Raw genomic sequence first — 60948 nt, 5'->3', positions numbered from 1 at the left:
TAATAAACCTTCTTATCTCCTGCCATTCTTATACTAATAAGGAACCACTTCAGTGGTTTCCGATATCCTAGAGAGCACTCCAGTGACTGTGCTGTGGTCTGTCCTCTACAGGCAAGGCAGGGAGAGTTATCATTGTCATTTTCTTATGGTTCTCAATAAAAGTTTAGTCTAAATGAACATATTTTCAGAAATTTTCAGTTTAAAGACAAACTATCAGGGCGTTCCTGCCAAATACTACTGAGCAAATGAAGTAATCCAGAAAATTAAAATTAACCATATTTTAAGATAAATGATAGTAGTTTTTTTGAGTTAATAGAACAGTAACAAACCTGTGGCGAACAAGTAGAGCATGATTCTGAGCACAGGAAAATGAAGAAGAACTTCTTTACTGTGAGGGTGACTAAGTACTGCCAAGAGAGATTGAGGAGTCTCTTTCCCTGGAGATGTTAAAAAGCTGCCTTGACACAATCCTGAGCAACATGCCCCCTCCTTGAGCAGGAAAGTTGAACTAGTAGTCCCTTCCAACATAACCTATTCTGTGATTCTGTGACTCAGGTCTACATCCATCTCCACTGCTTTCCTTGGGGCATTTCCACCAAATCAGATGTGTTGAATTTCCTTCCTCTTACCCAGAGTAAATGACACAAATGACAAATCTAAACATCAAAGGAACAAAAAGTAACCGCTCCTTTTTCCCAGAATTATTACAAAGTCAACATATTAGTTTCAGGAAACAAGTGCCTGGGGAAAACCTTTTCTTCCACCTTATACAACCCCGAAGCTCTTGCAGTTGTATATCGTGACGTCAAGACCCTCTGAGTGGCTTTGACCTATGAATCCTAATCCTAATCCAGTAAACAGATCTCATTTTGTTCTCTTATCTTGTTAAGGAGAAATCTGCTGATACCAAAATGACTATGCAGCCAAGAGGCAGAGGCAGCAAGTGACTCCCTATCTAAATTATTATTACTTTTTTTACAATCAGAATATTACAAAAATTCCAGAAAACACCGGAAACAAAGTAAATTAGTGCCATTCTCTGGATCTGGTGTGAGTCAGGTTTTTCTTTACCAGGCAATTTGTATATATCACAGTTCACATCCACTTCAAACCATCCTTTAAGTATAAACATTTTGAAAGAAAGTGAAGAACACAGAATTAAAATAAAGAGACTACAAGAAAGCATAAGATTAAATATTTCTTTTTTGTGAACCGAAAATCTTGAAGATTGTCTTTTTTTTCTACATTGCTCAAATGGTGTTGCTCAACAAGAAGAAATTTCCATGAGTTCACATTTAGTTGAAGTCTGCACGCTTCACTAGGTTTTAACTTGTATTAAATAAAAATGGCACTTTAAATAGCAAAAGCAAGGTTAAAAGAGGACAAATGTTAACATAATAGGATGTTAGTGTAGGGCTGTCCATATTCTCTGTCAAGATGAGGAATATTCTCTCTCTAACTGCACCAAATGGCTGTTGTGACAGACGCGGCATTGAAGAGGTTGAGCAGTAACAGAGTAGGTAATTTCCACAGAATCAGAAGGTCAGATGTAATCACAAGACCTCACAATTGAGTGCTGCTGGCCAGAAAGCAGGGACAGTGTAGCTAGGAATATATTAATTCAACACACTCTCTTCTAGTGAAATCCCTGTTGACTCATTAGTAAGGATTAAATCAAATACTCCATGGTATGATGGGGTTTCCTGATTGTTCTCCAGATTAGGTGCCCTAAGACTCTGCTCTGCAAGGAATGCCCCCATCACAGCATTCATCAGTTCAAAGACTGAGTTTGACTTTAAATCTATTGTTAATTAACTTGAACAATTTTCTGGAAAATGGGGGCTTTTGACCTGTTTTAAATTTCAAATTTACCCTTTAGAGCAAGCTCTCTGAAATTTCATAGAATCATAAAATATCTTGAGTTGGAATCAACCCACAAGGATCATCAAGTTCAGCATGTGGCTCCACACAGGCTCCAAAACAACTAGAGGTGCACCCCAGTCTTCATCTTCACTGTAATTATGGAACTTGTTAAATATAATGTAAGTTTCCTAACAATAAAGAATTTACCTGTGTGTAAACATGGCCCTGGTTGTCCCTTACAGCTCTGAGTCACAAGAAAATGAATTCTCTTTTAAGCAGATCGGTATCTTACATATAATTATGAAATGTGGTTCTGGAGAGAGACAGAAAGTGAACAGACCTTTTGCGTTTGTACAGCATCTAAAACAACAGAACCTCAGGTTTGTGAGTCCATGATTTGTGATGGGTAATGAAATACAAATGAATGAAAATCATACTACTTTATAATAATCCTGGGCCTATTGAAACCATTGGACAATTTGGTACTGGCACCATTTACTTAATTACTTCTGCATCTTTTCTTACATTTCAGATAAAATGCAATCTTTCAGCTCAATTTGAGAAGTAATGGGAAAAGAACTCAATAAATTACAAGTTTGGAGCTTTCTTTATTTGCTTCTTTGTTAAAGCCAATTAAGTGGAACCCATAAAAATCAGGATGGTATAAAAAAGAATTAAAACATAATAAAATTATGGGCCTATTTTAGCTAAACAATTTGATACAAGTTATTCGTTGAGTTTTACATCCTTTTAGCTAACATATAAGCATATACATGCATGAACTTTTAAATGCTGCAAAGTACAGGTTTGTTTCTGCAGACACCTGGCTTTCTTCACAGGATTCCAGATACACCTCCTCTACCTCCCTGAAAATGGAAAGGAAGAAGGTAGGTTTCAGAAGATTCCTTGCCTACTCTTACAGGAGCGGCTATTTGCACGGAGGAAATAAAGTGTCATTTCAGGCACTTCCACAAAAAGTTCTCTCCAAAAATAAAAAAATCCTTTTGTCCAGGGAGTATATTTCTTTGGGTTCAGAGTCTCTTCGTAGATGTGTCAGCCATTTCCATGTCAGTCAGAAGTAAAGGGCCATCTGACTCCAGATGTTTTACTGAAGAACTTATGTTAGGAAACTGCAGAGAATCCCCACATCTCACCAGTTTTCCGATACTATCCCATACGTTAGAACCAAGTGAGACCACAAAGGTGGGTCCAGTCAATTACACAGAGCAAAGTTTACATGATAACAAGGTATGACATTATATATACCAGTTCTCTCCTTTTTAACAAATTTTGAGAATAATAACACAGTATAAATACATAGAAAAATGCTGGCTGCAGCTGTGTGGAATCTCCAAAGATGCCAGTGAGATTCCCTGTTTAGGATTAAGAACAGAACTTCAAAATCCTTGGTGTTTGCACTCTTGTCTCAAAAGGTTTAGCATTTGTGCTGATTTGTGCTAATTTTTCTTAAAAAAAGAAAAACAGAAAATGGAGTAGGTGTCCTTTAGTCATACCTAGGATAAGGCTTCAGCAGTATCAGCTTAATTGTTGAACCAAAAACTCTGTAGTGGGTGTGATTTAATTGCACAGGCAGTGAAGTGGTCTGTACCAAACCTTTGTATCTTGTCATGTAACTATTCCCTTACTAGGGACAGTCTTGGACTGGACAAGGCAACAAGGAAAAATGTTATAGTGTATTGATTTACTAAAAAATGTAAAAGATTCCTAATAGCGTATTGATTTACTAAAAAATGTAAAAGATTCCTAATTGTACTTAAAAGTCCAAGTTTTTAAAACTTTACCTCTTACTCTCGCATTTTTAATTTAACAGTTCATTACTGTTATGAGTCCCTTGCAGTTGAAGGTCTGAAGTGGGGTGAGTTAAAGCTAACATGTACTCTCCTGACCTACATGCAAAGAGTACCTCTGTTGCAAAATTAATGACCCTTTTTAACCTGTAACCTGTCTTGGCATTGCCACTACATATTTCACCTCAATACTTGTCTTAACCTTGCTGTGCCATGGTTGCACAAACATACAATAGCTTTCCTTAATATCAGATTTCTGTTGCTGCTTGTTCACATTGAAGACCTCAGAGTTGTGCTCTGCTGTTATGTTTTTGAGGCAGCTGAAAAACATTCTCCACACTTGGACAAGGAACTTGGTTTGCCCTAGAGAATCATTTCTTGGTGTTATTTCTTGTTATATCTAGATAATTGTTTTTATTAAGAGCTGCATGATCTGTGTTCATAGCAGTGAAAGCAGGACTCCAAACAGCTATTTAAAACAGTGTTAAACTACAAAATACCTGGACTTGCAAAGAAGACACGGTGATCCCTTGTGCAGTGCCTGGGGCATGAGGGATCAGTGAACTGTCCTGTCCTGCTTGGTCACCAGGCTGCAGAGGACACATCATGCTCTGATTCTGTTGGGAAGGGATTCTTATATTTAACTCCTTTCTGATGTTTAATATTCAAGGACAATTGTGAGAAACATTTCAGAATCTACGACGTGGCAAACTGGATTGCAATCTTCATCAGAGTCCTTGAGTATAGGAGAAGGCCAGGAAGGCTGTGGTATTCAGTAGCAAGACTTTCAGAGGGAAGAATCCCTCCATTTTTAATGAATAACATGTTTGCAGGCACTACTCTGGTTACTTACCCAAAGATTAAATTCTATTGACTTGTTGCTAGTTCACATTTTTGATTTGGTCACAATGTTTTGTGTTGAGTGCTATCATGAGTCAAGCTGAAACTGAGTAAGAATTGGCGAATTTAGGATACATTGCTAAAGAAGGTCTTTACAAATTATCAGAAAAGAAAGACTAAATAATATGGTAACCTGTAATGCTAAGAATCCCAAAAGGTAGTTCACAGTCAGTGAACAGCTTTTTCAAGGAACTGACAGATTCAGAAAGATCAATCTAGACCATAATAGTCTTAGTGTATGTTTCCAAAATTGTTTTCCCAGACAAAGAAATTAAAAATATTTTTATGAATACAACTTTAAAAAGCAAACAGTACTCCACAAGTGGGTAAATAATCTCTTTGGGCTCTCTAACATGTAATCTTGGAATACACAGACTCCCAAGATCAGTGCTACTGTGAAGTTATTAGTCTCACTCACACTCAAAGAGTTTGGCTGGGGATGACGAAAAGCATAAATTTGTTTTCAGAGATCCAATGATAAAATTATAATTAAAAGTCATGCATGAGTGTCAGGAGGAAATATTTGTGCTACTGTTATGATGTCTAGACATGATCTAGACACAGTCCTGGTTGTAGGCAGCCATGTTTGATCATGGGGTTTAGACCAGATGATCTCCAGAGGTTCCTTCCAACATCAGCAACTCTGTGATTCTGTAAAAATATCATACATATGAAAAGATAATTATTATTTTTAAAATTCAAGAAGTTTTAATGGCTGTGGCAAAGCCACAGTAAAAGCGCATGAGGAAATCAAACCAAGTAAAATATTGCCTCTGTGTTTTTGCTTGACTGATGGCTCTGTTCCTTCAGTATTTATGTCAGCACAACTTGATTGAAATCAGCCTTTTCTGACATCGTGGGGGATTCTACATCTAGCCAGTTCCTCATCTAGCAGTTTGTTACAGAATCAAGGAATCTCCTGTGATGTGTAAGTAGGTTAGTTCTTCATTCACAGTTTCAAGACGAAAAGACAGACTTATTCCATCACCATCCAATTTTCATTATTCAAAAAATTACTGTTCAAAGAAAATACATCTTCAGTCAACAAAAATCTTGCATATATGTCTTCCAGGAAGGTATGTGACTTCATGGGTTTGTGAGTTCTGGGTGAAAAGACATGCCAGATCTTACTGCGTCTGGGAATCTAGGTCCCATTTCTGTACTGATACTTAATTTGAGCTGGAATCACCTTCTTCCTAAATCAGAAGGGCTGCTTGACACAGTTACAAGATATGGGAATTCTGCTAAATAATAGGGAGATGCGGTAATCTTTAGGTCTGTTGTCAAATAGCAAGGTAGGGACTGCCAGTATTTGGCATGTTTTTGATATGTCCCAGTTAGTCCACTATGAGATGATAATGGCCCAGTCTGGAAGACAGCACATTACAAGGACCATTCACAACAGATATTATGGACAAAACTGTGTCAGGTTTGGCTCCTCCACCCTACACAGTCCTCCAATGTCATCCCAGCAGACTTTGTACCCTCAGGCAATTTTTGAAGGTATGCAACACACCCAGGTCATGTTATGCTATCAAACTGTGCCCTGATGGGTTGCAACACAGCACTTTATTTCAGACTCATTGAACTCAATATTGTACCCTAGAAGCTCAGAAACTGTAATGTTCAAGAGAGGTACAAATTCAAGCACTGTGTGGTGTGGACACGAGCAATGTTCCACTTTCACCCAGTTTATCTTGCAGTATGTAGCCGGCCCTGCTTGATTTTACAGTCTGTATGCAGCCATAGGGTCTTTAACCTCCAGGCTTCTCGATCCTGGTGAGAACAAGAAATATTTCAGCTGGGGTAGGGGAGGGGTCAATCTTGTTAAGCCGTAGAATCACAGAATATTCTGAGTCTGAAGAGACCCACAAGGATCACTGAATCCAACTCCTGGCCCCGCACAGGACCACCCCAATAATCACACCATGTTCCTGAGAGCATTGTCTGAATGCTTCCTGAATTCTTGCAGGGTTGGTGCTGTGACCACTGCCCTGAGGAGCCTGTTCCAGTGCCCAACCACCCTCTGGGTGAAAGATCTTTTCCTAATATCCAGCCTAAACCTCTCCTGACACAGATTTATGCCATTCCCTCAGATTCTGTCACTGATCATCAGAGGGAAGAGATCAGTGCCTGTCCTTCCACTTCCCCTCGTGAGGAGGCTGTAAATAATGATGAGGTCTCCCCTCAGTCTTCTCCAGGCTCAATAAACCAAGTGACCTCAGCCGCTCCTAAGCACTAGACAATGGTGTATTTTTATCAACTGAAAACTTAATATGTAACAAACAAGACATTCTTGGGTGAAACTTAAATGCCTTTGATATGTATCAGGCCAAATCTGATGATTTAATAGTTCCCTCTGACCTTAACTTCGATGAGATATGCGGTGTAGGGAGGTGTCTCACTAGGGGGCACTGGGAAGTGAACTACAACCCACAGAAGAGTGGCTTGAATTGTTTCCTTTAGCAATTTTTTTGGCATGACACATTCCATCTTCTCAGGTAATAAATGACAGGGGAAGCCTTTTCTTGCCTCAGAAAAGAAATTACACAATTTATGGAGAAAAAAAGTACTAAGACAGAACTGTGTTAAATAAGGTAACAGGAACATGACATACATCATACTGGCAGAGTACCAATCCTACCATGCTGGTGAGGCAAGTGTGTGTGACTCAGCGGGGACACACACTGGTGTTGAGTGACTGCAGGCTCCTCTTCTACCTCCACTTCTACCAAAACCACTTGAAAACCACTTTGTGCTGTGGGAGGTGAGCACACTGCACATCTCCCAAAATACTCACTATGTGGTTGTTGGTGGTCATTTGAGTTCTCTTTCTCCTTTGAAAGGGCAAATACTGATAATAAACAGGACAAATAATAGAGCAAACCAAGGAGTTAAATGGATAAATAAATAGTGCAAACCGGTTTTATATGCTTTCAATAATACATACTGCACCGCACTAACATACTGCTGGTCATGAAAACACATCACCTAAGTATTTGATGCGTCATGCATTAGCCAATAATGGACAAACTCATATAAAAACACAGGAAGAAAATTTTCATGTATAGCATTCCAGTTTTAAAGGAATTCTGTTCCAATCTACATACCAGTAAGTGCATTGCTGTTATTACAGGGCTTGCCTGGGTCATAATAAAGAAGGATTTTACAGGTGAAGAATTTTAAGCTATTGACTTCCACCTAGAAAAGTAGCCAAAATATAACTTAGTTGATCTCTTTAACAGCCTGTCTCTAAGATTGTAGGTTTTACAGAGAAATCTAACCACCGTGAGTTGAACTGGGACAATTATGATTTATATATTAATCCCTCCTCAAAGCATTTTTTACGCTGCCACATAATCTGATAATGTAAAGTTTAACAATTTAAAGTGAACTTCACAACCCAACACCAAAACAGAGAGACATATTAATATTCAAAAAGAGTATCTATTACTTTTATGGAGATCTGGCACCATTTAGGAAACCAGTCCTAGAAGATGTTATCTTTGACATGCAGGTTCCCATTATCCAAACTTGCTTTTCTTTTCCTTAAGAATATCCAGAAAGCTAAAAATATTTGGCATAAATTGAATCAATTTTGGTAAGTGATGGACACACTTTTTACTATAATCCAATATTGCAGCACTACCACTTAATATATATTAATGGAGGTGTCCCAGAGGCTGATACTTATAATAATTTAATGCCAATACAGAGGCTTGAGAGTAGTGATACCTGGGAAAGCAACTCACCTTTCTGTGAATAACCACAGAAAGCCACTCTTGCATTCGTGCATATCACCAGGTACAAGGAAGAAGATTAGCCCATAAATGTGGTATCTGGCCCACAGTGCTGGGTGGATGCTGCATTCTACTAAACTCTCTGTGAATCTGGGAAAAACCAGTAGCAAGAGCACATGGTGTACTCAAGCTTTCCTTTCACAAGCCTGACAGCTTCAGAGCAGAAATGATCTGTGCTGTCCATCTGTTACCTTATGGAAGAAAGTTCATTGGTCAGGTCATTCAGCAGCTACTCCAGGGGAACAGGAAGGGATGCAATGACATAAAGAATTCAAATTAAGTAGCTTCTATCTCAGGACAGCATTACCAAAGGTCTAGCAGGACCTTGTGATGACAGGCTAAGGTCCTCTGGGAACCAATACAGTCACATTGGAGCTATTGAGTGCTGACTGGTGAGATCTTCCTCCTCTTAGTGAATCATGCGGAATGGGAGAGCAGCCACATGAACATCCAGCTATACACCTGATCCAAATAAGGGATAAAACATGGGTCTAGCAGAAATGCCTTAGAAGTTGAGGCTTAATTTTCTTTTGGTCAGCTGTTGGGGATGTTCTCTTCAAATATACACTAATCAAAAGCCACAATCTTGCTAGAGCCTGGCAAAAAGTAGCAGATTTTTATAATAATAAGCATTGGAAACCTTGTAAAATGAAATCCAATAACTTCTCAGAGAGGACAGAACTGTCTGCCTGGCTGAGCCAGATGTTTTCTGCTACTTGCTGTTAAAAATGCTCTTTCAGTCACTTGTCCATATAGGTGTGCCATGATGCCTGCAGGTGGACAACTGTTGAGAAGAAATGGCTGTTTAACTTCTTAACAACTGAAATAGTGGGAGTTGATAGCAGTTGATGATATAGGTGCCCACCAAGCTTCCAATGACTGTTTTTCTAGAAAAACAGAAGTGCCCGGTAAGATACACAAAAATCAGATCATACAAAGCCTGCACCCCAATCCCAGTTGCTGTGACAGGAACCTGGCTCAAAAATGCAACTGCCTGTGCTTCTTCCTTAAAATGCACACAGCTGGCACATGGAAAGAGCTTTGACTCTAGATTATAACACAGCTTTAAACTATGGACTTTCAAATAAAGAAATTTCATCTTCTGGAAAAGGTGGAATGAAAAATATTTGTAAACCAATCCAGCCAACTCTACATAGTCTTCTCTGTATGCATGGGAAAACTGTCTGCTTCTGTTCCCTCTGTTCTCTCCCTGCAGACTCTGGTACTCTCCCTGTGGGGCTCACAGCCCATGTGCCCATCTCCAGCTGTCCTAGTGCCTCCAGTTCTGGTGTGGATAGTCCCCCCATCCCAACAGTGTATTCTCCATGGACCAGAGTGCCATGGGCCAGGAAGGACCAGTTGGCAACCTTCTTCCTGCTGTCCATCCAGGTCCTGTGACACTAATCCTTGTTCCCACGAGACACACAAGTCAACTAGCTCTATTGTCCAGCACAGTGCTTAGCTGTGCTCTCTTGGACCTGACCTTGACAACTCAACTCAGCTGAGTTTCTTTGTACACAGTGTGGGCCTTGGCCTTATATCCTTTTTGGTATTCCATAACCAGGTACAGAGGAAGCCTCCTGAACACCTTCAGAGATGAGAAAACAGTTGATTTCCCAATGTCATAAACTTTTACAAGAAGGATCCTTGGAAAGAAACTGGAATTGTAGAGCAGACCTGGAGGCTAAGACAGATGACATATCACCAGCCTGACATATCTCTAGGCTGATGTATTCTTGGAGTAGGGTGAACTGCTCTGGGAGGATGCTGAGATGGTGGCTGGAATCACTGATGATGGTCAGCCTCTCTCCACCGCTCTGTCAGAAATGCTCATGGGAGAGGATGAACTGTCAACACTATCAAGGGAGACTACTGTTCATGGAAGCCCTTCCTCTTTTTTGGTGGTTCTGACCACCTATGAGAAAGAGAACAACAGTGTTCGAGCAGTTTATGCACTGGGCAAGCGTCAATTTTCTCAGTCGTTTCCTATGTAGGATTGTTGTGTTTCAGATTTTTTCAGGCATATCTGTATCACCAAGAAGCCCAGAGATAGCTATACTGCTGGGAGACCTAAGTCATGTCAGGTATTGTCTTCCAGGTTATCCCTATGCCCCTCAAACAGTCTGCTGATGGCATATCCCTCATAGCCCTTGAGAACCTGCCCATGCTGCCAGTGCAGGACTGGCTCTGCAGCATGACCAGCTTCGGTAGGCTGCTGCAAAACCCAGCAGCAGTGCTCTACCAAGGAGTGTAATCTCACTTTCCCCTTCATATCAGTCCTTTGTTGGCTCAGCTGGTCACTGACTCTTGCACAGTCCAGCTATGACGTTTTCTGTGCATTCATGGTCATAGGGTCAGCAACTCTTCAGTTCCAGCTCTTTGTACAATTGATTTTGCTGCCTTGTTATACACTGCTGTCACTGACTGTTAATTTAGACATTAATAAATCAGGTTGTGCTGACCACAATACGGAAGAGTTGACTTAACTTGTTTTGTTGGTAAATCTGGTTGCCTCATAAATAAAAGCTTATTTGTACATATTTTATTTCAGTATCAAAACCACTATAAAAACCTCTACCATTTTTGGCTATAAAAACCTCTACCGTTTTCGTGATCTTTAATGTCCCTTCCAGCCCAAACTGTTCTATGATTCTGTGATTCTTTTTGCCTTCTTAAGTTCTAGCCCCCTTAGTGGCCCTTTTCTATATAGTATGCAATAGAAAGAATAGTCTTTGTCATCATGGTAATGTGCTGATCTGAGACGACGTACTGGCTATCACTTCCTTGCCAAACAGCCTTGTTCCCGGAGAAGCACGCTGCTCTGCGCCGTGGGACCTCGCTCACAGGCAGCGCTGGGTCAGGGATCAGCAGCGGGAGAGCAGAGCTGGGTGGCATGCGGGAACCGCATGATGTGAGCAAGGTCTGGCCGGGGCTGTAAGTTGCCCTTCTTCCTGGGTGGGCTGCAGGTTGCCATCCCACGCGGGAACAGCTAAATCATTCCCGAAAAAAGTAATTTCAAAGTGTCAGTCTGGACAGGACAGTCAGCTGGGAATGGAGCGGGAGATGCCGTCAGCAGAGCTGTTCTGCCACCTGGTGCCGGAGGACCGTCCCGGCCGGTCCCCGCGGCTGCTCTACTGCTTCACTCTCTCCCTCCCTTCTTCCCTCCCTCCTTCTTTCCCTCTTTCCCTTCCTCCCTCCTGCATGTCATCCCGCCCTGGGGGGAACCCGCACCGAGCGCCTCTCCCGCCAACACCACCGGCAGCACAGCCAGCAATCTGGGAAACGCATTCACCACGGAACTAAAAAACGTTCTGTAACCCTGTAGGACTTTTAATAAAGTATGACTTTTAATACTAATAAATATCATTCCCCTTTGCACAGGGCAGTCCTGGTGACTAAACCGTGTCCTAGAATGTGATAACTACAAGTTGCAAAGATATAACTGCTACTTACCCATTATTTATAGGCACATGGTGTGATACTGGGAGTTGTCCCGTGCAGGGCCAGGAGTTGGACTTAGATGATCCTAGTGGGTCCCTTCCAACTCAGGATATTCTGTGATTCTATGATTCTATTTTAATTTTTAAAGTCTAAGTCTAAAAAGTACCAAGTATGTACATGTATGATCTGTTCAGGTGTGTTCTTAACCCCTTCCTTACCTTAATGTTTCTATTTAACATTCTAATATGATGCAGGTACTTCCATAGTTGTAAACTGAGGCACAGCTTAGTCTGCTGTGTGCACTAAAGATTTGGTTTTTAACTGCTTGGAAGTGGATAATCCATGAAGATTACCAAAAATACTCAGCAGAAGGGACTATTTTCCACCTCCAAATAGATGCTGTTAAGAAATCTGTAGCAAGACTGTTTAAATACCTTATGCTTCAACTTACTTGGCTGCAGTTACATCCCCCCAGTTTCCCCATCCTGAAACCACTACCCCTGCCTTATGGAGTTGTACCTGATTGCAATGGCACCTCTAGAGTCTCTCACTAAGAGTGATACTGTGTCCCTATGCACAGTAGCAGCAGCCAGCCAGTGCTTCCCCTCTGCAGGTCAGTGGGTATATGATGGACCTTCAGAGGCAACACAGAGGCAATGCATGCAGCAAGCCCATGTGTTCTGTACAGGCCGTGTACCGGTTACACACCACATATAGGTAAGAGGGTCCAGGAAACAAAGGTTAGATACACCAACCCAGAAATCTGTGTCATTTCTGAGCTGTCTTCAGAGCACGTGAATCATGGCATAGACATCTATTAATATTTATTTGGCAAAAATATTCACATCTGGCTACCCTGAGGAGATTCCCTCTTTCTATTTTAAATGCCTGCAAGCTTTATAGAATAAATCAGCAGGAAAACACCTGACTGACATGTTAAGCAACTTTCAGGTACTCAGATCCTCTGACAACCCAGCCTGAATAATGTTGATAAGCCATGTTTTCAGGGGTTGCTAAATATGGGTGACTCACCTGTTCATGTGGGACAGACTTGCTGGCAATCATACAGACCAGGCAACTGGGAATGACAAGCATTTCTGGGTATCAAAGAAGAAACCCCTTTTGATGTCACGGTAAATTTTACTTCAAACTTTTATCTTTCTCTAAGGGAAATCAGAACTGACCAACCTAACTCGGAGACAGGGAAGTGCTGTCTGCAAACAATGCAAGCTAGCTGGTCTGGGCCAACAGTAAACAGCCCTACTGCAGATGCTCCTGGTTCCACAAGCAGTTTACTTAGCTGCCAGCTAACCCAGCTAAGTCTGCCTTGCCTATTGTGTGTGTTTCTCTTAGCCTGGCTCATAGAGAGCTAGTGCGTAGAGCTTCATGAAGCTGCAGCCATCTGTGAACTTGAGAGGAATAGATTACTCAGAGGCTGCGTAATCTCCATCCTTTAAGTTTCTTCTGACTTGGAAAACAAAACACACCTGACCTGGTCTACTATTCATCACAGCCCTACAAGGGCTCATAGCCCTTGTCTCATATATGAGACAAGATCTTCAGTGTCCTTCCACCAACACACCTATGAATTGGTGTAATTGATTTCATTCCTATCAGTTAAAACACTGGTATGCTAAAGGAACTGCCTTTAGTATGCAAAACACATGCACTTATTTATCTCAGTCTGATATTTATGAGTCTCCTCCAATTTGAGATATTCTATGATTCTTTTACTGAGTAGTTTTAGTGCCAAGCTTCCCTGTGGAGCTTTGCACTCCTAGAACAAGCACCTGCTGTATATATGAGAATGTGTGATTTGTGCTCAGCCCAGCCAGTTAACTGCATCATTTTGTTCCTGGGCACACGGAAGGCACCTTTTTCCCCTCACTATACTTTCACCACAGAGACAGACATGGCTAAATTTGTTGTAGGGAAAAGTTTTTATCAGCAAATTCTTCCTTGTGTCACAGCCATGAAACTGTATCTGCAGTGACATACTAACACGTGCAGTAGGTGGAATTCTTGGGTTCTCTGCTCAGAAAGGTACCTTCAAAAAAATCAATTCCAGCTTGCAGGATGCCACAGCTTTGGCATTTTGCTTCACAAAAATGTTCATGCAAGTAAAATTTTAAGGCAGTTACGCTCACTCTGAGAAACTAATAGTTAAGAGCAAAAGCATTTGGCAGAGGAACAGAGGTGCCAGAACATCTATTGTGGGTTTATCCATAATTCTATTATGCATCCAATATAACAAACAACATCACAATAGATTTGTGATGTCCTTTACCTTCCCCTCTGCCCACTGCCAATTCAAGAACGTCATTTAGGATTTGGTGATATTCCACAGAGCAGGTGCTGTTAGTTTCTGGCTGACTGGACAGACCAGCTTCTTGGAAGGCCAATGTGCTGTACAGGCATGGCAGAAATGGAACAGGCAACCAGGATTAAATCTCAGTTAAAGGGGGAGGGGAGAGGAATGTCTGTAATACAGCCTTGTGAGGAATTACTGGTCATGTTAACTCTCCCAGTCTATCCCTGGCCTAATTAAGTTGCATTTTCACTCTAAAGCAGGCAAACTGCCAGCCATGGTGAAGTGAAAACAGCTTTCCAGTGACTGTCAGTTAGAGCTCAAAAGCACATTCATGCCCAAAACACAAACCTTTAAGAGTAATGGGGCTTGAGGAGCCATGCTTGAACACAGCTTAAACTAGTATTAAAATACTCAATGCAAGGTTTCTAGCTAACAAGACATTCTGCAGGAGCAGTATCACAAAATAGCTCATCGTACACACCACCTTTCAGACCTGGTGCACAAGCTCTGAGAACTGCTTAACTCCCCCCACCCCCCTTTATCATTATTTAAACGACAGGGATTCAACTGCAACACAAACCCACTGAGCAGATTCAATAGCAACTCTTCCAGATGAGACTCAGGGAACAATGGAGGAAGTGCTTGCTGTGCCAGTCCCTATGTAATAGCACAACAAATTTAAGGGGCTAGACAGTGAGAAATCTTGTTCATTTGGATCCCTTATTTCAAATATGCCCTTTTCCAAAACTTCTCTTGTCCTTGCATTGTCAATAAGCATACGCGCAAAACTGCTAATGGAGAGACATAGTAAACACAAAGAAACCATGATGCAAAATATTCTGCTTCCTAGAGAAAAAAAAAAAAAAATCTATATCAACTGTTCCAAAACAGATTGCAGGTCAGAAGACATCTGATCACCACTCCTAAAAAGAAATCAATGTTTTTCCTTTTTAAAAGAAGTTTTACAAACATTTCATTTTTGAAAGGCAATATTTCAGCAACTGAGCAATAGTCCACAATACGAGAAGCAGCAAAAGCATTTTATTTGCTGTATTATTAGTGTCATTAGAAATATGATTGGTAAAAAAAACAACACCCAAGTCCATACAGAAAGGAAAGCTTAATAAAAACCAAAGACAACTGAAAAGGTGGTGGTGGTGGTAGACTTAGCAGAGAAAAATTTTTTTAAATTTTCCGAAGTTCTAGACAGCAACAACTTTTTTTTGGCCATCAGAGATGGTAACAAATCTTCCTACTACTTTGCATCAGAGTGTCCTCCTCCACCCTTGTTGGACTGCAGGCTTCAAATCACTTAAATGTGTTGTGGAGTGTGAGAAAGGAACTAAACACAACATCGGGATTTGTTCGCATGAGGTAACGCTTCCATGCAACTGTTCTGCACATGCAAAGGCATAAAACTTACTGAGCAAACACGATCTTCTCAAAAATCACTTCAACTCATAACAACGCTTCACTTTGTTTAATTCCTGTATTTCTCAAAAGGTGGTAGAAGTACTGCATATTTTTTAAACAATAACATGCTTCTCCTCCTTCAAACAGAAAATCTTTAATCTTTGTAACAGAATGATTTCTTTTCTGACATTGAAATGACGAGACAGTCTTAATTCATGAAAGTAACAATTGTGTTTCTGGAGGAACAAGTTGCCACAACGATTATTTGTAAACATTATACCCACAACAGTAAGTACATTAAAATCCCACACTTCCACCTTAAAATAAACCACAAAGATTTGACATGAAATACATAAAAAGTTTATTATGCATGTACCCCATCTTCTTATCTGGAGGAGAAAATCTGAGGCAACAGTTTGGTGCAGAGAAGCAAAGCAATATACAGTAGCTGCACACAGCTTGATTGGTTTCAGACCACAACTAAATACTCTTACTATGACCGTTAGTACAGAAATGTTCTGTAATTAGAAAAAATGAGAAGTATTACTCTCATGCTGTACAGTCTTATGTTTCTTGGTTAGAAAAGAACAACTGATTGAGTTTGAATCTTTTGCGCCTGAACCTTGCACACCAACTTGCTCGGCTGTTGCCTCTGGAATGTTCAGCACAAAGGTTAAGCTCCAGACATAATTTAAGTGCTTTTCATGTGCAAACTGTTACTTGCTAAAGCTTTCAAAGTACATTTAATTACAGATATGAACACCCTGTAAAGATATGAGGATATGATAGCAGACCCAGAGGCCAATACAGATTCTTTAAGAGAAATGCTATGTTCCACTGCAGTAGTTCTAGTCCCTGATTAGGTCCTTCCAAAGAGGGGGCTTATTTCAATTGTAGGAGATAGACCATTCCTTAACAGAAGCATCATGGGATGTTGTTACCAGAGTATGTTCATCCAACCATGCCAAGCCGCTTACATGATGTAGTCTGTGAGCATCTGTATGGCAGTGAAAAATAACAGAAAATAATTAGGAAGGCCAGACTGACAAGATAACTAGCACATATTCCAACTGTAATTTTCAGCTGCATAAAATACTAGTACTGGATTTTAAAAGTAACTACAAAAACAACGTAACAGAAAAATTCTGGCCGTTGTAGCTAGGCAGAGATTAGCATAAAGGCTGAATTATTTGGGGAACATTCAAAGCCTGCTTACCATTAGCTCTAGAAAACAGGAGCTGTGTTGGATTTCAAGAACAATCAGCAACTTTCAAAAGTACTATTTTCAAGGAAACATACCTGGTATTTTGACTCTGGTCTCTGGATCACTCACAGTCCAAACATACACCATCATGTCCATGCCTCCAGAAGCAAAGTGTTCATTGTCCGGTGACCAAGCAATACAAACAACTTTTGCATGGTGTCCGTAAAAGACATTATGTTCCTTTTGAGAGTTAGAGAAACAAGGGTTATTCCATTAGTTTAAGCTACTTCAGGAAATCGCTGGCTTTCAACATGCAGCATCAGAACAAGATACTGCAAGACTCCTAAGTGTATAACTCAGGTGCAGATGGATGCATTAACCAAACCAAGTGGTGGCTTCATTTTATGTTATTTATTTAAACACTTATTAGGCCAATAAAATACAGACCTTTTGTAAAAAAAAATGCTGAGACTTTTTTTTTCTATGAAAGCTGCACCTGTTAAGTGCATATGCAGTGACTCTTTCCTTAGAGGCTTCTCTAAGCAAATAATCTCACAGATGTTTCCAAAGAAAAATTTGTTCAATTTTTATTTAGAAAATGAAATATTTTTGTGGAATGCCATCCTGCATTTTTGCTTCAGTGTGGTTTTTGTCAAAGTTTAATGACTTTACAGGCTGATACACATTGACTGTTCAGCTGAAAAGTAGAAATTGCCGATTTTTGGACTTTTGGTTAAGACAGAAGATTGACAGATCAAGCAAGATTCCCTGCCCTAGTGTATCTCTTTCATTGCTTATCCCTTACCATGGAACTGTGTAGCACAGCCAGCAGAATTTTGTTGCTAAGTCTGCTTTATTTATTCATTAAATTTTATTGTATTGCATGATTTTTATCCAACTGAGCCTGCATTCTTGTCCATTTTACAACAATGCACACGTATTCACTAACAGGCATGGTACCTATTTTGTTGACTTTATTCCTTTAAAAAACCCCAAACTAACACACTAGTGATTCAGCTGACCCACATAAGGAACCTGCATACTCTAATCTTTTGTATTTAACTACAGTGTGGAAATAGTCAGTGGAAATCCAGCTCCTTCCCCATTTAACCATGTATTTGTTATTAGATGGGTTTCAGTGTTTTTCCAGTGGCCAATCTATGCTGTACATTTCCTCAACTATTCTTACAAGCTGAAGGATTCACACAGGCTGTTGTGAAAAGCAATACTAGCCCTAGATAGCAGGTAAACAGTGTCACAGAAGCATGGTATTTGTATCAGTGATTTACAATTAAGCTTCACCAGCTACAGTGTGTTTCACAAAATATTTATTTAGACATGAGCTGTAAGTCAATTTGTTTTTAAACAGAGGAAGCTCTGGAAAGATCAGTTCTTACCGCATAGCCATCAGCGACACTAAAGACAGTGACAACTTTGTTTGCATCACAGACTGCAAGAAAGGCACCATCGTGAGAATACGCCAGGTCAGTAACAGGACCTTTGGCTTCCAAAGTCTTATCATCACTCTTCAAAGAGGTTCCTTGGATTGAATACAAATGGACATTCCCATCCTGCAAATTAATAGTGAAGAAGGAAGAAAGGTAGAAAAATCATTTTACAATAGAAAGAGGAAGGCTTACTGAGTTTATGGAACTTTTTGCACCAATCCTATTTGGTAGTGCTTATATTAAGAAATAGTTTAAATATGTCATTTATGCTGGCTACAATCCATCAAGTGTGGAAATAGATCTGTTTTCTAGAATTTGCCAACTTCAAGCACACAGTGGGTATGCTTAGCAAGTTAAAAGCAGTAAATACAGGATAAAAAAAAAAGTGAAATGGACATTAGGTCACAATTGTGGTAGAACCTGAGAATGAAAGCCCAGGAATAAAGTATAGCTTACTCGTTACAATACTGCTGTTGTTACAAATAGCCACCGACTACTTCTCAACACAACACACCTTCTATTATTAAATGGTTCTGTTACTAGTTCCAGTGTTCAAAATAGTACAGTTTTAGAAAGTGCAACCTTACCGCTCCTCCCACTGCTGCTGTACCTCCTGAGGGGTGAATGGCTACAGCTTCTGGCTCATAGCCAAGGTCATCAATTGCAAAACATTTTTTCTTATCTTTCATCAAGACAATCTGCAAATAGAAAACCAGAAACTAAGACCCTTCTTCAAACTACCTAATACAAAACCTATGACTGCTGTACTGGAGTACTTGGGCTCTAAATTAGGTAGTGCAGGGCATTCTTCACTGCCTTCAGCTTTGCCTCATTTGGTTTGAAAGTCATTTGGTGAAATAAACAAGTGCAAAACAGTATTTTTTAGCAATGCTTACTCCCTTCGTGGTTCACTCTAAAGGAAGGGAGGCAGGACCAAATCAGTAGCAAGTTAATACCTCAATGTTAAATTTTAAAGGTTATTTCCTATCCAGTTCTAGACTATGGACAACTGGAATTATAACTCTCAAGGAAAAGAGGTTTAGACAACACTATCAAATACCCCAAGCATGTAACCAGAATCTGTACAGAAGGCATAAATCATTAGAAGGTAATCATGCTTTGATACAAGAAAGCCCTGGTGCGATCTTTCTGGTTTTGCATGATCTGAATACTAGTGGCAAGCAAGCTACAACAGCATTAGTTAACTGATCAGTTGCAAAAAAAATAAAATGCAGGAGAATGACATCCTTTCCCCAAAGTCAAGTCACTTGACAAATCTGGCAAGAGCATGAGCCTTACAGGAGAAAGCTGTATTGACAACAAATACAGATGCATCCACACGAGGGACAATGTGAAATTTAAATCTATATGTAAGCGTGAAACTGTACAGGACACAAAGAGGCAAGACTATCAAGTATCCTGCTCAATTATGTTCCATGTAGCTCTTATTAGGAAATCATGTAGATGTGCAAGGCGATCCCACACTAAATAGACTTGTCAGAAACCATCATGTTACCATACACAGCATTACTAACACAGCAATTGTGTTGATGATCTACAAGTTAATACTTACTTGTCCAATGCATAGAACTACAGTGTAACCACCAGGACCCACAGCTAAACATTTTGGTTGAACGTCCATTTTCACAGCATCCTGGCCACTGAAGGAGGGCATGGCAAAGCAGAGAAGTGGGAAGCACAAAGCAGAAAAAAATTCTTTTAAATCACCTATTTAAATAATCACCCACTAATAATCAAACACATGCATAAATTATTTTTAATTAATAATCTGCAAGGTTTCCTATTGTTTAGTTTTTAAAGCTTGACTATCTTGATGAGGAAGCATACCTTTGAAATGAAATGTTATTACACTAGAATTTTTTAACTAACCAGGTAATCTTAATAGGATTCTCAAAGTTTTTTTGCTTCAGTTCTGGTTTCCATGAAGAAACAGCCGTGTCCCACCCCTTCTAACAATATTTATTATCAGTATCCTTGGGTATTGATGAAACACAAAGTGGACACCTTTCCTACAGTCCCCCAACTAAGTCACCCGATACAAAGCAGATCTCTATCTAACCCGTGGAAGGGATAAGACAAATTGAAAAGCCTGAGATGCAATTCCTGTTGTCATAGAAAAAAAGCAAGGGTGGTACAGCAATCATTTCTACAGTTTCCATGGTAACAAAACCTAAATAAACTGCAGCATTATTTTTTTAAACACATAAATCAACAACTCTTGCTGTAAAATAATTATACTACAACAAAAGGCAACACTTTAACTAACCTGTAGTCCCTCTTGCTAAGGTTGGTATAGCGCACAGTGTCATCCATACTGCAGGTGACCAGCTGATCCATTTCATCCACTGCCATCCTAGAAACCTGGTTGGTATGGCCTTTCCCAGAAAAGCCATCGTTCTCTCCAGTTTCAGAATCCCAATAATGTGCATAACAGAATTAAGGAACATTTGAAGATACTGGTGCAGTCAGATACCACATCACGATAAGTTAAATAATTGACAGAATAGCTAAGGTTAGAAGGGAGTTCTTGAGATTGCTTAGTCCAGCCTGCTGCTCAGATCAGTGTCAGCTACAACAGGCTGCACATTCTGCAAAGTTTTCAGTATCTCTAGGGATGAAGACTCTCAAGCTCCATGGGCAACCTGTACCAGGGTTTGAACAACCTCGTACTCTCAAAATATTTATTAAATGAACTTCTGATGTTCTATAGTGAGCTAAATGACCTACCACAGACAGTAGTAAACAGTGGAACAATTAGATTTTAAGTATGAGAATAGAAACTACTTTTTAAAAATTATAGTTTGAAGTCCTGCAACACTGGCTTTCCTGATGTTGTATGTTAACATCAGTTTGAACTACTAACCCTGTACTACAGGGCTGTAAAGAAACAAGTCCTACATTTATAACAGTTTATGCCAACATAGCACCATTGTAACATATCACAACAGGCAGGAGGAAAGACCATGGTTTTAAGCTTTAGAATGCTGGAAATATAACTTTCAACATATTCTGCCATACATGCAAATATGTATCGCTGTTTCTTGATGTTACAAGAAGTTAATTTATTTATTTGCTCCCTCACACTAACAAGCTACATACCACAAAGAAGTGAAAACTAAAAATTAAGAGCTGGCTTATATTTAGCAGAAAAGCATGAAGGCAAGTAGTACAATAGGTGTTAGGGGAAAGCAAAATAAATTTCTTTAGACATAAAATATTCACTTGGGTCCAATAAATGCTAAATTTCTTTGGCAAAGCTTTTTTTATCCCCCCTCCTCATGAGCTCTCTCGGACTATAAGGCTAGAACAAATATTTCTATCAAAGGATATTAATATGACCATCGTTACTTCCAGAGTAAATATAGGACTTTCCACCATTTTTGTGCACCGTAAGACACTGAATTGATTTACTATGACCCTGTGGATGGGACACAAATAATTATTGACGAGCAATTTTTATCTTAACACATGCAAACACCTATTTGAAAAGAATTATAGGTTATTCAGAAAATAAATATTTGACAAGCATTAGAAGTCACCCAAAATACAGATCACTATTTAACAGTGCAGTCATTTAACTGTTACAGCACTGCTATTTCTATGTCCTTGAAGAGAAACCATAAGCACTATGAATATCCTTATTAGCCTGATGGGCTAAAATACTTTCATGGTCTTTTCATCACTGCTTTTCAGGTACTTTATGATTCAGGGAAGGGGACTAAATATGGTCATGTACCCACACCAACTGCCAGAATTATAGCAGCAATGGTAAAAAATCTGGGACATCTGTTTCTAGTTCATGTAAAAATGTAAGTTCCCATGAGAGTGTTGTGTCATCAAACTCTAAATCCTAAAATTAAAGTTCAATTGCACAGTAACCCTAGTCACCTTGTTCACAATACACTAGTTCTGGCAGAATGAGACATCACTGGTAGTTTTCTATCTATGCTGTATTTCTTTTTCATCTCAAGAATGCTTAAAAGCTGCAACGAAAGATGATAACATTAATTAAAACAACAAAAAAAAAAATCAGTCTGTGTATTTGTACAAAGCACACTCTCACACATGTAACATTTTAACTTCTTGATTCATGTGACTTTTAAGAATCAGTCACAAATAGCTTGTTTGGTAATGCTAATTTAACAAAACTATTTTTCAATAGCTATTATTCCATCAAAACAACTTCAACCACTGAGTCATTTATCGCAGGAACTGGTGCAACAACAGAACTTTAACCTACCTTTATAACACGTAAAGGTTTATTTGGATTGTTCTTGTCCAAATAATTGATATAGCCAGACAAGGAGATAGTCAGTAAATGGTCTTTCTGCCACAAGCAACCCAGCTGCTGATCCAACACGTTTGATCCCATGTTAAAAGTATTTACAATAGAGTTAGCACCAACATCCCAGATTTTAGCAGTTTTATCTCCAGAAGCAGAAAGCAACTGACTACTGTCAGGGCTCCAACTAATCTGTAAAAACAAATGTCACCACAAGAGAGTAAATGCATTTATTATTGCAAGACTTCACAGTCCATGAACTGGGTAATGAAACATTACAGATCATTTACACAAATGAAGTGATACTTACGGCATAAATACCTCCATCATGTGCTTTGCCTCCACCAAGCGCACACACTTTTTCTCCAGTCTTCCCATCATAGACAAAAATCTTAAGAGATCACACAGACATACAAATTAAAGGGAAAAGCAGTAATAGAAAAAAAACCTCAAGAACTAATACACTGTTACTTGCACTGCACAGATCACTCATTATGTGGCAAGCCTGTAGGTTTATCAAACACTAGATAGTGTTTGATACATTAGACTCTTTTTTAAGGAGAGGCACAAGTTATCCTGCATTTAATAATTAAGACTAAATGACTGAGTTGAAAACTGTAAATAATCACACTAAGTCCTGTGTACATTGGATCCTGACATTTGAAATTCTGGAATATGTTACATTTTTGACTCCTGTTGTGATGGCAGCTACTTAGCACTGCTGTCATGGCAATCTGCCTTCTTTAGAAGGAAGAGCTACCTATGGCAACAGTGTAATTGTCAAACCCGGCCTTATCAGTAGGGAATACTCATGGAGCTGGGTCGCTATCTGTGAGTTAGTTGACTATTCCAGCTAGACTTCTCAGGATCGTAACAAAGACATATATATTCCAAAAATCTAATGTGTTCCTGCCAAAATAAGAGAACATGCTAGGCAGATGGAATGGGGAAAAAAGCTGAGTAAGAATAATCTGGTTGACATTAGCTATTACAGATTTATAGGAGAGTAGTTAAAAGTTTAAACCAGTCATTTCTTGGCATGAAAAAAGAAGCAACATGGATTTTACAATAATAATAGTAATAATCCTATTCTCAAATGCACAGAAAAATCTTCTCATACTAAAATCACTACAAAGAGTCCTTTTTTTTTACCTGGCCATCTGCACTAGCTGTAGCAAATCTGTTCCCATCAGGAGAAAACCTCACACAGTTCACAAACCGTGTATGGTCCTGCAGGAAAAAAAGTAAAAATCAGCAAACAAAATAAGAACAGACCCTTTTACATAGAAGATAATCCAGTAAAAATGAATTTCTCTTATATGCGAACCATAAATTAGCTGTATAGGAGACCCCTGCTCTAGAAGGAAGTCTAGCCTTTATCTGAAGAGGATCATGGGGATCATGAACAGTCCACAGAAGAAACTCTGACATCAAAACTGATGTAGTTCAAACAACTTAGCACACAGCAGGAGAATGAGGACCCAGTTTCTGAGATAAGTAGGAAAAACCTCTCAGCTGCAGCCTACATGCAAACCACAAGATTCTGCCCCTCTAGTCACTGAATTGTTCTGCAAGGTTCTCTACATTTCAACTCTTACTTCATTGCACAGTAAGCTTTATACACAGAAAACTACTTTATCCTTCTTATTGTAAAAAAATACAAGCACAAGGAAGAAATTGCTATTTTACTGGATTTCCATTTCTGGGAGACTGCATTAGTGATAGTTCTGTGAAGTAATGAGGCAAGACTGATGCACGCTTCCCAAATAGACTATTTACAAGTAGGAGAATATTCAAACCATGCAAACTAGAAAACAAGTGTTAAATAGGGAAGCACCACAATGAGGCCAAAGCTCCCATGAAGAGAGATTTGAGAGACTATTTTTAGTATTATGAAAGGCAAGTTCTAACCTACTTTCTTTAACTATACTTTTTTTTACCCCCTAATGATACTACAAGCTCTAATATAAATCATATAACACTCCATACCAGAATCCCATATATCAAGTCAAATATTACTTTAGAAGCAAGACTGCATCATATACCAGTCTAAGGAACACTGGTAAGCACTTCAGACTTCAGAGTTCCAAATGAACCAGCTTAGCAAAATGGAAGTATCAACTTAAGTTCAGAAATATATTAGGCAACTACATCATTTCACTGGATTGCAGAGCTCAAAACAATTCCTTTTCTAGAACTGGAATGGAATTCTTACTAAAGTCAGGGTATGAAGACTACTTAAGGCTCATATGTCAGAAAATAAGAGGCCTACTACTCTGTTTTTAAAAATAAAATAAAACCTAAACATTTTGAATTTACTACTGCAATAACATCCAGTATCTTTGCAATAGTTTTTTTGAGGCAAGAGACATGTCTCCTGACATCAGAAACAGCTGCAGAAGCTTGTGGCTTTTTATTTTCTTTGGCCTCAAGCAACAATGAATGCCTTAACTGTGGTAGTTCCAGGCTTTGTTTCATTTATGTAAGAGATTGTAACTAGTACAATAAGAAACAGAGTTAAAAGGAATGTAGAAACACAAAACTGACCACACAAGTTACACACCTGTTCCACATTGTGGAAATCAAGTTATGCTTTCAAACATCTACGCTCACCCTTTCTAAGCAGCCCTGGGATTTCAGATTTGAGCACTCTTAAGCAGATTGGAAAGTTCCATTAAAATCACCACATTTATTGAATCAAGCACCTTGGAAAGTGTTAAGAAATTCTACACGTCTGCACTGGGAAGCAGAACTCAGAGAGCATCAATAGGGCCAATAAAACATTCTAGTTCATCCCCTTCCATAACTTAGGAGCCCCCCAAAAAAAACCTGGAAAAAGTGCTTCAGGTTTTCTTTTTAACCAATCATTTATTTCAGTTTTCTTGGCCTGAGACGAGCCTTTGGTTTAAGAAAGCCACTTGACACCAGCTGTGCCTCAAAATGGGGAACTAAGAATTTTTGTTCTAACAGCTAGTTGTGACAAGAACTGCAAGCTTGTTGGAAAGCTTTAAGTCAACCTGCCACACAGTTTAACAGAGCCACACGTAAACTCACACTTAGCGTAAACTTGAACTTGAATGGCGGTCCCTCAAAGAAAGCAGCACAGTTGTCATCACTGCCAGTTGCCAGACGATACGGTCTCGTTTGCTTAATGTCCACACTATTGATCACTTTGTTGTGCCCAGTAATCTCACCAACAGAAGAGCCACTATCCCACAGGAACACTGCTCCGAATCTAGTTAGGAAAGCACACAATAACTACAATTCATAAAAGTCACACGTGGATTAACTCCTCCAACATCTGCAAACAGCAGATTTGAGTGTGCTCAAAGAAAAGAAATTAGGTCATCTCGTTAATCTCATGCAAGCGCATCATAGTTCCCCCAGGGCTATTTGAGATCTTGCTGGTGAGACAATCTAATCTTCAATAGGAGACGTCTGCTGAAGGGGAAAAACAAGGTAGTCTGGTGTATAAAGCTTCTAAAATCCAGAGATCTGACACACATTCTTCAATAACACTGTTGGTTTATAAAAGAAAGCAGTAAATCTGCCTAGTCACTACACAGAATACAGAAAGCTGGATAACAGATCTGATTTCATCATTATATTCCTATTTAGCCTAGATTGGGTACCATCATTTTTTACAAATATTATTACTTAAAAGTTTAAGGAAGAAGAGTTTTAACAGCATTTTTGTCAGATCTTACTTTAAATGACTCTAAGGAAAAAAAAAAATCAATTAGTACAGTCACGACAATGGCATTAAACAGAGCATTGCTGTTGAAAAGGCCTTCCATAGAATTACTTCAGCAATATTTTAGACTGAAAATACATCCATCTAACAGGAAGCTGGCTGAAATTTTGAGGCAGGAGAGCAAACTTAAATTGTATCTACCCAGGGGCAGATGGAGCTGTAGTGAGCAATGAGTACAAAGAATCTCTCTCAAATATCAGGACACAGTACAAGATAATTATTAAAAAATGGTGCAGGGGGTCAAGGAACAGGACCATACAATGCTTTTCAGCCCTTTATGCATAAGACTACCTGGTCTGGTCTCTGCCTTAAAGTTCTTACAGTCTTTGAACATTAAAGGAAGGACACAAACCTGAATGGGCACCTCATCCTCATTTAGTCAGGTAAAGGACAAGTGCTTGTGATTTCATTTAATTACCATACTAAGGGCCTAAAAATACAGACGTGTTGCCAAGGGAGAAAACTCTTATTCAATCAGTTGCATAAGACCATCACTAGAATAAGTGAAAGAAGAGGGAGAATTATGTTGTGTTTCTCCCTTCCTACTCTATCAGAATTAGTCAAAAAAATCCATCAAACAGCTATCCTTGAAAATAATATCCACCTTTAAGAAATAAACAAACACATATAATTTTTAAACTGAGCAATTGTAAGAGAACAGAATTTTCCAATTAATTTATAGCTGTCAAACACTGCATAGAGAATTTTGTTGCAGAACAGCGCAACTTTAAGTCTAAACAGGGAAGAAACAATGATTTTCCTCCCTTGAAGAATTAAAAACTTTCTGCCAAGAACTTGCTTTGTTAGGATGCAGAGCTTTACAGTAAATGTATGTATCTATATATAGACATACATACAAACACAAAAGAAATACTCACTTTTCCCTTCCTTCTCCAACCACAGCAATTCTCTTGCTGTCTTCAGTCCAGGCAAGGTCCTTTATTTTTCCTGCAAACGGCTGATACTCATACTTTAGTAGGTGTTCCTTCTGTGTAGTATCCCAGATTCTCAGCTTTCCTGAGACATCTGCCATAATAAAATAGAACATAACTATTGTTCCAGCATGACTCAGTCACATGACTCAGCTATCTGCCAGGATACAGATTTTCAGCTACACTGAACACTTGTACTAGGGACCTACTATCTTACCCTATTACAAGTACTATAAATCACTTTGTTTAGGAATGCTGAAGACAATATACATTTCACCAAATTATGTTTATAACCAGATACTATGGTTCAAGACATGCAGCACCAAATACAACATAGGGAGACAACATTTGCAAACAGACACATGAAAAATCTGCACATTAACAGGGTAAGAACTCTAATGTTATCAGTTGGTATGTGTTAAGTAGCTGTGTTACACAAAGAACAAACCAAACCAGCCCCCCTGCCCAGCAGCTACAAGACAGTTCCCAGACCCTTCATTGGGAAGTAAGCCACCCTATGTCTACAGTAGGAGGGCAGTCCTGTGAACAGTGGCTGATGCACTACAATTTGTACCTCAGGCTTTTTGTACCTTCAAAGGAAACCTGTTCTGCATACAAATACCAGGCATATGTAGATGTACAAAGACTTCTGTCCACAGAACTCAATTCATGCATGCTTATCAGCATACTCTTGCTATGCAGAAGCATGAACATACACACTCATGTTGAGTGTGGATACCTGCACTATCTGGAATACTACACAACAGATTACCCAGAAACAGTAAATGTCAAAAGCAGCAAACACAGAACAAGCAGTAACAATGTAAGACTTAAGATAATGAAAGCTTCTGTGTCACTGCTTCCCCTCAGTATTGCACAACCCTAGAGCTTAATTCTATTCAGGGCAATTACTGTGGTGCAGCATTGTAACCAGAGGAATTGTTCTATACACAGACAAACTTACACATCTCTAATGAAACCCACACAGCAAAGTCTGTGTGTATTGTACCCATCATAAAAGTCACTGTTTTAGAATAAACCATGTGCTAAAATATGCGTCTTTCACCTCAGCAGAATGTTTGAGTTCTGTTCACCATTTACTGGTGCATCTTTACAGTTCAATTTAAACATACAGCAACCCTGCATCTTTAAGACCCGATCATAGACTCATTTTCTTCACTTCTGCTAAAAGGACAGATGCAGAATCCTCCTTTTTTACACAGAGAATTTGTTATTGAAGCAGAATTTTAAGGTGGACTTCAAAATCTAATTGTTTTCTCCATCTATTAATAGATAGGACACGTAGAGCTTTAACTCTGCGGTATCTCCCATTACTACATCTGCTATGACTGCAGTAAGAGAAATTACCATAAAAGCCAAAAGCATACTGCCAAAGGTCTGTCTCATGAAGTACATGAAGTATTAATGCAGGCTGCATGGCTAATGCAGATTTATAGATAGAGAAATGAATCTTACATGTTATACTTAGAAACAGCTTAAACAGCCTGGTACTATCTTCAGACCTCATGCTCAGCAGTATCACAAAACTATTTATAAATGACACACAGAAGACACTTTTTAAGGGAAACATTGCAACCTAAACTCCTTTACTTGGGTATGAGAAAAATTCTGAAAAAAGTCAACCAAATACTCCCCCCATCACAGATCAGGCTATGTATATATTACTGTTCTTTTCCAGAGGACTGGAAATCTACAAGGACTACAAGAACAAATTCGACAGTTATTCTGAGGATTAAGTACTGCACAAACCTAGAACACCACGTCTGTAGAACACAGAATGCAAACTGGATTTTAAGAAGGTTTTCAATTTGACACATGGTCCACACACAAGACTGAGCCAAGAAAATCCTGGCTGTGGTTCCTTTCAGACAAGAATGTGTGAAAAAGAAAAAAAAAAAAAGGCAAAAAAAGCTGTGCTATCAGTGTTCTTAAAGGTTCCTCAATACTCAAAAGATACCTATTCTAATATAGCTTTCTGATATGAAGGAAGACAACAAGGACAGAATGTTTTACACTTAAAAAATATTGTTCCCTTGAAATTGCTTACAGAGAAACTCCCATTCTACTAGGACCTTTGCAGGAATGTGGGCTCCCTTTCTAAGGAGCTCATATTCAGAATGTTTTATTTTCAGATATGTTACTTAAATATTTCTGTATTTGGGCATATTACTTGCTTCTGAAGCATTTCTAATTGACAAAGACAAAGCCGTTTTTAAAAAAATCCATACATTAGCTGCAGATATTTTTTAAAAATGCAAATTATAGTATTGTATTTATCAATATTCTTCAACTGTACATCAGTCCTCCTGAAAAAAATATTAATTATATGAAGCAAACTTCTATTAAAAAGGGTTTGTGTAGTTCTTTGGAAGTCAAAAATTGTAGTCATTTCTGCTAACAATACAGGAAATTCATACTGTAGAAATTCATTTTGCCCATTCTCAGACTATTGATTCACGTGCATTATATGGAAACTGAGAATTAGCCTGTTTCCCTACTAACTTACCAAAGAAATATTTTTTAGTTCAGGTTACAAAGGTAACAAAAGTTGTAAGTCTTGCCAAGTTTGGTCAGGAAGAAAGAAGTATACACTCTTTTAGAATCCCTCCCCTGGTCGGTAAGTATCAAAGTTTGTTAACAAACAGAAACAATAGCATTTCAGAAATAACTTTTCACTCTGCTTCATTTACACAAGTCTTCATCACACTAAGTAATTAGAGTTCATTTCCAGGTTTTTTTTATTTAAATAATAAATTCTAAAAAGACCAAGAATGTCACTAAACTCACTGCCTGAGAAAGAGGTTAGAGGAACAACTACAGGAATCGTTCCTCCTTCAGGTATGTATATAAAATTCCACTGAAGCACGTCACATTGACTCTGCATATTCCATACACACATGCAAAGTGTTACTACTATTTTGCCAGTAACTTTAATATCTCTGTCCACACATTTCATGCAGCACACACACTGATACTTTACCTCCAGATGCTATGTAGAATCCACTGGGAGCATACTTGGCCACTACAACCTGGTGGGCATGCTCAGTGTAGATGTCAGCAATTGCAGGATTCTGTTTTAAAGGGGGGGGGGAAAGTTACAGAGTTGTATTTTCTCATTTTCAAAGGAATAAAATCAGAAATTCAAAGATAAAGTTCAGAATTTCTCCTTACGCTCCTTCTCTCACGCCCTTCCAGCTTAAATTGAGCAATTGTCTAAAACTGAGAAGTGCAGTACACATTGCAGAACATTCCTCTCCAGTACCACTGAAACAACACAATAATTTCTAACAACTGACACAATTAAAGGATTTCCTCTTAACAGCCCGAAATGCTGGGACCCTTTCCTCTCCAATACCTGACAAACACTCTCTCCAAAAATAAAAGGCCAAGTGTCAAGCTCTTTTCTGGGGCTGGCCCAGGGATAAAGCAGTTACCCAAGCAGAATACTAAACATGAACTGTGCTTTGCAGCACACATCCAAAGTTCTACTGTAGTCAAGCATGAAAGTTAAGCATATAGTTAACCATAATACATGGCTGTTAATCATCACCATGTACTCAAAATCATTTAGTGACCAATGAAGTGTATCAGGCTTGCTCTTTCCTGCTGATTGCAATCTGCTTATAAAGCCAGCAGACCAGCACAGGAAAAGGCATTCTCCCTTGTATCTAGAGCTGTACAGGAATTCGGAAAGGAATTCATTGCACTCCATCATAATTTTATCTCTTCGGCCTTAACCATATTTTCAGATGCTTCACAGCGGACAATAAAACTGACTCAATTTGTCAGCAGATCAGTAGTGTTACATGACAGAGGTGCCACACAAATCAAAACAAGGATGACATTAAGGCAAAAACTGTTTTCAAATTAACTGTATAAAAAGCCATTTTGCATCCCTCCTAAATGTAGTGCCACGACAGTAATATACTACTCTTCAGAAATGTTTTTTCCCAACAGGTATGCTCTAGCTTCAGAAACTTGACTCATGGTCAAAACAAAATTCCACTTTAACTGCTATAATTAATACAGATTTATTCAATTGAACCAGAAAACCACCTGATGTTATGGTATGACTCAGCCATCCAATCAGGAAAAACTAAAACACCCGCTCTGTGTTAGAAAGCAGTGTCCTGCTCACAAACCAAGTTCTTGCCGTTGCATTAGTTAAATCTCAGGAGACAGAATACAGCTTGCTCATGCAAGAAGTAGCTCTTTTTCATTCCTGTTTTGAGTGCATTACAGCCCTACTTAAGTCACAACCATCTGCATTTACAGCATGCACATCCCTCTCCATTTTGTGTCCAACTGGATTTTATCTAAGCAAGACAAGATAATGTTTTTCCTACTCTATAGCTGCATTACCTACATGTTCATGGAGCTCAAAACCCTCCATGCTTTGTTATAAATAGCTGATATTTTACAGCAAGAATCTTCAAGAGTCCAGAAAACTAAGCTGAGACTGACTTAAAGAGTTAAATGAAAGACAAGAGTCCCAAATTTAAGGTATGGTATAGATTCCAGAAACCAGGTAATAAATTAGAGCTGTCAAATCATATGTTCTTTATTTAGTAACATTATTTCTCCTTGTAAAGTTAGTTTTCTAACTTGTATGTCTTTTGTATCAAGCCCACCCCGCAAAGAACACTTTAAAAAATATATTTAGGAGAAGATTATAATGTGAGCTGGGACAAATGCAGTACCTAATACTAGATTCAACAAGCAGAGTGAGCTTATGTGCCTTATTTCGAACACTGAAACCAGAGCCACATATGAAAGTGAGCAGTTTCAGTTCCAAGCTTCAAAGTAGTCTTAGACCCATGAAGACAATAAAATATTAATGACGTATGAAACCTTACAAATATCACTAGTCTTTCTCACAGTGCTTTTCCAGTGTTGCTCCAGAACTACTTGTTAAAGGAAGTCTCTAAATCATGTTCAAAGATCAGGCATTAACCCTGAATCCTATATTCATCACCACTGATTAGCTAATGCTAGATAGTTTTAGACTTAAGAGAGAAAGGTGATCACTGCATTTTGATGACCTGTTTTTTTAATTAGAGCATGACCATCCCACTGGAGAACTGTTCACAGAGGGATTACACAGACTTTCCAGCATTTCATTTGGTTGTTGCAAACTATTATAACATACAGTATTCAGAGAAGGCATGGCTCTTAACTAAGAGTGGACATGCATGTCAGGTTACAAATTGCAACATTCTCCAACACATAAGCCATAGTACAGGGTTTGATCAGTTTTTGTGTCACTGCTATAACACATTTTGTAGTCACATGTCAATTATTAACAGTAGTAGACTCCTCTTGCCAGTTAGGCAAGTCTGCATATCAGCATGAATTGTACCATAAAACAGAAAGATTCACGACTTCCATCCTCAACTTCCCTCGAGAGCCTTAACAGTCTACATTTGAACTCCCACAATCCCACCTCTCCTATACTAAGGTCATGCCCCATGCCCTACACCCCTGGCTCATACTGGGACATTTGCATTGGGCAAATCTTCAGTGAGCTGTTTCAGGAAAAGCAAATTGCTTTTTTTCAATTTAACCTCCAAAGAGGTTAAAAAAAAAATTCAGAAGAGCATTAATGACACTGCAAGGGAGGAGGTCAGCATGCATGACTTGGGCAGAAACTGTAACGTAAGCAGAGTGGCTTTTCTCTCTTCTCTCATCACACTGTGTGCCATTACAGTGTTTAACTGAGGCTTCTGGTTTCAGAAACTCGAACTTTTCTTGATACCAAGAGCAAAACACTATTACAACAACATTATACTGAGACACTGAAACCAGAGCATGAGCTTTATTTGGTTTTAAGTAGATGAATTTAAACTGATAGCAAACAAGAAATCTGCAAGGAATTAAGTTATTAGCAGCACTTATCTATTATGGCATGACAATGAAGAAGTGTCTGAATATAGTGGGGGGTGATGAGATAAAACAGGGAATCAGCTCAGTTTACAAAGGTGATTTACAGAAGCAGCCATAAACAAATCCATTGTTGTGGAGACCTAAAAATTCCAGAGAGGTATGTCCTGCCCCTCCCCCTGCAGCTCTCCCCACTGCAGGCCAAATCTGCAGTAGGAAAGTAAATCTAGGGAAAAATTTGATTATCTAAAGAACAAGCAATCACTTTGGAGAACTGTATTTTTTGAAAACCAGTAGCAAGACAACAGCCTCGACACGTAATGCTTCCTCCATACTTCTCACAGGGATGCCACCAGAGAAGAAAAAAAACCACTCAAACCTCCACACTATTGAAAACATTAACTGGGGCATTCCAATATTTAATCGATGAGTAAAATTCCCTGTGGCCAGGGCTGAGAACTCACACTCAGCATGCCATGGAGTCCAACAACTGACAACTGTTTTGATTGCCGGAGTTCGGGGCTGGGGTGGTGGGCGAAAGAAGCTAAAGCACTAACGCGTTTAAAGACACGGGTTTGCAAGTATTAACATGCTTCTCTTACAGGCTAAAGGCCCAAAACGGCAAAGAGGGAAGAGTTCATTTATTAGGCAAACACAGCACTGAACTTCATAATAGTGATACCTAAGAAGATAAACAGGGCTAACCAGAATAGACTAGTCTCTCATCTTTAAGTCCTATGCAAAGAGGGAGAGAACTGTACATTTTACTGAGATTTTCTACAGGTTTTTAATGCCGCTGCCCATGGTTTTATGCCTGAGTCATGCACGCTGCTTATTCCCCTGCTGCTGATCACAGATCTGTGACCTCGATTGAAACCACCCGGAGAGAATGAACCACAGGCTGCTAAAGGAGGAGCATCGAGGCAAAATGAAACTTAGGGAAAGCCTTACACTAGGAAGCAGAATAAATCAGGATACATTACATCAATGTTTCTGATGACGACACATTTTCCATTGGTATAGAGAAAATTGTTGCCCTTAGGATCACCTCCGATAATTTTGGAAACGCCTCGTTCAACCTGCGGGAGGCTGGCGAACACTTTTTCTACGAGAAAAAAAAAAAAGGGGGGAGAAAGGGGGATAAAAGGAAAATAAAATAAAATAAATAAATGAAAAGGGAAGGGTGCTCCCCGTTACCAGCACACGCCCTGCCCTGCCGGCAGCCGCCGTCACTTGTTGCTGTCAGCGAGGCGCCGCCAGCTCCGCGGCATCCTGCGGGGCCGCCGGGCGCTCCCCACCCGCATCCCCATCCCCTCCCCTCCCGGCACCGGTGCCCCTGCCAGCTTACTGATCTCGTACGGCATCTTCGAGCGCTTGTCCGGGTGGCGGCGGGAGGGCCGGGTAGGGGCAGGGGCAGGGTCCGGCGGCGGGCGCGGGCAGGACCGGACCGGACCGGCCTATGCGGGTGCGGCCGCTCAGCCCCGCTCGGCGCCGCCGGCACAACCAGGAAGCGCCCGCGCCGCGCGCTGCTCTCCCCTGCCTTTGACCATATATAGTCAACTCTGCTCGCGCCGCGCCGCTCCCCGCCAGCCCCGCGCCGCGCGCCCTCCCCCGGAAATGCCGTGGGCTCGGCCGGGCCCGGCGGGGCCGCGCTGGGGCGGCCTCGGAGGCGGCCCCGCCCCGCGGGGGACCCGCGCGCAGGGCGGGCCGGGGCCGGGACCGGGCAGGCGCCACACGGCGGCAAAATGCCCGGCCTGGCAGCGGGCGGGCTGCGCGTGCGCGCGGGGGCCGCGCCCCGCCGCGGGTCCGCCCGGGTGCGTGCGCGGGCCGGCGCGTGCGCGGCGAGGGCGCGGTGGGCGGGTCCCCGTGCGCGTCGTGAGCGCGGTGCTGGGCGGGGGCGGCGGGTGAGGAGTGGGGAAACCCGCCCTGCTTCCGGGGGGAAATCCGCGCTCATCCTGAGGGGATGGGTGTGGAGGAGCAGCCCGGGGCGAGCCTCTCCCCCTGCAAGGCCGCCCCTTTCCCAGCTCCGCCCTTCTCCGTGCGGCTCCCGCGTCACCTACGAACGTGGCCGCTGAGGCGAGTCTGTCCCAGCGGAGGCTGTGGAGACACGGGGTGTGCGCCTTCAGGGGACAGACCTTTGCTTTTGCTTCTGAGCCATCGCCCTTGTCAGCAGGGATTTGAGTTGCTGTAGTGACCTCCTACAACTGAGGCGATGCAGGTCCTCTGATCCTTGAGTTCCTCATCTCAGAGGTGTTTGGATGGCAATTCCTGTCCACACTGTTTCCTTTAAATCAGTCTTAGTCTTCATCCCTTAGATATAATTATAAATATTAATATCCCATGGTTTTATGTCGTTCAACTCCAGATGCTGCTGAGATGCTTTACAAGCTGCAAGTTTATCTCCCGATTTGTCCCCCGAGGCCAAGTTGGATGTCAGCTTAAATTAAGCTGAACCACATAGTCCTTCATGTCTCCTATATAACTTTGGATAAATTGTATTTTTCCTCTCCTTCCAATTAATACGAATCATGAGCATATCATCAGTTCACCATGATACAGCAAGACAAACCATTCATATCTAATGGGCAGAAACCCATGAAATGTGTGCTGGTTTGTGCTTTTGTCCCTTTGTCTTACTTCATTTATAAAGTGACTTTTTCATATCAAACGGGAAAAAGCATCAGGATAGATGGGTATGACAGGACTGCCTTGCACAGAATATGAATACAGTGTATAATAATAGCAATGCTTTTGGTGTGTTCTTGGCCCATTGACCTGTAAAACAGGCATGGGGGAGCCCTGTGGGATTCTCCTTTGGGGGCTGGGAGAACAGGTGGGGGGGGGGGGGGGGGAGGAAGAGAAACAAAGCTTCAGATTCTCAAATGCAGAAAGAATCATCATTGCAGTACAAAGGTATAAAGCCTTTCATGTCGAGCGGTGTAAACATTTCAGGGTGAAAGGATGCTGAAATTTCCTGAGAACCTGTCTTGAATTGGCCTGTGCAGCCACTCTGCTTAAGGAGCAGTAAAGGCTGCTCACAATTAGGATTGCTGAAAGAAGTTTCTGTGCTTTTCACTTCTGCGCTAAATGTATTTGAGTTTTTCCCTTGTTCAGCGTTCAGAGAGTTACATTTCTCTCAATCGATTGCCTTATGACCATTAAAAAGCAAATTATCCATATGAAAACAGATTTTTTTTCCTTCACCTGATAGGATCTTCCAGAAATACATGAGTCTACATGTATTTGTTACGTCAATATTTCATGCTAAGATGAAAGGAAGATTCTATGTTTGCCATAAGAAGTTTTTGTGAATCAAAGCTGTATTATCTCTTATGTATATAAATAAAATCCTACATGCCCAGAATCATGTTTACATTTTTGCAACTACTTTAGTTCCTAGAAGGTATTTTACCTACTTCCAAGGATTGCCTTTGTAGTTTCTTAAAGCACTGACCTCTACTCACATTCCCAAGATTTTTAATACAAATCTGATAATTGCTTGGAATTATGTAGCTAATACATTATAGGTATCTTATTCACTAAGTTCTCATAAATATCCAAATGATGGCCATAGCTTGGAAGTAGCAAGTATGTCTGCAGAAACTCCTGTGAAAAATCTGGAGTCAGAGTTTCAGAAGATTTTTTTTTCAGGCACCTCAAGTATTTAAGAGGCAAGAAGTCCAAGTCTGGATCTTCTCAATAAGACTCAGCATGGTACTCCTGAAGTTTCCATTCTTCAGGGAATTGAATTCACAGTTGTTACTTTTCCTTTTGCAAAGACTTGACTTAGTTTTTGATAACCTGGTTAGAAGATCTGAGAAATTTTTTCATGTTTCCACACGTAGTTTTAAGTGTTGGGTTTTTTTGAACAGACATCTTCAGCAAGCTCAAGCTGCAAGCACTAAACCTCTTGGGGAATCACAGCTGACTTATATTTGGCTGCAGATTTATTAGGAATAGTTGAAGAAGTTACTGCTCCCAGCTGGTCCTGGAGCTCTTCTCTTGAATGCCTACATTGCAGATCTCTCTGCAGTGGCAGTTTGCACTCGCGTACAAGCGGAGATGGAAAAGCCTGCTGTCCCTGGGCTGGACACATACTAAAACATGTGTCAGTTATTTGGAAACTACATCTTTTTCAAGAATGCTTCATCTTCATAGCATTAATACACAGTGTTGTCATGGACATCATATTAGGTTGCTTTAGAGGATGCTCAAATGTTATTATGTACTTCATATTCTTTACTTCGTGGATCAGAGGTACATATAGTGGCTTGTGAAACATGTACGGATCAATTTCTATTCCAGAAGCTTCATAACCTGCAGCCTCAGTTCTCCAGGGAATGTAGATATATACCATTAGGCCTGTGATATCAAAGGTGGTGTCCACGTATTCAGAGTTGAATACTAATGTTATGCTTAAGGCTCTGGGCCAGGAAGAATGTAAGTTTCTGTGAGGAAGGTATGTGAACACTTCAGAGCATTAGCTAAGAAAGTAATGAAAAATCAAAGAGTATGCTGTTGCATTTCTCAGCACATGGAATTTCTAAAAATTCGTAGCAACTTTTTGCGGTTTCTTACCTTTGTTTACTGCTCTCCTTTGCTCACTAACAGATGACTTGAATACTGATGAAAACACGCCCTTTATATTTGCAACTCAGCAGTATAGCCTCGGGCACGTGTTAACAACTCCTTAGAAAGTAATTCACAGTCTTGGTATTTCCGCATCGCTTAGCATAGCATTGCATTTAAGGTTTTAAGGTCTAAATAGTGAAATCTGCTCCCAAATAGTCAAACAGGAATGAAACAAGAAGCTTGAAATGAGAATTAATGTTACACATCATATCTGCTGCTATTATAACAACATTTTAGAAATCACCGGATGTCAATATGTGGGTTCTTTAGGAATTATATATTATTAATAATACATTTATTACAAATACCAACAAGACTCTGAGTACTGAATTTTTATTCCAGCTAGATTCACGTGGGGTCAGTGTCAGAATGCTGATCATCGAATCATTGATAAAAGACAGACTATGATGAATATTTTCTGAACCCAGCATACTGAAATACACTAAAAGGTAAAAAAATATAATAGTGTGAGTTACTATCTTCTTAAAAGTACTGTAGCAAGCAACATGATAATTCAATATATAAAAAGGCATACTAAGAATTAGTGTGAAATTCTGGTTCTGCTGACCTTTGTAAGATCAGAATTTGTTCCAGGTGGTGAAGATCAAGTTCCCTGCAGTTTAAGAGAATCTCCTTCTGGGTTGCTGCAATCCCAGACTTGTTTCCCCAGGCCACCCCTTATTCCCCCATCTCTTGCTCAGATACTGGTATTCATGTGTTTCCATTCCTAGATGTGAGACCCGAACTGGACCAAAACAAATGAAATTGTTGCCAGGTTGATTTTCAAGTAAAAGAATATTGTTAAATGGATACAGGAAGATTGCAAAACCAGCAATACATATTTATGTTAGCTTCAGCTGTTACAGAGCTAAGCCTTGGCTGTTTCCCACATTTACAGGTTCTTAGCTTTGTCAGAGAGCCAAGGGAAAATCTGAGGGGAAGCTTGAATGTCGTGAGACAATTGGAATAGTAACCACTCATGCACTCCACATGCCCCAGCAATAAGGAATGGTTGTAGAATCCGTGTCTCTCTCTGACTTCAGTCTGTTGGAAAAAACTGTGGGAGCCCTAAAAGGCTGTTGACAGTTTAGGCTGAGGATCATTCATATATGGACTTTTAAGTTCTGTGCTCTTCTCCAAGATATATAATGTTAATCTCAGATGCTCTGAAACACAGGGTTATCTGTTGAAATACTATTGCTAGTCCCACTTCTCCAGAAGCTACAGCTGTCTTTATGTTTGAATCAATATAGTTTTACCTGGAGCTATTAGTACTACAAGGATATAACGTTATTAAACTAAATTCTACCTCAACAAAGGTAGTTTTTGTCAGTAACATTGACAAAAATTTGTTTCTCTAGTACCTTCGGTGCGTAGAAGAAAGGAAAATTATATGTAAATTTTTTGAGGGGGAGGAGGAGAAAGAAATTAAACCTGTTGTATCAGCCCAGTCTGCATTTTCATCAATAATACAGCATTCTGATTTGAACATCTTGTTAGGAAATGTATCAGAAATAGTCTGAGGAGATGACAAAATAATTAACAAGAAGGGGGAAGGAGGGATTTTCCATCAAGTTGCAAATACAGCACTGGACTGTAAAAGTGAATTTCACAGGGATAGGCAGTCACAAGTGGTCCACAGGGAGGCAATTAGATCCTTCTCACCCTCTTAAGGGGACAGACATTGAAATCAAGAGGCAATTGATTTAGAAGAGATAGAAGGAATGGTGCATAATTAACCCATGGAATTCTTTGCTTCTGGCTAACTTCCAGACGAATTCCTTCACTGAATTCAGTCCCTTACAGAGGTAACACTTAAAATGGCATATACATTAGAATACTTTCTGTAATTGCCTTAAGTAAGAAGAAAAGCAATTGTTTTCCTGGTTAAAGGCATAAAGTGTACACCACCTGGGAGTACTGTACATTTCCCTACGTGTAGCGTTACCTGAATGTGATGTCTTTGAGCACATAGCTTGACTGGTGCCTGCAACATTATAAAGGGTACGGGTTACTCTATTTTACTCTGTTGAAAATTATCCTGACTGAAATAGATGTAATGGAGGCTCAGGAAACCATATCTATTTATACCTCTGTATTTCACAGCAACCTAAATCAAATTAAATAAGGCAATTTACAATGGCAACAATTGTTGAGCAGTTAAAGATCCCCTCTTTTTAAACAAGCTTAAGTGGCATAAAAAGGATCTTTACCATATATGGAATTACAAGAGTGACTTGTCATGTAATAGAACACCTTATACACTTGTTATGATGACTGCTATGCTGTAGATACTCTGTTAGCAATGTTTCCAGGTCTACTGCCATGCACAGGAGAAGCTGTACCTGTAGTAGTCAACAACAAAAGGAATACATAGCTTCTAAACCAGGAAAGCTTCTGTTCTTCCTGGAGACCTGTCTGTAGTGAGATGCAGCTATAAACGAAACATATTCCCTTCTAAATGTTGATTTGGTCTGACAAGAAAGGCTGTAATATTTGGTTACAGTGCTGTTATCAACATGAGGAGAAATGTGAGAGTATACTGGATACAAAGAAAAATGAAGTTTCCCATCATACAAGGAGTTTTAGCTATTAAAAATAAAAAAAAGATATTATGGCCAAACATGAACTTTTAAAAAATTCATTGGCTTCCAGCTGTCACTCATGTACCTGGGATACCCCTGAGGGTTAGACAGTGTCCTTCATTTGCTGAAGCTCTTGATGCCATATATGGGATTCAATTTTGACATCAGCATTTTATTTTGAGTCATGGTGCTCTTTTCTACATGCTGGTTTTGCAGCTGGTAGTCAGCCACTCCATTTATAGTTGTCACGTTTCGCTGATGACCTAGTCTCTGCTCCCTGTAACATACCACTGATGCCACTGGTGAAAGCCAGAATAATTTTGACTGCCATGTGACATGCACACTGTAAGATACAGCTCTCTGGGATGCCGTAGCTCTCCTGTACCATTCACTTGCTTGAATTCACTGTGCTCTGATTTTTAACAGCTTGAATCCAAGCTGTTAAAATTGTCAAAGCCGTGTTAAGGAATGCCATGTAGGCCTCGAAATAGGGTTGCCTCATTTTCAGGTGTTTTGAACACATACATGTTCCTTCACTTCCATTAAGAGAGGGTGTGGTATGTATGTGGTACCAGCATAAAAATCTGACCTATAATAGAAGCAGCTTAAAGTAATTACCTTGAGGCACCCAGATTTGAAAGTGTTGATCTTCAGCCTTCTGATGGTGGCTTGTATATTGTCAAGGTTCCTATAGCATAGTTAATAGCATAGGGAATATTTCTTATATCTTGAGGCATGAGAAGGTTTTTGCTTCTAACATTAATATTAATCCTGTGCCGGAGAATAGATTGCTTTCCAAGAATTAGAATCATAAGACAGTTTCTCCATTCTACATTAACAAGCTCTTTAGAAGCTGGGTTTTGTTCTCATTAGTAGAGCAGAAGCATATTCTTAATTAAGCAAATGAGGCAGACAAAGACTAACATATGCAAATTACAAAGAAACCTGGTAGGCAAGGGGAACAAAAAAGAGGCAAAAGACTTCAGAAAAGCAGTAGTGACAGAATAATTCATCTAACTACAGGGAACTACTGAAATGGTGAAAAAGGATTTGGTTCAGAAGATGTGATAATGTATCCACAAAAAGTTTTATCCAAAAAGCTTTACTCAGAGCTCTGGAAGAGGGACTTTCTCAACTCCAGTATGTAAACCACCCAAATGTTCATGGAGGATGTTGTACATGGGGGATTACTCAGTCTGGCAAAGGGAACTCTTAGTTGTGTAACATTTATGAGGATAGACTTGAATTGAACTGTAGACAGGTTAGTAACATTTTCCACATAGTCAAAATCTGACTCCAAACTATTAAAGTAGCCTTCAGAGACCTTTGTTTTCCATGGTTCTCTGAGCTGGATTTTAAGTAGAGTCTGGCAAGATGACCCCACTGAAAGGGGAATCAGATCTTCTTAACTGAGAAGCTCCTTAAGTGAGATTAGATTAACTCCATTTGTAACCAATTTCTTAAATTACTGCACTCTGGTGATTCAGTGTGTTAAATGTCAAGAAACTCTTCCTATTGCATAAGAAATAGTTCTAATATGATATTAATCCAAAGCCCAAGTAAGAGTCTTTCCAATAACTTTAGGTCTGTAAAGTTCAAACATCTGCAAATTTAATAGTTACCAGATGGGACAAAAAGAAAAAAATTTTTTTTTCCAGTTTCAGAGCGCTTCAATGTATGTGCAAAAGTGTACAAATATGAAGTAGCAGAACAAAAATTAAATGTGGGAAGTTTCACATGAGCTTTCTTAGCTCTATTTGTCCGTGTGCAGACATTAGGATAAAGTTTTTCTAATGGTGGAGTTATTCATGCTTTACAAGTGGATTGCTAAATATAGCTGATAATGATCCAAATTTCTCCTAGAATTTCTGGATCAAATATAATAACTAACTTTCACAGAGCCTGTAGAGCCAAAAGCTAAAATCATCAACACTGAACTGTTGGGAGAGAGATGGTAATCTGTCTACTGCGGAAAGACAATGGCTTACATCCTTAAGGGAATTAAATGCCTAAATCCTGTTTAATTGCCTTCTTTCCACTGAAACCACTGACAATTAGGTCTTTAAATAGAAGTTAAAACCTAAATCTCTATGATGTTGCACCAATGTCATCACCTGCAATATATATATAATGGAAACACCATGAGGAGATATTAAACTGATTTAACCAGTAATCTATTGATTGTTGTGCAATCTGTGGGCACCTTTGGGCTATGTAATAATTGAAAAGGGAAAAAAAATAGCTTTTGGAACAGTTTATGTGTCCATGAATTACTATAGGCATACACCTCTTTTCGATCACCTCATGGTAGACTGATGTTAGCATATAAGAATTTTTAATTTTTAGAAAGAGAACTTCCTGATGTTCCTTAGGATTTTGGCATGGCTGTTAATGATGACACGTTGTCAGGTCTGTCTTAAACAGGAAACTTAACAGCATTTACTGGGGGGACATTAAATTGTCCTGGGGGCCTGTTCATTAGATGACATCAAGTGACATTCCTCATTAAAAAGGAAAAAATTTAGAAATTATTGAATTTGTGACACAGAGCTCTTCCTGTACTTGGTCACATCTTCACTTCTGTCATGGCAAAACCATGCAGAAATCACCCATTACTGAGAAGAATGTACTATAGTAAAAGGTATTTTCAGCCAGAATTAAAAAAAATGGGTCTGCTGATTTCAAGAGTTAGCTCAATTAAATTAAATATATTGACAAAGGAGATCCATGTACTAATAACGGCTTCTCACATGTTTATCCTTAAGTATCCTCTAAAAAACAGGTATACTGGACTCTAGTTACTTGTGTAGACTTTTGTTGGTTTTCTTTTTCCCTACAGGTTTAACTAATTCCTCTTCAGAGAAAGAGACTTTTTGGTTTTCACCCTTTTGTTGTCACTGGATCTCTGCTTAAGAAAGTTTAGGTGGTGAGTGGTCCTGTGCTGTTATTTGGCACATATGAATGTCATTCACTGTACTCTTGACAGATTCCTCCAGAGAACAGAGAAAAAGCAGACAGAAATTCATGCAGTTCTGGTGATGAGAGATGGTTAAACGGGACATACTTATTAAAAAAGAAATAGGTTTGACTACTGAGTAAAGCAGCAGAGTCAGTACATGAAATCTGTTTTTATGTAAACTTACTATATTAAAAAAAAAATCCATCTCTTGTAAGGCTCTATGAGATCCCCTGATGAAAGACTTTTCATAAATGCAGAGAATTATAGTATGAAGTTAGCTGTCAAGAAATATTGTCATGCTGTAGAGATCATAAGCAACCCATGAAAAAAGGCAATGTCACATGTCATTCAGAAGCCTTTATGAACCTGGAGTGACTCCTGCTAGACTGGCAGAGCTTACCAGGGTTGTCAGAGATGTCAGTGACCCGTTGTTTTGACCCCAACAAACAACTGCACCCAGGATTTGCATGGTACTGAGGGCCTGACCTGCATGCTTCTCTAACTTATAGTAGTTATTTGATAATAAAAGAGTTTTATTGTTGGATAAAAACATGATTAAGGGACTTCTGGAGATGGTCTGGTCTCACCCTCCCTGGTCAGCTACTATAACTCTCGTTAACCCACATTAGGCACCAAATTCTAACAGCATTCTTTACTCTTTAGCAAACCATGTATTAATTGCATGCAGAGGCACATATGCACATATGCACATATACATACCATGTTCATTCCTGCAATTTCATTCAAAAGGGTATTGTAAATAACACCATATGTTCTTACAAAGCTGATGACCACATCTGAGTTGTAAATAAATGTTTATTAATACCTTTGTAATATTGCATCCAGCCTATGTTTTAATAGGTTTGAACAGTCAAAACCTAGTGAACTCAAATGGACAAAGTCCAGAGGGCACCTACCTCAGAGGCTTGGGATACAGGATCACACCACAAGCATTTAAGGAATTTAGAGTAAATTCAATCTTGTTACTTTAATAAATTATCGAGGCTGAATTTTCACCTGGCTTTGCGTCGACTGTCAGTTTTTTCTGGGTACCTCCATTCTTGCACCATTATGTGCTACCCAGCTTTTACACACATGTAAGAAAGAGTGCTTTACCCCTCTTCCTCTTCAATCCAAATTACTCAGGCAGCACATTCAAATTTAAAATAACGCTCATAATCTAGGGCAACCAGTACTGATTTTAAAAAAACTTTTAAAATCATCCAGTTTTGACTCCCAATATACCACAGTAAATTATGTGCTAAAATCTTTGGGTTGGTGAGTTTTGTTGGTTTGCGTGTTTGTTTTTCCTTTGCTATATCAGGAATGTGTAGGTTTTATGGTCTAAAAACATCTCTGGCAGATGGAATTGTTAAATCATTCAGATGCTGGTTCTCTCAGTGTAAGAACAGTGAGTTCATAGGTACTGTATATATTCTCAGCCATGGCCTCCAGTGCCTAAAAGCCATTATTTAGCACATCTGGCTTTGCAGGACTCAGCAGTGGGATGACAGTGACAACCCTGCCATGGCTGCTGCGTTGAGTCTCTAAAGAACCTGGTACCGTCACAGGAGAATAGAATCGTGCTTAATAGAAAGTGTTTTTCTAGTCAAGAGTTTTTACACATGCTCTGTGAAGCTCTAGAGCTACAATGACCAATATTTTTGACTGTCTTGTTAGAATTTGCAAAGAGTGGAGCTGTAGAACATATGTCTTTTGAGTAAACAGTTCTATGAGCCACTATGCGCCCCCTTCAGGACTTCCAGTTCATTAATTTTTCATGAATATTTTCACAGGGTTTCACTAGCCAGTAGATTTCCTCTTCTCTTTCTCATGCATATTATTTACCTGAAGAATATGGACAAAAATAAGCATGTCAGGTGAGGAGTACCAAGGGCCCTCTCCACTTAGTGGTTGTACAGTTCCAGTGGGGGTAGTGAACTGTGCCAAGGAAGGCTTTCTGGTGATAATGAACCTTTCAGACAGGCTGTGCTTAAACTGGTGTAGCATCATTTGTGCTGTTGAGAAATTTATTGACAGATCACTGAGTGCTGATACTTTAATGTCCAGAGGCAGATTTAGAGTTGAGTCAACAGAAGATGACTGCTCCTCTGCATCAAGGAGACTAGCACTTTGGAATCTCTAGAGAAACTGCAGATGTTATGCCTGGTCTCTGACTGTGGTCTGTGTCCTCAAGGTGTAGTCTGGCAACTGTACCCAGAACTGACAAATGCCTGCCAGCCTTTGTCATCTGAGTGACTCATTCTGAAAGCAGAAAATAGGATTTTGGCACCAATTTTTTTGCCCAATTTTCTTCTTAGATGTCTGATCCAGATATTGTATTGATTTTGGGAAGAATTAACCATAGGAGTCTTATTTCTGCCCCGTTTCTTCACGCTGCATGGGATTATAGGACTGGAAATGACTCTGTGTGCATCAGTTATCATCCTTTACTACTACAGGCATGGTATAATGAATGACTTTCATAACCCAATTTAGTAACAGCTAGGTTGTGGGTTTTTTTACTGCACCCTGGGGGCACCAAGAGGCCTAGTAGTCCCTTCCTAGCCCGTGGTGGACTCTCCTCATCTTGCCCTGGATGCCACTTCAGCCCCTACTTGGGGGTCCATCCCAGCCCCAGTGACGTGGTAGGATGGTGGTGTCCAGCTCCCTTGCCCAGTCATGGGGCCCCCTGACCCAGACCCACCCATGGGCTTATGGCATGGTCTGGCCTTGCCTTGCATTGTTCCAATCCCCAGGGAAGTGTTTGATGCCCAGGGCTGAGGCTGGCCTGGTGCCCCCAGTTGCTCTTGGGAGCCATGGTGGCTCCCCTGGGGATCTCTCACCTGCCCTAAGTGTGCCCTAACATCTTTTTTGCATCCTCTATTGCAACTGGAAGACTGTTTCACAAGCCCAATTTAATTCTTATTCAGAGCTGTTTTCCTGTTTTTCTACCCTGAAGCTATTTATTATGAGAGTATAATTAGTAGTGACAAATTATTTTCTCACTCTGAGAGAATTTTCCTTTCATAGCAACGCAACAATGTATTTGTAATCAATGATCATATCACTTGTCAGTGCTGCTTTGGGTCATTCTGGCCATATTTCAGTCTGAGTGATATGCATGATATGCATTACCCCAGATATGCATTACCCCAGAGAAGAGAGCAGATATGCTTCACACAGGAACATTGATGGTTTTCTATCTCTGCTTGAAATACTGTAATTAATACATCCAAGGTTTGTCTTTGCTTTTTCAGAGTTACCCTGCATCGTCAGTCTGAAGTATCTTGTTATTTAGCACATCTGGATCCTCTTGCCTCCAGACCATGAGATTCTGGGTTATAATATCAGTCTGTGTTGTAGGAGCGCAAGGACACAATTATTGTGTATCTGTGGTTTCCTCTATTCCCTTATACTGACAAGAAATGGGAGAATGAGGAAAGGGAAGAGTACAGACAGCAAAGTCTCAAAGAATGATGAGTTCAGGAAAATGACACAACACCCTAGGGAAGACAGTTATAATTTTGAACTGTGCATTGTAAAAAATATCAACCCACTTTAAACAGAATATTTTCTGATCTAAGGGAAGTCTGTAACTGTCTGGAGACCACCTGTGGGCCTCCACTGCTGCAGGCTGTGGAGACACATTGGGTTCTGTACAAGTGACATCTCACATTAGTCAGTGCATGAATAGGCACTGACTAATAAGTGCATCTTCCTGAGCTTTGCAAGTCTCCTTTTTGTCTTTTTTTTTCTTTTTTTTTTTTGCATAAATGTTGTTTCATAACTGACATCTTAGTAATTTCAGAAAGCATCCTAATGGTTTCCAGCCAAACTCCGTGTATAGGATTGCAGGATTGCTGCTGCTCATTCACAGCAGTACAGAAGCAGTAACTTGTAATCATGACACAATTTTGACTTAAGTACAGAATGCTTTTTACGTTTATGCACCCATAAGAAATACTTTACAAAAACTCATGTTGTTATTCATTTTCTTTTGTATGTACCAGGGGACCTTTGAAATTTGGATTTGCAATTGTTTGCCAGAAGTTCTATGACAACACCCTTGTGCCTGTTAGTAACATCAGTAGGGAGTTCAGTATTTGAAGACAATCAATGAAGCAAGGCATACTTTAGGCAAGCTTGTTAATCCAAAGTGCTCTTTTACCTTAGGCATTCCAGCTGAGATAGCACAAGTACAGAGCCCTTTTTGCATACTGAGGTGGAAATTATGACATTAAAAGTTTCCTCTAATGGCAAGATTGAGGTTTTAGTGTCTTTAAGAAAAAGACATACTTTCTACACTGAAGTCTCAGCAGAACAACTTGTTACATTAATGATGGAACTAATAACACTTGAGTTCTAAAGCTTTGTGTACTCCTTATACACTCCTCTCACTATATTTTATTGGAATTTTCCTGCTGTGTCCCCTGTGACACTCATCACACCTGTAATGCCTCCACTAACCCTCACTTAATAGCTGACCATAATTTTCACAAGAAGTCTCCTGTACATTACCTAAGTACAGCTGTGTCCAGTACAGAGCTTGTTATGATCCCATTATTGAGAGATGCCTCTGCCCAGGTGCAAGCAAGACTACATGCCAAAGTCAATAGTATGGATTTCATTTAACAATGAATTTGAGGTAGAGAGGTAGAAAGAAACAGAAAAGAGAGAAGAGAGAGAGATCAAATAGAAGATAGTCACCACATGCAGATCCAGCGTCTTTCAACTGGCCCTTCTTCAACCTGAGCTTCTTAGTGGTGGGGGTCCCAAGGTCATTCACAACTTTTCATTATACATTTTAGGAAACAAAATAGTTAATGCTCATTGACTACACAGTCCTCTTATTCTATTGGCTAAATGATTCCCTTTCTTCTAATTCTAATTAGTCTGCATGGTCAGTGTTTCTCTTCTTTTGAGTCAGTGGGTTTCTTGGGTCAGTGGGTTGTGAGTTGGTGGCCACCATCTCCCCCTGCCAGAATTACCTTTTACTCACTCCAAGATGATGGAGCTGACTTCAGCACAGTTGCTGAGTTGGCTTTCCTTGTGGCCTATAAATTCTGCAATCTTTGTGTCCATTATCAGTGATACATTCTTCTCCCCCAGCTTTGTTAACCTCCCCCTAGGTCTGTGATAACACCCAGACAGTAGTACCAAGTTCGCACTGTGGTAGCTTAGCTTACAGTCCAAGTTCCAGGTGTTCCTGGAGGCATATTTGGGACTGGAGGGGCTTCGGTGGTTGGTGGTGGTCACAGATGCCATCTCTTCCATAACTTGGTGTTGTCTTTGTTTGACCAGTGATATGTGTACAAGCAGCTGCTTCTTTACACAGTTTGCCACAGTGGGAATTTTTGTCTGGATGCATTACCCAGGAGGTGCTGACCAGATCATGCCTCCATCAGGCCTGGAGTTAGCACCATCCTGTTGCTCCATTCTGTGCTTATCTCATGGCAAAGTCTTCTGTGGCCTTAACAAGTGTTTGAGACAGGCAACTGTGCTCCTTAAGTCCTTACAGAGCTGTGTTGTTGTCTGCTTTTGGCAGGCAAACAGAAGACTGTTGAGTTTATAATGAGGCCTTTCCTTGAGGAACACTAATTTCAGTTGCTTTTCAAGTTGTGCACAGACACTTTGGGTGTGGCAGTTACCAGTGCTGTGGTTTGCCAGCGGAGAAAGAGCCTTGAGAGAAAAGGATAGAGTATTGAAAAGAAAGGAAGAAGAAAGGCAGATTTCCTATGGGTTCTCAGTGTTCAAGTGAGTGCTCTGTGTATCTGTGATCTGTGTGTCTGGGCATGTTTATAGGTATATATTTCACATATGTGTCCTCTGTGTACATGGGTCCACTAGGAATACATCTAAGCCTCACTGCTGGTTGAATCTGGAGGCATGGCTGGTGCAGCCACACCTCTGGGGCTGTTAGATCCAGCATGATATACTGTCCTCTAACAGTGATATTTAGCCTACAGATGCTAATACTTTCAAATGATAGAGCTGGTCTGTATTCAATGAAATATATTGAAGGCAGGATATATTGCAGCACCGCCTTAACACTCTGAAAGACTTCTAAGCATAAACAACCTCTCTTTAATAGATGTTTAATTTCCTAAGTGAAGGGAAACAGTAGGAGGTTTATGGTTTCCCAAAGAATGATGAGCCATTATTAAAGGAGCATTTATAAAAGCTATATTCTTACTGTGATGGCATATTTTTTAGGAAAAATTATGGAAAAGGACCAAAATAAAACACCTCTGTATTCTGTGTAACAGCATTTTTTGATCTTTGATGTAGACAGACACCATCTGATAAGCCTCCCACTTACCAAAAAGCCTGACTTCCCTGGGGGAGTGGGCAGAAGTGATGCTGGCAGGCAAGCAAGCATCAGGGAGAAGCACCTCTCCCTTCTGGCTTGGGTTTCAGCTTACTTCCATAGCCTTTTTACTAGAGATACAGGAGTTTTTTTAGTTTTTAAGAACTATTTTCTTTACAGAACTGTGAGGTTAATTGCAAGTGTCAGTTCATGTAGAAATGAGCCCAGGATCATCTGAAACTGTGCCATAGTCTAAAAATAAAAGAAGAAAGAACTTTTTTTTTTTTCTACAGAAAACAGTCATACAATATTAACTTCAACCTAGCAGAACTGTCTGCATGTGAGTGAGGAGACCAGACCGAGAAATGCAGAAGACGCAAGAACATGAAGCATGGCAGGAGCCAAGAACACAAAACTGAGTGAGCCACTTGGGAACCAGCAGTTCTGTCATGAGGCCAGCGCAAATTTGAGGGAATGGGTTTGCCTTCAACGTACTGGGTTAGGGCTTTTCTGCAGGAACCATGGCTTCTGTAGGCACTCCTGAGTAGGCGTGTAACTGTCTTGCCTCTGTGCTCCTGGCTGCTAAGCACAGTAGGCTGAAAACACAAGGATTTCTTCCTTGTGTTGAAGTCAGGTCAGTCATGTTCCCTGCAGTCATACTGCAGCACTGCAGGGGCTGACGTGTTCCACTCGCAGGAACCAAACCAGAAAACGTAGCTTTTTTGGCTTGCATTGAAGGTGTGTTCTTTGGCCTCTCTGAAGGAAGTAGAAGAAAGTTCATGATGACAGCCACTCGTTCTTGTTTAGGGCAGAGGGAAGTACTAGTGTTTATTGAACTCTGTTACTATGACATTTTGTTCTGGCAAATCAGAAGCTCTCCAGCAAATTAGATAGAGTGTACCAAAACAAATCCTGTTGGTTAAGCTGATTCATTCCTGCAAAGGAAGAAGTCCCCATGATGACTTCTCTTGTATCTTTCTGGAAACAGGGTGCATGGCTGGAGTGGAGGTGTTTACTAGATCCCTTCCCTTGGCTGCAGAAATGAGTGAAGAAGACTGCCAGTACTTCAGATCTAGCAAAGTTAATGTGCTGCATCCTTATATGGGTCAACATCAAACCCAGTTGCATCACTGAACCAAAAGGAAAATATCCTTTTTAGGCAATATTTAATGTTACACAAAAAGGTACACTACGGCATAAGGATTATTTTGAGAATAAAAAATAAACACCATGAAACTAAAGATATAGTTAGAGATGCTGCCAAAATACTGTTCTGCTAGTGCTGCCTGTAGACCAAGGAGCATTAAGAAAGTCATGAAAGAAAGAGTCCTTCTGAAAAATTAGTAAGAGCATAATGGGATTGCCACAGTTTCAGGAAAAACTATCCAAAGGCTAAATGAAGAAATCCACTGTTACAGATGAAGAATGCCTGTTTTATGTCTCAATACACTTTATTTGAACATAGAGCTGTCTGGCAGATTATGCCTGTTAAGCAGATGATAAATAACTTGCAATTTTTCTTACAAGTGGTGCAGTGATCCCTGAGAACAATAGCTTCTGGTGATATCTGATTTATGAAAAACCTAATCCTTGAAAATATAGCTAAAAACTGCAGATGGCAGCCCTCAACCTCTGAAACCACTCTAGGAGATTTAACTGAGCACTCTAATGATTTTCACTATCTATCTGTGTCATCGCTGTGAGGAGAAACCCTAGCAGAGATCAGCTGCTTTAGATACCACACACATTGATAGTGAGAGGTGAAGAATTTGCAGCTCAGACAGACCAAGGTGAAAAACAGAGTCCTGTTCTTCCTGTTTTACAGAGAGAGGGATAAAAGCAGAGGGAAAATAAGGAGTTGTGTCACTCTGCTCCTGTGCTAGCAGAAGGGAACTTGAGTGTTCTCATGTGTTCAGCTATCCAGAAACTAAGGCAGCTGCACTGCATGGAGCTGGATCTAAGGGCAGCTTGAGAATTTGAAAGCTGCTATCAGGCCCCCCCTTGAAGCCATCTCTTCTTCAGGCTCCCTCAGCCTCTCTTAGGGCAGGTGCTCTAGACGCAGATGTCCTTGATCATCCCTTGGGATGCCTCATCTATCTTTCTGGCAGTAGGTGACCCAAAATTGGACACAATAAAATCTCTTTCACATTCTTTGGATTCAGAAATGCACCACTCAGTTAAAAACATTCCATCTTCTGAAGCACTCTTCAAAACATGGGTGAGAACTGTAGTATGAAAACATGAGTTTCAATGCTTTGCCGGGTAGAACAATCTAGTTAATCAAATCTTGGAGTTACTTGTTTTTAAGAATCAGTAAATACCTCAAGAGAGTTTTACGATTCATAAGACTAAAGTTTCTAAATATAAAATTTCTCTTTATTGGAGTAAATTGTAACCTCTGATTCTTGAGGATTCAATGAAAATATTTCCTGGAGATCAGTAATTCTCTAATTATCAAGAGCATCACTTTTTTCTACCTTAGGAAAACTTTGTTAGTGAAAAGCTACTGGGCTAGTTCGATGCTCCATTAATTTAATATGGCATTTTTTTTCTCTCTCTAACATGATCTTCCAGCTGCCAACTGTGTAGGAATATTTTCTATTTTTAATTAATCAGTGTTTTTCATGATGCAACCTTAATACACTATTTCGGATACCCCCAGCTACATCTGAATTGTTATGAGAGAAAGCAGAGGAATTTCCTTTGCACCAAGCTGAAGGATGATAAATCTTTAACCCTGCATGTGACTGAAATGCTGATATGACTGAAGACAGTCCTTCATCACTCTCAGAGAAAAATGCAAGGCATGCTGAGTGTGAAGAGGATGGTGCCCTGTGGTTCTCTACAAAGAGCATATGAAACTGGAGCAATAGAAGTCCCTTCCTGCCTTCCTGTCAGCAATGTGCACAGGCAGAGATATCTGTCCACATGTATCTTGTATATCTACTGACATAATGCAAGGACAGAATTACAGGTGTGTGACATCTCTTGCGGGTGTTGGGGACTTTCTCAAGGAATTGAGATTTCTCCATAGCCTCCTTCCCTGACTGACCCTGCGTGTTCAGGCACCAGTCTGCATCTGAAACAACAGTACTAAAAACAGGCTGAAGAAAAGGGCAAGCATATTTACAGCAACAAGAACAAAAGGTTTGTATATTCCTACATGTTGCAAATGACAGGCCTTTGGCAGCAAGGCAGTGAGACAGCCCTGCCGCAGGAGCCAGCTCTGGTGCCTCGGGAGGTGCGGTGCCAACGACATCTAGTGTCAGGAGTTCGGATAGGAGGGTGCTCCACTCGGGTTTTCTGCATGAAGCCAATTGTATTTAGTCTTGTTTTCTTAACAGTATCCCTCTTCACTCCCCCTTCCCCCACCGCAATCTTTCTATAACTCATTCTTCTAGCGGATGTTGGATTTGAGGCTGCAGCCTCCACAGTACATGGCAAGGGTCCTAACTTGCCCTTTGGTTATATTGCACTTATCACCTGCTCTGATGTGCCTAGTAGATAAATGGGACATGCAATGCATCCTCAGCTGAAGTTACAATGAAAATAGTGAGCCATGTCCAGTATCCATTTTGTTGATGACACATTTTCTCTTTCACTTGGATATAGAAATTATGACCAGCTGACAATCTTCCTGGTCTCTGCCAGCCATTTTATTGTTTTTTATCCATTTAACCTGTCACAAGCTAGGGAGACAAAATTAAAATATTTCATCTGTCGGGATTGTTCCTCATGTTCCCAAACATGTACAGTATCAGGGTTGACTTCATCCGGGATGTCTTTAGAAGTGGGGAAAGGGATTTTCCAGTGGCAGAAGTACCACACAAGACAAGAGTATGCTGGGAAGCTATAACCTCTGTAACCTGATACATCTACCTTAAAATGTGTAAGCAATAAAGTCTTTTTACTATTTGCTTATCGGAAACCTAGAGTTTTCTATGAGATTCTATAATTAACTCACATGTTGGGGAAGAATTGTCTCTGGCACAAGTCTCTCTGCTTGCAATATCATACCTTTCCTTCCTCCTGTCCTGGAGATGGGCAGAGAGTCCAGACAGATTGACTTGATCCAGTGACACAAAAGTATGTGAATTTCCAGGGAGTTTTACTTTTTATGGATTATGCCTAAAAAGAGTAAAAGTGAAAACCTTAATTTAAGAAGTGTAAACGGCAGTAAGACAGCTGAAGTTATTATACTCCTGCTTATACCAGTAAGTATAAGCTTGGATATCAGTTCGAGCATTATCTGTGATTCTTTGCCAGAGATCCTAATTTTCACTGCTCATCCCTAACAATGACCTTGAAAGGTTCTTGCAATGATCAGGATTTCAGGACTCACCATCATCTACACTTTGGACCAGGTTAAATAAATGAAAACATGGAAGGAGTTCATCAGCCAGACAGTGAAGATAGTCCAGCTGCGAGAAACTCTCTCTAAAACAAGTCAAAGTGGCTTATCCTCTTGATGAGAATACATTTTAGTCTCATTAGTAGAGTGCCACTGTGATACACAGATAATGAGATCAGGTAAAAAATGTGAACTGTAAATAATTTAGAAGCATAAACAGCAATGGCAAAGACATGCAGTTCTTCAGTGTGCATGGATTTTCCTTTATATATGATCAGAGCGACCACTGCTGCTAAAAATTATAATTTTTTCCCAAATGTTGTGTCAATGTGCTATGAGAAAACATGAAAAATATCGGCCAGTTATAGTCTTGATTCTTCTCTTGTAAGCAAATATGACACAATGAAACAGTGAGCTAGGAAGGACACATAAATTCAGTTTAAAATGTTCTTGAAGTCTGAAGGACTCTGTGGCTCAGATTTCAGAGGATGGTATCATTAATCAGTGTCTGTCTACAGGGAGAGTCCTTGTTCAGAATGACAAGTTCAGAAATTAGTCTTCCCCACTGCAATCGCTGTTAAATGTAGAGCTAATTACATATAAAATATTTATAGTCTTTATCTGCATCCCTTTTTACTGAAACATGGAGATATTCTAGGAGCTTTGATATTCTTGAACTGGTGCTCATTCACTTGCCAATCTCATCCCTGCTTGTGTTGTCTCCTGGGATCTTAGGCTGAGTTTTAGGTATTTCTGTCTTTCTTATCAAGCAAAACTGATGAGTTCATATGTCTGTGACACTGTTCCTGGGGGTGTTCCTGATATCCCCAGGAGTGTACACCTGGCTTCCCAGAGGCAAGAAGTAGTGGAGATTTCCTGTTTGAATCAATTTCTCAGTAACTCATGTTAACTCTTCTTCCTTACAGACCATACCAAGAATACAGATGATTTTTGCTGTGTTTTTAAGTACTTGGCCTTCTCTACTAAGTCAACTGTATCTTTTAATTTCTATTCTTAGAATAGCTTTATACTCTGTTATAGGCTTGCTGCACCCTTTGTGGAAATGGCAGCTTCAGGTTTGCTTGAGGGGCTTTTTGTTGCAGCTGCTAATCTAAATGCTAAGTGTGAGGCTGCCTGCTGTGTGTTGGGAAAGGGACACTGCCTCATAGCTTGTGTTCCACTCTTTTTAGTAGGACAGAAAAGATAGGGGTGTTCATCTGCCGCTTGTCTGGCATTACTCTCACTTTCAAGCCATCCTCTCTTTCTGGTGCAGGAATTAAAATCTGTTATACTTTTATGCAAATTTCTTACATAAACTTTTCTTGGCTCCTGTTGCAAAATTTCTCCCCTAAACAGTGTTACAGCTGTTGCTGCGAGCCATAAACCTCTGTGTGGTTGATATTTGGAGAGTTGAAAGGGAGAAGTGTCTGTTTAGCCTTGGTTCATAGTGAAGAGATTAACAACAGCTAGGTCAAATGTATTTCCCTGTGTAACATTACTCATTAATTCTAAATTAATTCAGGTTTCCAAGTTATCCTGAAAAGAATGGGCCAGTGGTATCTTTTAAGTTTTATTGTAGGGACAAATGTCAGGATTACACTCTCTAATTCCTAGTTCTATGCTGTGTCTCTTAAAGCACTCCAGAAGGCAGATTAAGACATGGAAATATTACTAATCGTATTTCACTGAATGAGGAACAAGTTTGCCTAATTCTAAGTATTTAATTCTATAGTTTATTAATTTTTTACCAATTATATTTATCTTTAAAGCTAGACAGCAATAGTTATTAGCTAATAAAACCCACCTTACTGGAATATCCTAAAATGCACTATCCTACTACATGCATTCAAATTTTTAAAATAGGTTAGTGAATTTTCTTGTAACTCATACTTTTTTAGTATTTCATATAAAAGATATTGTATGGGTAACTTGTCCTCCTACAGATCTGTTGAGTGCCTGATCCATTTTCAATTATAAGGCAAAATAAAATACTCATATTAGGAAACAAAATCTATCTTGGTTATGTCAGACAGCCTAAGTAAAAATAAACCAGGAAAAGCTGGAGTTGGGTCACAGCAGAATTATTAGCATTATTCTTGGTATATTTTTGTGAAGAAAAGATTTTGCATTCTTTAGACTGAAATTCTATGAATACAAAAACTCATGTCAGAAAAATGAAGTCTTAAAGTGAAAATATTCATGTTAGTTTTGCAAAACAAATAAATGTAGGAGAAGAAACTGGTAGATCAAATATGCTCTAAGAAGTGACAAGCCTTTAAAGACTCAAAAAGCTGAGGTACAGGAGTCTAATGTAAAGTGAGCACCATCTTCCTGGTCAGTAGTGAAGACCTTGCAGATGTGTGGATGCTTTAAACAGAAACTGCAGAAACTGTTGGACACTCTAGAAAAGGATGCTTACAAGAGGTGATGGAAACTGAAGGTACCTGAGAAGGATCCAGGCAGTCCACAAAGCTAGTACACGGCATGGGCCAAAGAGAGCAAATGTTCTGGAGGAAAGAGAGAAATTTGTGGTATGGAACTTAATTCACTGCTTCATGTGTTAACTCTGAAAAACTTCTTGAACTATTTATCTTATTAGTTTTTCACTGGTGAATCATGAATCCACTCCTGGCCCTTTGCTGTGTGTCCAGTGCTGTGCTGCAGAGCGTCTCTGGCAGCTCAGGCTTAACACACTAGTGACACCAAGCTTCTTATTTCTTGTCCTTAATCCTCTCACTGCCGTCTTTATCTGTTGCTGTTGACAACAGCCTGGCACTCAGGCTCCTAACTGAGCAAGCTTGTCCATCCCTTACATCCTGAATTGGCTGTGAAAGTCTTTCTGTTCCTTCCCTCTACTCAGTTAAATACAGGTTAACCATACTCACTGTCCTTCAGGTATCCTTCCTCCCTTGCTATAGCTTCTTTCCTTGCAGTCTCATTGGGAACTCTATTTCTTCACTCCTCGCCACTCAAAACTCAACACCCTCCAGCCCCTGCCATTGTTTCTCCCTTTTGCTTGTTTCCAACAGCAACTTTAAATGTCTCATCTTTGTCTTGAAGGTCCTTGTAACTCCATCTTGTTCAGCAGTCTGATCTTCTCTCTTACCTTACTCCCCTTGGTCCAGTAATGGTTCCAGTCTTTTCTCTGGATTGTTTTCTTCCTTTCTTCCTCTCTGCAGGAGTTCTTCCACATTGTGTTTTTAGAGCTAGACCTGCAATCAGAGGTTCAAAGCTTTCATAAAGAGTATTATACTTTCATAAAGTATTTCTGGGAAGCTGTCAGACACTTCACACACTGCCAGTTCTTTAACAATGTGCTGGCATAAATGCTTGAATTTCTGTCTCAGTTTGAAGAGACTGGAATGTTTATTAAAGAGGCTGAGTTACGAGACAGACCAAACTCCTCTGTCTCAGCAACTGTAAATTCAAAAATGAAGGGGCTTTAATCAAGGAAGTGCGGAAGAAAAGAAGAAATAACAACCCTTTATTAAAAGATATATATATATTGGCAAGAACAGTAACAGAACATAAAAACAGCTAAACAATAGTCCTGTACCCAGAAGTTCCCTTCAAACAAAAGAAAGTCTGAATACTTCTCTGTCTTTAGCGCAGTTCTAATCACGGCCGGCAGGGGGCGCTGTTGGATCGCTGGAGGTGCAGGGCCTGCAGTGCTCGGTGTTGGCCTGCAGGGGGCGCTGTTGGGCTCTGGTGGTCACCATGTGGGAAGAGGGTCTGGGGGGTGGTCTCGGATCGTGGAAGAAGCCGAAAAAAAAACCGAGGGGCCCTTCCCCCAGTGGAAGAAGGGCAGAAGGAAAAGCAGTTCACCCCCACAGGACTCACTATTGTTCTCAGATGATGGCGCCTCAAAGCTCCTTCCTTCTCTCCCCACAGGCACAGACCTCTCCGATGAAACCCAGTAGGTCCCGGCTGGAGTCATGAGGCAGCGTGCGAGCAGGCCAGGCCGGTGGTCAGACCTCACCAGGATGAAAAAAACAGAAAGCTCAGCTTCCAGGCTTTTTTCCTCCAAAGATGCCCGCACACGGACCCTGTTTCCATTCCAGAGAGAGAACTCAGCAGTGTCACCTGTCCTGTCCCAGGGCGGCCATCAACTCCCCATAACTCCTCCCCCCTCCCCCCAGTTTCCGATGGGCCATTCGGTAGGAATGTGGCCTGGCCAGCTAGGTCCTTTGTAATGCTAATCACCCCCCTTTCCATTCAAACTCTGTTTTTCCTACAGTGGGGGGCAGGGGGAAGAAAAAATTCCCTCCTCTCAGATTTCTAACCTATAACAATTTCTGATTGGCATCTCCCTGTTTTAACCTATGTCCATCTGTAGGACTGCAAGCTTTTCAGGCAAGGGCTGGCTTTGACTCGTCTCTTTCATGAGCCTAGCTGTCAGGCCTTGCAAGTAACTTTGTGAGAAATCTTGTAACATGTTGCTATAGATTTTAAGATACAAACGGTATTTTTTTTATTATATTGCATACACAAGCAACCTTTTTTGTAATATGGGGTGACAAGTCTTACCGAGTTGAAATGGCCATTGGGAATGCAAGTGCAGACATCAGGAACAAATGTCTTCTGACAATATGTTTTAATCACATGATTATGTTTTTTCTATAAGTGTTCCAGAAAAGTTGCTGAGAGATCTGTCTTGTCCCTGTATTTAAAGTACCTTTAAATTTGCATGAAGTCCTCTGGTGTTTCTTTCCCACTGATTCCATTATACCTGCATTTCTTAGCTGATGATAGGGACTCATTAACGTAGATAATGCTCCTCATTTCCAGCATGAATCTTGTAATTTTAATTTATTAAACTATTATCTTTCCTTGCTTTCCTATTTGCTGAATCTGAGACTATACACGGATGGTAGAGATTGGTGACAACTGAAATACAATATCCAGTTATGTTCTGCAGTCTAGGAAAGCATCCCCATCTATTCTCACTTCCATTGTAGTGGTTTGCCTGCTACATAATATGAAAATCCTGACAATCTCCAGCAAAATACGGACTGAATGTTTGTTCCTGTTCTTATCATGTTCAAACAGACTTGCATGTGATTCTTATTTCATCATCACAAATTGAAATAATACATGCTGATTTATCTGCAACATTCTCATGTTACCATGCTTGTACCTGTAATGTGCCTTGTAAATCAGTGTTTAATAAAAATTAAATTGGATGAAAAATATTTTATTTATACGTTTTGTTTAGAAACAAATACAAATTTTAGCAACAGCCATGACAGTCAACACTGTACACAGCTATTTTCCTAGTTAGAACAGCTGGGACCAGCTCATCACTGTGTGGGTGTAACCCAAACTGTGTATTCTATAGCCTTCCATGCCATTTCCCAGAAACTGTTAACAATAAACCATTTACAGCAGCTGCTCAGAGCACGCCTGACCCCTCAGGCTATAAGCTGGGTGTTAAGAGGCCTGTGAGATAGGAGGATGCTCCTGTCCTCACACCCACTGTAGAACTCCCTGCCCTGAGGGAGGTACTGGGCATTCCTACCTGAACCTGAAGATATATAGTCTTGGGGTCTTGGGACTTCTGATACCTCTCATAGGATCCAGAGAAGGACCAGAACTTGGACTGGACTGAGACCACCACTCTCAACCAGACTGAGACCACCACTCTTGACCCGACTGCAACAGCACTCCCAACCGGGCTGCAATCACCACCCTTGACCGGACTGCAACCAGCACTCTCACCAACAGGTTTTCTCTCTCTTTTTTCTTTTTACTTTTGGACTCAGAGGGACCATGTGGGGCTCAGCACAGAGAGGGGATCCCAACAAACACCACTCTGTTCATGCCCCAGGGTGCTGGGTTATACATCTGGGTTTTGTGGGTTAAAACCAATTGTTCGTCTGTGTAATAGTATTTATTGTATTATTTTTATTAAATTGTTATTCTGACTTATAATCTCTTTTGAGTTGAGTTCATTTCCCCTGCCAATTTACCTTAAAACCAGCACAGCTATGGATGTAGAAGAGTCTGAATCCAGTATATATATGAACATATAATACACTGATTATAAATAAAGAGGTTTCTCATATTATATTATTGTTGTATCTATTAAAGCAGTAAACAAACAATGAAATATTTTCTTTACTAGTTTCTGTAATTTAATTATAAAATCCTGGCTTTCCCAGCCTGAAGAGTGGCATTCCCAGAGCAGTATGTGCTGTTTGCTAGAGGACAGTAAGGAATTGTGAACAATGTCTGCCCTTTACAGCGTGTAAAATATGGAGCTCACTCCCAGCTGAGGTGTGCAGTTTCAATTCAAAACAATTTGGTGAATCTGGATGTATTTAATATCTTCACTTTTCTCCATTTTGGAATTGTTTTTTTTAAACTTTTTTTTCTCATTATAAAAATGCAAAAAACATAAAGTACTCGGTGTATGCTGTTACTGCTGTGAAAAATCAAGCAATCTTTAAACACAGAGTTAAACTCTGTGTATGAGAGAATATATATGTATTGTGCTTATCATACCAACCCTGTGTGTCATTATGTTGGCTTGATCAAACAGACAGTGTTCCATTTGGGATTATAGTGCAGGCTTGTGAGTAAAAGTGGGACAGAAGAATGGAGTCGTATAATCAATACAAACTCATTTATTATACAAACAAACATCACTGCTTGATGCAGATGGATTTCCGTCATGGACGGGTTGTGGTATGACCTTCCTTTTGGGCAGATGGGGTGATCAGGCTGATCTGGTTTTAGAAAATACGAGCACTAGGCTTGTAATCGTGTCCTTTCTTTTGTCTCCTTGTTCTTAGAGGAGTGTGCATACAGCGAATGATGAGCTCCAACAGCCCTGCCTTGCTCCACGCCAGTGCCAGCCAGTTCCTGCTGCTGATGCAAGCTCTTACTGCGGGACCAGGCGCAGGCAAGACACCTTAGGCACAATACTGCTCTGATGCATCAAATGTGGAGTCATTTTAGCTTAAAGAAAAGGATTCAAAACCCAGGTCTTGTAGGTAGACTCCACTCTTTCATATACTGTTTGCTCGCTGCT

At 40.1% G+C, this 60948-nt stretch overlaps 1 protein-coding gene across 1 annotated transcript; it reads right to left on the bottom strand.

The window, feature by feature from the left end:
• Positions 1 to 15142: 15142 nt before the first annotated feature.
• WDR1 (WD repeat domain 1) lies at positions 15143 to 34753 on the bottom strand. Its single transcript, XM_027736250.2, has 15 exons — positions 34427 to 34753; positions 34062 to 34183; positions 30179 to 30269; positions 27124 to 27271; positions 25546 to 25726; positions 23644 to 23721; positions 22802 to 22882; positions 22450 to 22683; positions 21540 to 21627; positions 20476 to 20632; positions 19762 to 19849; positions 18776 to 18886; positions 18138 to 18311; positions 16836 to 16980; positions 15143 to 16533 (listed from the first exon to the last, which is right to left on the bottom strand). Exons 1-15 carry the CDS (start codon positions 34440 to 34442, stop codon positions 16424 to 16426), a joined length of 1824 nt encoding a protein of 607 aa, XP_027592051.1. The 5' UTR covers positions 34443 to 34753; the 3' UTR covers positions 15143 to 16423.
• Positions 34754 to 60948: the final 26195 nt, after the last annotated feature.

The sequence above is a fragment of the Pipra filicauda genome, unplaced genomic scaffold (genome assembly GCF_003945595.2).
Source record: "Pipra filicauda isolate LSUMZ 115617 unplaced genomic scaffold, ASM394559v2 scaffold43_size3849885_pilon, whole genome shotgun sequence".
NCBI classification, from domain to species: Eukaryota; Metazoa; Chordata; class Aves; order Passeriformes; family Pipridae; genus Pipra; species Pipra filicauda.
The sequence above is the reverse complement of the archived record's forward strand: the minus strand, read 5'-3'. Positions and strand labels throughout refer to the sequence as shown.

Coding starts and splice junctions, on each gene's coding strand:
- WDR1 (XM_027736250.2), bottom strand. Junction 22,883..23,643: donor CAGCTAGTGCAGATGGCCAG/GTAAAAAAAAAG, acceptor TGATCTCTTAAG/ATTTTTGTCTATGATGGGAA. Junction 21,628..22,449: donor AACCTTTACGTGTTATAAAG/GTAGGTTAAAGT, acceptor TCCCATCCACAG/GGTCATAGTAAATCAATTCA.